The 59,535-nt window shown below is 38.6% G+C and overlaps 1 protein-coding gene across 1 annotated transcript; it reads left to right on the top strand.

Moving 5' to 3' along the window:
• The first annotated feature begins 803 nt into the window (after positions 1 to 803).
• Positions 804 to 57,695, top strand: LOC147822387 (cadherin-related family member 4-like). Its single transcript, XM_087196921.1, has 9 exons — positions 804 to 879; positions 1,625 to 1,846; positions 2,334 to 2,479; positions 30,240 to 30,381; positions 30,557 to 30,810; positions 45,803 to 45,933; positions 47,542 to 47,631; positions 48,203 to 48,272; positions 57,345 to 57,695. Exons 1-9 carry the CDS (start codon positions 819 to 821, stop codon positions 57,345 to 57,347), a joined length of 1,119 nt encoding a protein of 372 aa, XP_087053047.1. The 5' UTR covers positions 804 to 818; the 3' UTR covers positions 57,348 to 57,695.
• Positions 57,696 to 59,535: the final 1,840 nt, after the last annotated feature.

Raw genomic sequence — 59,535 nt, forward strand, 5'->3', positions numbered from 1 at the left:
AGGAAGATTGTCCAAAATCATGAGAGCATTTTGCTGCATGTTGCTAGCCACGGAAAAGACCAACATTCAAAATACCAACTGTCTTTCTGTTGGATGCACATTGCTTTGGAACCATTCTAAAGCCAAAAGCTTGTAAATCCAACCAGAGTCAGGTGAGACATGTCTGTATTTAGACAGAGTCTGTGTGGAATAAAAAAGCCTGTGGCCAGCAAGTCAGTGTGAGTAAGCATAGAAATAAAACCCTAGTTTTGTTACTATTATACATTTGCAATATAATGTAACTTGAAATTACTAGAATATATAATATTATCTTGGATTGCAATAAATTTATACTTTGCATAATGCAACATTTTGCAGAATGGAAGACACTAGGTCTGTTTGCATTTCCACACCTGCATGTGGTTGGCCATGAATTCAGATGGACGGTAGTTGTGAAGTAAGTACTGAAGTTCACACAGTTATTATGAGAAAACAACTGTAGAGTCTCAAACAACTGTAGGCTGATCACATGTTTCAATGATAGCATTTAGGGTAGGGTTGATTGAATAAATTACTTTATTACAATTAATTTCATCTTTTTATTGTGGCTAATAATAATGCTAAAATTGCACCTGTGGCTCGATTTTAAGGCTTGTTGTATTTCTGTTGGACAGTGCTCTTTTGTGACTTTCAAATATTTGTCACTTATCTTTGTTTTGGATTCACATAAAAGATGAACTGAATTTTCAATCAGAACCAAGCTAAACTAATGATACACCATTTTTTATTTACAGGTTGGACCTAAACATCTAAATTCGGACAATGCTATTTTTGTAGGAATGCACTTCAAATATACGCTGTTTGTGAAAGTCTCTGATGAAGGAAGTCCTGTCCTTTCAAGTGAGAAGATATTAATCTAAAATAGTAAAATAGTTTGTCTTATATAAAATACTTAGAACTTGAAAATTAGTTATTAGAAGTTTATATTTTAAAATATTTCAATGATCTATTATAATAATATAAATTATAAATTACTATGGTTAGTTATTCATTTCATGTGTACTACTGCTTGCAAACTGGAAGCCTAGTTAAAAAACCTCAAATCACTTGAGATGATGGTGCTCAAATGTTTAATATAGCACTTTGCATTTACACTCAGCGTGAACTTTTCTCTAATCTCTGTGTATCTAAAAGATTCTTCAAGGAGTAAGTTTATTCTGCATTAGGGAAAATACTAATATTCAGATTCTCATAGTAAATTATACTTCCTGCATTATTGATTATATTGTCAGCCTGAACTATTTAATCATATTCCAAGTATTAAACACCATGTTGTCTCTTGCATACTATGATCTATAATTCAAAGCAGGAGAATTTATGTTTAGTCTTAACATAAGTGGCAATTACTTTTACAGGTTTTAAAAAATATCAATTAATGAAGTATTTTAATCCTAAAATTAAAAGCTCTATAATTTTAAAATTAAAAATTTTATAATAAAACTTATTACTATAATGCACTTGTGTAATTCATATACTTAGAATGTGATATGCAGTATGAGGTATTAATTTAAATGGCAAAGTAAGAATTATTGAGGAAACCACATAATTGTCCTAATTGCATTTTTATGTACTTCTTTCTACTTAGCAATGATTACAGTCATTATAAGGGTGATTCGCATAAATGAGCTGGAACCAGTTGGAACTACCTCAGCATTTACCTTCAGTATACTGGAAAATAGTCCAGTTGATACACTCGTGGGAAAACTTACATTTACAGATGCAGACTGGCCATTTAACAATCTAAAATACACCATTATTGGAGGCCATTTGGGAATGCCACCCAGATTTTACATGGAACCAGACACAGGTATTGTTACAATGCTGATAGCAATTAACAATAAAAACAAAGAGCTCACAGATACTCATTTGGAATTTATTTCATTTAGAAATTATAAGCACCAGAATATCTTTTTTTATATAAACTTTTCCCTTGAACTATGCAGTATTCACCTTGGTTTGTTAGTTGTAGCCATAAATCCTTAGTTACTGCATGGAAAGAACCAAACTTTGATCTGTGATATATTGAACTTCAGAAAGCGTCTGCACATGTATCACTTCCCTATACCTAAGAATGTGTAACAGGTGGCTAAAACACTGTTTGAATTAACATCTGTTATTATTTTGCTGCTGAAGTAAACTCTAGGGATATGTATATATAACCAAAATTAGACTGCATCAGTTAATTTCTATTTATTATTGTAAAGATTATTTCATTTATATAGCTTACTATTCAGCTTGAATTAAATGTCTTTAGTTATCCAGAAATGACAAGTCTCCCTCTTTTTTTGCATCAGGAATGATAAAGCTACTGGAGTCACTAGACAGGGAAACTGAATCACAGTACAAGATAGTTGTGAGAATTACAGACATGGACAATGATGCTGCCCCTGACCCCCTTAGACAGAGAAGTGCGACTGCTCAGGTGATGGTCAACGTCCTGGTAAGAACGAATCACGTCCTGTGACATTGCTGTCCCTGGGGAGGCACATTCTTGAGAAATAAAAATGAAGCATAATTGTGAGGTTAACATCCTCAGCACGGATTTAAACTCAGGGAGTGACATGTTTGGTACAAAGGTACAGGGGTAAAACTGCCTTATACATACACTAAGCTGTACGCCTTCTGAATTAATGTGATTATCTTACAAATCTGAACCTAGGGGAACAGCACCTAATGTCTCTGCTTATATTTAAGTTGTTTGTAGAATCATTCTGTGGTTATGCATATTTTCAAAAACCAACGTACACTCTAGAGTTTTTTGAAGTTACTCTGATGCACTTTCATCATTTTTTTGCTTTGCTCCTTCTTTCTTCTCTGATTTTCACTGAAGAAATACCTTAATTTTTCACTAGAAGAGATTCCTAAATATCAGTCCTAGAGTACTGCAAGCATGAGACCTAGAAGCAAAGGCTTGGAAATGTTTTTAAGACATTCCATGCAAGAATCCACTGGGCTTGGCTTGTGCAACACTTCCATCCATACTGTTTTGTGCATTGCATTCCCTACAGAGCTGTACAGAAACGGCCTTTCTCCTTCAGAAAAAGTGCCAGATTTTCTGCATCTTCTGACTTTGTTTGCATTCTTTTTTGCTACTTGAGAGCAGTAAGAATTCCACCCTGCATCCTATAGAAAAGGCAGTAACTTCTAATAAAGGTTCAAAGGCACCGACAATTGCTGCGAGCCCAGCAGTGAGTACTTTCACATGTGTTCGCAGTGAGCGGAGGCCTTGAGCACCCGTGGCTCAGTGCCCCCGCACCGTGGGCTCATTGTGCCTGGAAAACACAACAACCAGGCCAGAAGGCTTTGTGGGGAGAAATTTAATGAAGTGATGCCAGTGGTTTCCGCCCTGACTCGAGGATGTCAGAAGCTAGTGAACTCCTCTCCTCATTCTGGCTTCCACTCCCCAACCAACTCAGAGTGGCAGCTCGAGTGTCATGGATGTCCTGTGTGTGCCCTTCATATGTAAGGCCCTGTGCCTCAGCACATACGGGAGCAAAAAATCTCCTTGTTCATCATCCATAAAAATATTTGTGTTTTTTTCTTTTAAGGGACTAGAATGATTTATTTGGGAAATTAATATTTGATTTCTTCATATTAGGTAAGAAGATATTTCCACCATCACATGAGTGGGCTTAAATTTTACCTAAGATATAGATAGTTACTGAATTTTGATATCTACAATCTAAAATTGATTCTGACCTAAATTTGGGCAGAAGGTTCAAAAATGTTATATTCAGAAAAATAAGTTGAATCACAAAGCGATATCACAATACAGTTGTATTGTTTTTCCAGTACCAGGGATCGAACTCAGGACCTTGCATTTGCCCGGCAGGTGCAGTGCCACTGAGCTAAATCCCAGGTCCATGCAGTTGGACTTTTATACTGTACCTTGTTCCTAAAAAGATTAAGCTGATATGTGTAGATAAACACAGTACAGAAATACTATTTAAGAGGTACATTAATGAACCTAAATTTCATGTGTAAGAACGAACAAGCAACAGAAATCTATGTCTTTCAGAAAATGAAAGATTAATACTGTTATGGATTGAATGATCTTACCTTGCCCCAAACCTACACACTGAAGCCAACACCATGCGCACTTGGAGGTTATTTGTGTTTGTGTTGAGATTAGAGTTAGATGATGACATAAGTGGAGGCCCTGCTCTGATTGAATCGGTGTCCTCATGTGACAAAGAGATGTCAGAGTGCTGACTGCTCCGCCCACGTGCACGGTGGGCAAGGGCCTCCTTCAGGGCCGAAAGAGGCCTCACCGGAAACCCAGACACCAGGACTTGACCTTGGATTCCTGGCTCTAGAACTCAGAAACAGTGAAGTTCTGATATGTAAGTGGTGCGGTCTGGGGTCTCTTGTTACAGCAGCCCACACAGACTAAGACAGATGCCAGATGCCAAGTCGTTTTAGTGAACATGAAGATATTGGAAAGTTATCATATTAAAAGTCAGAGTCCTAGCAAATACTTATAGATCAATAGAACATAGTGTTGGGTCTAGGATCAAAGCTCTCCAAGCTATCAAAGTTAATGATAAATGACTGTACAAACAGGGTCAGACTAAATAATGACCCATCTTTTGAAAACAGTGAGTATAGAAGGCAACCCATCCTGTGAAATAAAGCAAATACCTGAATGGAAAAGTGGTTTTATCTAGTCAGAGACAACATTTTACATTCCTAACACTCGAGCCAAGTAAACCAATATTCACACCAATAACCTGCCTGCCTGGATCTGATGTAAAACAAAGCATGATTATCTTTACTGATGTAAAACCAAACCAAAATAAAAACTGAAAAACAAAAACAAAAACCAGCTTCATAGCAGGACCATATATTGTCTATTCCACCAACATGAACTTGCTGACAAGAATTTGCATACAAAATTGAAGGCTGTTTTGTCTCCTGCAAAGAGCATGATAAATTTCCTCAGAGGATAGTTTCTAAATCATCGCCGTCTCTGCCGTGGTTCTTTTGAAGAAATTGTTACCAAACACATGCCCCTTCTTTCCAAACTGGAGTGCAGAGCCTCTCCTATGGCCAGATGCTTAGTTCATTCCTGGAATGTGTAAAGATGTCTTTCCCTTCACATCTAAAATAGGAATAGAATCGATGACTTGGAAACTAATGTCTGTCCCTGCTTGAATGTGATTTCAAGGGTAGTCACACTCTTATAATTCATTCCTGCTCTAACTAGCTAGTCTGAAAAAACACAGAAACTTCTACAAAACTTTATAAGGAAAACACTCACTTGAAAAGGAAAATTTTAGTAACTTTGCTTTCTTGTACCTAGGGGTTAGGAAGTTCAGAAATGACCATACAAAATGGGAAGTCATTACCAAGTTCACTGTCTCTCTGTGGCTGTTTTTTCTTGAAGAGCAATGAATGCTGGATCTATTCATCTTTAACCTGTTACTGTTAGACACAAGAACCACTGATTGCGTGCTCATATATTTGGTGTCCAAGGCACTGCCAAATTTCTCTTGTACCCGCTGCACTATTTTTAAATCACAAATTCTTTAGCCAATTGGCTTAGAAAAGAATCCCATCTTTACCATAGTAAACTATTTTATTGTGCTGCTGGGCAAATTATTGGACTTTTTTTACTCATTTTCTTGTTATAAGATGATGACGATAATGCTATTTTGGAAGTACAGATCAGGCTCAATAAATGAACTCTTGTCAAACACTGAGAGGCTCATAGCACTATTCAAGTGCTCTGCAAGTGGAAAAAAAACAGAAAACAGCTAGAGCTATTCCACAAGTGAAGAAGATACTGATAGAAATGATCGTTCTATTGTATCTATATACTTTACTACAATTAGCTTTTCATTGTCTACTCATCAAAATGAAAGCTAGAAACCTCTTTAGTGTGACTGATAAACACTGTCAAAATGTTCTTTTTTCAGATTATGAAATAAAAGCTGCAGAATAAACTTGGCTATCTTTATGGGCATAAATTTCTTTCATGCACTAAATGTGGCATAGTTTAAGGAATTTTAAAATATAGCATAAAGATCTAACCTAGTACAGATTTTGATTGTAAGATCCATGAGATCAGAATAAGGAAAAAAGAGAATACAGAATGCATGCTGAAAGAAACAAAAGAAAAAGAAAAACTATCATAGTTCTAGAAGACATCCAAATTGGATATTAATTATTCTTTTTCAAGGTCCCTGTTTATATCTATTTTGTTACTTAGGGCTTTCTGAATTGCAGTAGAAAAAACTTCTTATTCTATGAAGTTCTTAAGCCCTTGAAAGCAAGATAAGTTTTCTTCTTATGTATATTTTATCTTTGTCTAATAATCATTTTATGTACACAATTTACTGAAAAAATATGTACAAAAATAGAACTATATATAGGAGCATGAGGAGAAAAATAAATTAAGGCCTAAGTACTGTCATAGAACATGAGAATTTTAGAGCTTGAGAAAAATCTGAGGAAAAAAATCTCCCCTCATTTTACATGAAAAACCTTAAAATTGCTTCAGAAATGTTCAAAAGCAATGTAATTTTGATGGGTCCCTAAAAATGCAATTATCACATTTATGTATCTGTACATGCATGTATGTATTTACATGTGTGTGTGTCTTTATATACAGAGAGAAATACGGGGACCGAATTTGAAGGTTACTTCAAAGAAAATTAAGAAATAAAATGACATTTCCTTTCTTGACAATTTAAAAAGTTATTCTCTGAGGTAGTGGGAGAAAAGCAAATCATAGGTCTTATTCCCCACAATGTGTTTTTAACCAGAAATACAGAATGTTTTACTAAATTTAAATTGAGCAAAAGTGATAAAACATAAGCATATATATATATACAATTAAAATGAACAGCATGCATATTTAATTTCTGAATGAAATTTACATAGTAATGTTATTACTTTAGCTGCATGGGGCAGGGAGTGTTTGTGCAGTGGGAGAGCATGTACCTAGCATGTGTGAGGCTTTGGGTTACGTCTCCAGCACTGAAAAAAAAGACATAAATTTGAACTAATTGCATTTATTTAAAGGACATTGCAGATTTGGGAATGACATTAACTTTCTGTATCAATAATGCCCTAATAACCTGTAAACGTGAAAGATATATGCAGCCATTAATCGTAAATACTGTGTCCCGTTTTTACTAGTTTTCTAGGGTTGCCCTTAAATCCAAAAGCTGAGGGCTGGGCAGTCTGAGTGGTCAGGAGGGCTCTGACCCTGGCATGGATTCATGGATTCATCTGCTTAGAGACGTATAGCTTGGTGGGCTTGGGGAGGACACTGCTTTGAAAACAGCCCCTCCCCGCCCCGCCTTCCCTCTGTCTCTCCTCCCTGGCTGAACAGACCCGCGGCTCTTCTCCCCACAGCTTCTGCCGTGATTCACTACCTCACTGCAGGACTGAAGGCACTTGGGCCCGGAGACCATGGACTGAATCCTCTGGAACTGGGAGCCGCAATCAGTCTTTCCTTTTTAAAGTTGATTCCCCTCATATATTTTGTTCCAGTGACCCAGGGTAACTAACACAGCTACCTGACAAAACCACAGAAACATGATGGTTGAACAAAGCAGACATGTCTTCTCTTACAGTTCGGGAGGTGGGAAATCTAAAATCCCCATGCCAGCTGGTGCCTGTGGTCTCTGTACACTCTCGGGAACCATCTGTTCCATGGCTTTCTCTTCACCTCTGCTGTTGCCAGAAATCCTTGGCACAGCCCAGCTTGTACACCCATCACTCCAGTGTCTGCTGCTGTCACCAAGTGATGCTCTCCCTGTGTCTTTCAGCGTCTCTTCCCCTGTTCTTAGAAGGACACCGTGTTCAGCGAAGGTCCCACTGGACTCCAACATGGCTTCATCTCAACTTGGTTAAATATGCAAAGTATGTTCAAAAAAGCAAATTCATAAGCCTCATGGAAGAGTGTTTGGACACATCATTTTTGGGGATACAATTCAGCCTAGAGCAATCAAATAGATAAACTTGGTCAATTGTTATGTTGTAAGTGGAGTTAAAGTTTAGAAGTCATGTATTCTCGTGTTAGACACACCCCCTGCTCAAAATTGTTCTTTTTTTTTTCCCTTATGAACTAGATAGCTTAATAAAGTTACTCAGCTCTGTAGACTTCAGTTTAATCACAAGTAATATTTGATAACAATAGTTCTCACTTCAAAGGGTTTGGGGAGTGGTTACATAAAATAACCACGAATTCCTCAGAGTATCAGGGCCTTACTAAAGATTAGTTAAATGTTTGGTGTTTTATTATTGCTTTTGTTATTATCACTACCTAAGATTTACCCAACTTTGAATGGTTCTGTACAGGAACTGAAATTCTCTCTGTATATACAATATCATGTTAATTTACCTATTTCATAGGATAAACATACTTTTTGGTGAAAGTCATTTTGGAAATTTAGCCAGAAGTCAGTGGCATTTATCAAAATAGCACTGAAGTGTAATACAGGTGGAGAGATGAGAGGGAGATAGATAGATAGATAGACAGATGTAGATATCTATTAGAAAGAATGGAACATGTAATATCAATACAGATTTAATGCAATCAATCCCCATCAAAATACCAATAGCATATCTCACAGAATTACACAAAACAATCCTAAAATTCATTTGGAACCAGAAGAGACCTGGAATAGCAAAAGCAATTCTGGGCAACAAAGGCAAGGCAGGGGGCATCACAATCTCTGACTTGAAATTATACCACAGAGCTGCCATGACATAAACTTCATAGCACTGGGAAAATGAAACAAAACAAAACAGACCCAAGAATTAATGGAACACATTGGAAAATGCAGAAACAACTCCAAACACACCTGGTCACCTTATCTTTGACAAAGGAGCCAAACACCTTCACTGGAAGAAAGATAGCCTCTTTAATAAATGGTGCTGGAAAAACTGGCTTTCCATGTGCTGAAGATTAAAACAACTTATATATCTCACCATGCACTAAACTAAAATAAAAATGGATCAAAGATCTAAATACTAAAACAGAAACACTAAATCTGCTGGGAGATAGAACAGGTAGAACTCTTGAAGACATTAGGCAACGACTTTATGACCAAAACTCTGATCAGACAGAGAATATTACAAAGAATCAATAATTGGAATCTCATCTTATTAAAAAGCTTCTTCACAGCAAGAGAAACCACCAACAGGGTGAAGAGACAGTCCAGAATGTGATTGCTAGCTGTTCCTCAGATAAGACTAATATCTAGAATATATAAAGAACTCAAAAAAATCAGACCCCTCAAAATTTAAAGACCCAGTCCAAAAATGGGGATCTGAAATGAGTAGATATTTCTTGATAAAGAAGTAGAAATGGCAGATAAATATAGGAAAAAATGTTCAACATCACGCAACACTGGTCATTTGAGAGATGCAAATTAAAACAACACTGAGATTGCATTTCACTCCTGAAAGAATGGCTGCTTTCAAGAAATTAACCAGTAACAAATTCTGGCTGGCGGTGTTGTGGGGAAAAAGGACCCTTCTCCACATTTGGTGGGAGTGTAGACTGGTGCAAATCAAGACTGGAAATTAGTGTGGAGATACCTCAAAAAACTAAAGGTTCCATTCGACCCAGCTATTCCACTTCTTAGTATCTTCCTGAAAGAATTAAAGGCATCATGCCACAGTGACATATGCACACCTGTGTTTATAGAGGCATAGTTTGTAATAGCTAAATCTTGGAAACAGCCCAAATGCCCACCAACCAATGAATGGATAAAAAAGATGTGGATTATTTATATACAATGAAGTACTACTCTGCCATAAAGAAGGATAAGCTTGAGACATTTCTAGCTAAATGTATGCACAACGAGACCACTCTTAAGTGAAATAAATCTTAAGAGGAGGAAAGGAAAGAAGGGACAAGAGAAAAAGAATAGAAGGGAATGTGGAACCAAAAGTTTTCTATATAAGGAGAGGAAGAGGGGTTGAAGGGAGGGTAGAGGAATAAAAAACAGAAGCAAGCTATATCATGTACAGGTACAAATTCCCTATGATGAATGCTATCATTATGTATTTCTAAAATTTAGCAATAAATGTTCTGCTTAAAAAACAAATTTACACACAGTAATATGACTTAAATTATATGACTTATATTGTATGTATCTATAGGCTCTTAGACACATCTTTTTATAGCTAAAATGTTTTATTCCTGTTATCTATTGTGATAGTCTAGATAAAATTTAGGAATGAAGTTTAGAGATTTTGCTGTCATAATCATTTGAAGTGAACAAACAAAATGTATTCGTTTAAAACTTGCTGATTCATTTTACTTTGAACAAAAATTTCTAATTGAGTTTCTAATCATTTGATATATATATATATATATATATATGAAAATTATACCTAGTTGGTCTTTTTCAAGAAAACAATGCAAATTATTTTTGAAACACCGTCTATCTATATTATGTCCCATTGATTTCAGCAAGTTAAGCAGGAGAAATCAATGGCTAGAATTTAATGGCTATAACTTCCCCAAACTGCATGACAATTACCCTCAGGTACCCCCTGTTAGAGGGATGATACACACATGCTCATGTGTATAGTAACAGATCCCATGGAAAATTCTCGGTAGGGTATAAAAATTGTATTTTAATGGGGCAGATTTTATAGAACTCTCAAAGGGTTGAATGCTGACATGAAAGAAAAGGACAAGGAAAGTTCAAATTATTGTATTTAATATAATAATTTATATAATATAGATATTGAAGAGGACCTCGATGGAGGGCTAGAGAGTGGCTTGAACAATAGTTCAGGGCCTGGAAGTCAGCTGGGTCTTGATGTCAGGATGCCTGTCTTGTCCTGTCTAGCCTATGCAGAGCTAATGGTAACATCTCTTAGAGTAAGGGATGCGGTGGAAATCTGAGGACATAAGAAAAAAGAAAAAGGAAGAGAAAATAGACAAAGGACAAATGTTAGCTTTACATTTTTGTTCTCAAAACAATGTTATGAAAAGCTAACAGTTTGCCTACTGAGAGAATAAGCGATGAAGCTTTTCATGTCAGAAGAACCAACTTCTCCCGAGTTTGGAAAGTGCAGGCACAGAGTGTCTTGGTCTGAACAAGAAATTGGCACTTCTCAGAATCACCTGGAGCAGGGTGATTGGCAGGGACCTCACTGAATCACAAGCCATTGCTCACCTTGACACAGCATTAAACACAATCCCTCCTCTGTTTGTCACTGGGCTCGTTGGTCCCAAGCTAGTCCACTTTTAGTCCTTTCTAAGAATTATGTGTTCTACATGTGCAAAGGATAATATTAATTTTTTCAGAATGGTGATATTCTGTAATATCAAATCTGGATGAAGACATTGTAGGAAAAGAAATTTTAGAGACCAATATTTCTCATGAATATGCATACAGATCTCTTCAATAAGATAGTAGCAAATTATATATATATATAAATAATTATTTTTTATCATGAGCGTCAAGTTACCACAGGTATTCAATGCTGGTTCAGTATTAAAAATATCAATTAATTTAATTTATCATATAAAGAAACTAAAGAAGAAAAATATCACAATCATATCAATAGATGCAGACAAAGTATCCGACAAAATCCTAACACACTTCATGATAAATCCTCTATGCAAAATGTCAGAGGAGGGGAACTTCCCTGACTCGATAAAGAGCATCCCTCAGAAAACAAAGAGGGAAGTGAAAACAAAACTACAACTAATGTAGTACTTACTGGTGAGGACTTGGATGTCATAATAAAATCAGGAAAAGATTTTTCCTGAGGATGTCTTCTCTAATTTTTTTCAACCTCATAGCAAAATCCTTGGTTAATATATTAAGAAAAATGCCAATAAAAGACTTAGTAATTGGAAAGGAAGAAATAAAACTCTTTATTTGCAAGTAGAATGTTTCTATTTAGAAAAACATAAAAGAATAGCTCAAATCTCCTGGAACTAGTAAATCATTATAACAGGTTTTCAGGATGCTAGTTTAATATTCTAAGTCAGTTGTTCTACAATATACTAGTAATGAACAGGTGGAATTTGAAAGCTAAAAAAATACTACTTATACTAGTAGTCCCTAAATCAAAATGCTTAGGCATAAATCAGACAAAACTATGCAATATCTGTATGAGAAAAATTATACAACTGTGATGAAATAAATAAATAAATAGCTAAGCAAATGGAGAATTATTTCAAGTTCATGGGTAGAAAACTGACCTTGTTAATTGTCAGTTCTTCCTAAGTTGATCTGTAGTTTTAGTGCAATCTAAAAAAAAAAAATCCCAGCAATTTATTTTATAGATCTTGACAAGTGAATTGTAAAGTTCATTTTCAGAGGCAAAAAATACAAAACAATATTGAAAGAGAACAAATTCAGAAGACTGGGGGTATTGGACTTCAATACATTAGCATAAGTCCATAGTAATCAAGACAATGCTGTATTGATGCAAGAATAAATCAAGAGAACAGAATGGGGACCTGAGGAACATAGCCACTTAATAATATGATCAACTAAGCTTTGACAAAGGACCAAAGGAGCACAGTGGAATAAACATGGTCTTTTCAATAAATAGTGCTGGAACAATAGAGGATCCACAAGGAAAGAAATTCATGTAGACAAAGACTTCTCATTCAGCACAAAAACTAATTCAAATGGATCATATACCTAAACGTAAAAAGCAAAACTATAAGATTCCTAGAAGATAAAGGTATGAGGAAATCTAGAGAACTTTTGATATAGGACTTTTAGATAGAATATGAAAAGCAAAGTAAGTAAAAGAAATAATCAATATGCTGGAATTTATTAAAATTATTTTTGTTGGTTTTGTTTCTTTTTTTATGAAGGACAATAACCAGAGAAAAGATTTGAAAAAGACATAGCTGATAGGACTGTTAACCAGCATATAGAAAAGTTCTAAAAGCTCCAAAATGAGAAAAAAAACCCTTGAGAAATAAATGAAGAAAAAACCTGAACAAAACCTTTACTGAAAAAGACATCTAAATGGGAGGAAGCACAGAAGTATATTCAACATCATATGTCTTTAGGGCATTGCAAATTAAAACGATAATGAAATGTCATGAAAAACCCGTTTGAACAGCAAAGATCCAAAACCCCGACAGTACCAAATGTTGGCCAGGATGTGGTGAAATGGGAACGCATTTCCATTGCTGGGGGGGTTCAAAATGACTTAATCACTTTTGAAGAACTCAGCAGTTTCTTATACAACCAATCATACTTTCACCGCAGTATCCAGGGCCATGTCTTTGGTACTCACCCACGTGAATTAAAAACTTGTGTCCACACCAGAACCAGCACACAGATGCTTACGGCAGCTTTATTAATATTTGCCAAAACTTGGGACACAAACAAAATGGCCCTCAGGAGGACAGTGGATAAGTAAATTGTGGTACATATAATGGAACATTAATTCAGCATTCGAAGGAAATGAAAACAGAAGCCATACAATGATGTAGAGAAAATGTGGAAGGATTTTGTGAACTGCAAAAAAAGAGTCTGAAAAGGCTACACACTGTGCGATTCCAACCACAGGACATTCGGAGACAGTAAGACCAGAATGGTTGTCAGGAGCTGAGGCAAGGAAGAGGAGGAGGAGGCAGGACGTAAAGTTGCCTGTGTGACACGGTAGTGGGCACACGCCATCACACCTTTGTGGACAGCCACAGGGTGCACAGCACCTCAAGTGCAGCATTAGGTGCACCATGGCTTTGGTCGATGACGATGTGTAACATGGACACGTCGCTGGTAACCACCGTGCCCAGTGTGTCGGACGTGGACAGTAGAGGAGGATGTGCACGAATGAGAACAAGAGGAGTTCTGACTCTGAACTTTCCACTCCCTTTGTTCAGAACCTAAAAGCTGCTCCAGAAAATAGAGTTTAATTATTAGAGTAAAAGGAGGGCATCATTTAAAGGATGCTTTACTGCTAAATAATATTTGTGGTAACAATTTTTAGTGAAAATAAGAAAGAAGGAAAATAATCAAATATGAATATTGCAAGGATTTTGTTATCTTAAGGAAAATTTAAGTTGGTTCATTGTGAATATTTGTGAAAGAAGTCAGAGTTGGACAGGGCATGCATGCAATCTGTATGCATTTATTTGGGTGTACGGTGTTGTGCTCACTGGGCCTGCTAGATAGAGTCCTTACTGGTTGAAAGCTGCCTCTTATGAGTGTTCAACTTTTCATTCAGCAACATCTCGGCAGCCTGAGTGCTTTCAAACTTTCTGGATGTTGGACTTCGACAAACGATGAGTTGGATTTTGTCCTCTGGGGGGCGCTGTGGAGTCATTTGTTCAATACCAGCCCGTGGAGGACTGAGGGGCGGGATCGCCTCTTTCTCCCTCTGTGCTCGGTGTGTGCCACAGAGCAGCCTGCAGGGGTGCCTCAGAGTATGCTGAGTGGAGGACAGGCTTTGAGAGGGACTTCCAGTGGATGTTGTGACCGAAGGCAGATGAGGGAAGTCTATCACTACAGGAGGCAGTACTGTGAAAAATAAGGCTAAAATGGGAATTCTGTGGAGCCTATTTCTGGGAAGCAAGGGCACACTGGTGCATTTTCAAAGATTGATTAAAACGGGAATGAACATTGTGCACTGTATTGCAAAGTAATGATGTAAATCACGATCGAGATTTTACACACTGAAAAGTTATCATTTGAAAGAATACTGGGCCAAAACTCCGGAAGTTCTGGCAGTAATGGATAACTGGGGTACAGACCTGGAAGCGCCATCGTGTGGGGTGTGTCAGAGTCTGCTCCTCCCCCGCCGTCCAGGTACGGTTCCCAGCTTCCTTCAGCTTCTCGCCAGAAGTGCTTCAGGGACAGTCTCTGGCTCCATTCTGTCTGTACAGCGAAACAAGGGTGAAGCTTTGGAAGGTCACTTCCAGCTAGGAAGCTAAACCAGTCATGGCTGCTTGCAAAAAATTAAGAGTAAGGAAGGGAGGGAAGAAAGATCAACCTTAGACGAACAATGATCCTTTCTGCAGGCACAAGAAAGAATCCTGAGAACAGAGGGAGGTAGAAAGGAAAGATCCAAAGTAGGCCTGGCTTGGTTGAGGATTTAGAGAAGAGAAGACAGTTAAAGACAGCTCAAATGAGGAAAGAAATACAGGTCAGAGGCCCAAGGCTACGAAACAGTGAAAAGTGTGTTATTTCTCAGGAAATAGTAACAAGAATTGCCATGACGTAAGGACAGACCATAGAGCTGCTGTTGTGGACTCTTCACACAATCTATCCTTTACTTCTCACAAAGGTCTGAAGGACAGGAAGTTTTTATTCCTGTTTTATATGTAAGGAGCTGGGAGATCTTTGCCCAGGAACTGCTGTGGAGAACAAATTTGAAACCAAAATTCTGACTTCAGAACGTAGAGGCAGAAGCCTTCGCCAGACCCATCCTTGGCCAGGGTATTTTCTACTCTGGGCCTGTTTCCTCACTCATCAGGTGGGAACCATATTTTCTTCCCATTTGATGTACAAAGCTGTTGTGAGCCTTTCTAAATTACGCTTTAGAAAAGGGAAAGTATAGTATATATCTCATATTTTTATGAAAAATTGATAAAATTTTCATTTTAGGATGTAAAAACTAAGGGCCTTCATCTTGAATGTCCTTGATGACTTCATTAAAGTGGACAGGGCCACATACTGAAAATGAAGGGGACACCAAAAAAGATTTGGACAAAGATTTGATAGTAAGGAATCCCCAGCAGCCCTGCTATTTTTACTACAGTTTAACAGTAGTGGATTCACCAGTGCATGACAAAGGAAATTCCGGTGATGACTCAGCAGCCTTCTGCTGGCTGCAGAGCCCCTCAGAGTTCTGCAGCATGAGTACTGTCTTTTAGTAGTGCAGTGTGTCACATGAGCAACCGCACTGGCTGTGGGTCTCAGATTTCTCAGGAGTCTGCATATTAGGAGAACACTCACTGGATGCGTGGATGGCCACTGGAGCTTTTCATTCCCATTTTTCTCTTGCTTCCTTGGCCACAGGAAGAAAGTGCAAAAATAAGCCTGAATGTGTTGGTTTTATTTTTGTGATGTAGTTGAATCTGAATATTTTTAACATTGTTGTTTAATTCAACCTGTTCTAATCAGCTTTTTTATACTGCATCAGATCTGCCTGGCCAAGATGAAAGCAAAGCAGGGGAACACTATTATGACTTTTTTGTTATTTTGGCTCAAGAACAGCCTGTGTGGGGGAAGAAAGACAAAGGGAAATGATGTGTATGCCCACCCACAACTGAGGAGCCCTCCTCGGCTGACATAATTACAGTCCAGCCCGGGTGGTGGCCGTGTGGATAGGATAAACCCCAGAGAAAGCATAAAATGGCCTGGCATCCTCGGAGACAGGGAATGTGCAGTCTGACTCCAGGAACTCCAGAGCATGTGTTTTATGAGGGAGAAAGCCAAGTCCAAACTTCCCTGTAAGTGCTACAAATACCATATGGAAAACTGATCCCATAAACTGAGAAGAAAAACATACTAAAAATGATTTTTGAATGCCACTATGCCAGTTAAAGGGCATTTTCCAGTCTTTCTTCCTAATTTCCAGAAAATAGGACTGGATTAAAGGAGGTGATTTGATGAGAAGTTCAAGTGACCTCTCTGATTCTCATAGCAAACCTCATACAACTGGCTGCCTTGTCCCGTCAGTTGTGAAATAAATGAGAGAGAGAGAGAGAGAGAGAGAGGGAGGGAGGGAGAGACCGTTGCTTCATAACTTTCCTTGGTTTTTCCACATTATGTGCTAGTTAGGAACAGTGCTTGTTTTCCTTCAGGTAAAGCAGCCGGATGGCAGCAAGTTTGCCTTGCGTAGGCTGTAGAGAGCTGTCTGCCGTAGAGCGGGGCCTGAGAGGTAAGACCCGTGATCTCTGGATTGGAGAATTTACTCCACACTTGTATAGAACTACTAAGGCATTATAGACCTCAGTGGTGAGACAGTGATCTACAAATAGCATAAGCTATCTTTACATGAAAATGATATTTTCAATGTTTTTATTATTCTTTCCAAATTATGAAGTAGGAATAATGGCATTTTTAGCAAGTCTTGCATTTTTCATGTGGCCTTAGAGACCACTTGTGTTTTCTGATATTTAAAATTTTACTTTATTCCATTCCAAAATATTTTTTATATTGTCTCTTTCAGAGAGGTCTGTCATCTTCAGGAGAACTATTTATGTTTTACCATTTTGTACACTTACACGTTTTAGATTTTTTTTAATGCAAATGCGGCTGTTTGGCTTGTAAAATCATTTCTCTAGAGCTTATATAATCGAAGCAGGCTTGCTTTGATTTCTGCCTTGTGTGCCGTGAATATCGTGTGCTCAGGATCAGATTTTATATCGATCTCTTCATGGAGATGCCCACCTACCCTGTGACAGTAGGACAAATTTGAGCTCTGTAGCAGAGCCAGCACTGGGTTGTGGATTTTATTTATTCCAGGGGACTTTTGATGTCACTTCAGAACACGGGTCAGAGCAAAGCCCTCCTGGTGTGGGCAGCATGTGGCGAGTGGACTCCCAATGGGAGCAGTGCCATCCTGAGTCCTGGCTCTGGCTGGTCCAGGAGTCTCAGTCCGGTCCCTGCTGGCCTGACACCAACAGAGAAGTTTATCCCCAAGCATATGTGTAATATAAAGCAAGCTAACTGTCAGGACTTCCAGTTTTCTCTAGGTGGATTTCCTGTGCTCTCCGGTACATTCAATTTGGTGAGTTTAAATTTAGCATTTTAGCGTTTTGTAGTGCGAGGTCCTGACAGGTAATTTTATGTGTCCCTGTGACCGGGCTAGGGGTCCCCACATAGCCGGGAGACACTATTTCTGGGGGTTTCTGTAAGAAGTCTTGGGAGAGCTGTGCCCTCAAATCAGTGGACTTTGGGAAGAAGATTTGTCGGTGCTCGGCCGGAAATAAGAGGTGAGGAAGGGCGCATTCCTGCTTGGGCTCCCGGGCCTGGAGACCCATCTCCCCTGCCCTTGACACCATGGGCCAGGACCTTCAGGCGCCCACCCCGCTCCAACCTCACTTCTCAGACCTTCAGAGAGGCGCAGAGGGGCAATGCAGGCTCTTTCCTGGGTCTTGGATTTTCAGGAATAGAGGAATGGATGTGTTTTCTCAACAGGCGGTGAACTTCTGATCAAGATGCTCCTCTCTCACCTTCCATCTTGGTAAACACAACCGTTCACCTGGAAGTGACAGCAGGGGCAGCATGGGAGAGTTGGAATGGCTATAGAATGCGGTGGGCACCTCTGGAGCTCCAGGAGTGAGGAGTGAAGCACAGGCACAGCATTGCTCATTTCCCAGCCCAGCAGATGGAGGAGAGCCAGTCCCCTCGCTCCCAACTCCTACCCAGCCGCTGAGGTAGTGCAGGGAGGCGCCCCTCCTCAGGATGGAAGGGGACACCTCTGACGCCCAAGCAGAGCTGGACAACGCGGAGCTGGGTCAGGAGCCCTTAGACCATCAGCTGCCATGTGATGGATCAATGAGACCGTTTCTCTCCACCGGAGAGCTGGACCACTGAAGCATCCAGCCTCCACAGGAAGCAGTCCTGGGAGCCCCTTCTACCTCCCAGGCTGACTTCTCCCCTGCTGGGGATTTCCTCCACAGCCTGGCCCGGTCCATGAATTCACCTCTCTCCCCCAGAAGCAGGAGAGACACTTTCTGCCAAAAGAGCACCAAGCTTCAGAAGCTTTGGCACCCCCATGGGCTTGAGACTCCTTCCTCCCACCAGGGACAGGGGGAGGAGCAGGAGGACGGTTGCAGACAGCAGCATCAAGCTGGGAAGCCACTTTGTCCTTGTGGTCTGGAGATCCCTGTTGTGGTAGAGGTGGTGGCCCGGCTTGGGGAAAAACCCTCTAACCATCTCAGGCAGCCTCAGAAGTGACCGTTGGGAAGTCACTGGCCTCAGATAACCAACTAGACCAAACTGACATGGCCCAATTCGAACAGTAAACTGGTCACTGGGAATGCTGCTTACAAAGCAAGTCTGGACCTAAGCACCGTTGCTGTCACTTGTCAGAATACAAAGGAAGTCACTGTAATATCAAGAACCAGGAAAACCACTCATGCAATAAGAAAAAGCAGCCAAGTGCCACCGGCGCTGAGTTGAATCAAATGTAAGAATTATCCAGGGAGGATTTGAAAGCAGCGATCATAAATACACCTGAGTGCACAGTCATAAGTTACACATCTGGGTGTGGAATGCAGCCCAAGCAGTGCGTGAAAGTCAGCTTCTATCAGCAAATGCTCTCAAGGAGGAAAGGTATCAAATTTGTAAGACAAGGTGCCTCCTCAGGAAACTTGAAAACCAAAACCAAAATCAAAATAAGACTGTTGAACTTTACTTCCAGAGTGACCAGAACGTATCACATTCCAGTCATTAAAGTTTGAGTGATGTAAATTCTCCTCCTCTTCATGGCCCTTGACGTTGGCACTGTGGTTATTTTAGGCACTATGGCGGACGGCTAGGCGCTGTGGTTGACCTTTGCATTTCCTTATTGCAAGTGGTGTCCACTGTCTCTTTAAGTGTTTGGCGAAGTGACCTTGTTGCTTTCAAATTTTAATATAAGAATTGTAGGGAACAGGGGAAGGGGACGTTACCAGAACCTCTGCAGTGAGTCCTAGTCTCCTGCGAGCCACGGCAGCACACGGTGAATTACAGGAAAGGTAGACAAATGAGAGTGAGAAGAAGCTGAGCTTTGGGTCTGATCAGTGCTGCTCTGGGCAGCAAAGACAAAAGCCCCCTAGCTTGCAGCACCTTTTATTCAGTACATCGGAGAAACAGATGTAACAAGTGCAATGCAGAGTTCAGCACTTCACAGTGGGATCAACAGGTGTAACAGGACTGGGGGGCAGTGGCAATCTAAGAACAATGAGGAACTATACAGATAAAGATTTGGTTCCTCCCAGGGCGTCTCCCGCAGGTGTGGTCTTGTCCTGGAGAATCACAGCATCATGGGATCACTGAGGTCTCAGTTGTGACTCGAGGCCAAAATGGAATTATGTCTCGGAATGCCATAGCTGGCCTGCAGGTGGAAGAACTAGGCCTACTCAAATGATTTTTCCCTAGAATTATGTAGCATTGCTCCCAACAAAGAATGCTGTGTTTATGTACGATATTGTCCTGTCTTTTGTGTTTCTCATGCTATTTTTCCTTCTTCGTTTCAATTTTTGACATTTTTGGTCCTTATGCGTTTGACATGTAAATGACTCTGTACATTTCTGAAGTCTATTTCTAAAAATTCAACATTAGGGTCTGTATTTTTAAATTGGAATTTGGATATGCTTGCATTCATTGTGGTTGTTGATATACTCAGATGCATTCTATAATCTTATTTGTACATTGAAAGTTTGTTATTATTTCTTTTTTTTACTTTTCTCCTTTCTGAGTGACTGATGTGTTTCTGCCTTGCCCCTCCACTTGCTTCAAAGCTGTATGTATGTTATGTTTCTTTCTGTCCATCAGTGAGTCTCCTGGAAACCATTCCGGGATCCAGTCTGAATCCATTCAGGAGACACAAACCCAATTCATATGAATAGCAAAACTGAATATGAAGAATTTTACAGTAAAAGTACTGCCCAGGTAAGATGACAGAATGCGACTGTATTAACAGCCACAACACATGTAACTAATCCTCACTTGGCACCTCAGAAATGCACACCATCCTGTTGGATCACATGCAACTTAGGGAACCCTGTTTCAAAATAAATTCATGTAAGAATGTTAATAATACACCCTTGCTTGTTTACCATAACATTTTATTCTAAATATTCTTAGAGGATAAATTAATCGAAACAAGTTAGCAGCAGTTAGGGTCAAAGTTTCTTTAAATATTATTTCTGTTAACTCTTTTCTCCTTAAATGTTCATTTCATGGTACCGTATCCTGGTACAGATTCATTTTCTCTTTTCTTTTTTTCCTGCAATACTGGGAATTGAAGCCAGAACCTTCAAACAAAGCAACATCCCTAACCCTTTTTAAAAAGGTTTGTTTGTTGGTTGGTCGGTTGGTTGGTTGGTTGGTTGGTTTTGAGACAGGGCCTTGCTCTAAGTCACTACGTTGTCTAGGCTGGTCTTGGACTTCGGATCCCCCTGCCTCAGCCTCCCAGACTGCTGGCATTGCAGGCATGTGATGTCACACCTGGTTTAGGCCTCTCTTTTTTTTATTAATATGCATTTGTGTTGCATAATTAATACATTCACTGAGGAGAATCGGAGCATGCACACATCCCAGCTTGGGCCTCTTGCGTCCCCTGTCCCCTCCCAGCCTTCCAGGCCGAAGTCCTCTGTGCTCCTGAGCTGTCCACTGAAACGCGTGGTCTTCCTGGCCTCAGATGTCACCGCCTCTCCTTTCTTTTCATTCTCTATGTTTTGGAGACCAGTTAGATACACTGTGGTGCGGTCTGCGTGTTACATTCTCCATTTCTCTTGGTCACTCTTTCCTCTCTATTATGATCGATGCAGTTTCTTCATGCCTGTATTCCAGTGCAGTAATGATTTCATCACCATGCCTTATCTGCTGTTGATATAACCTTGTGTTTTAAACTACATTTAAGTGTTTTTTAGTTCTGAAAGTTATAATTTGCTCTTCTCCAATATTCTTGGATTTATTTTTATATTCTCTAGTTTCTTATTTCTGGAAGTAGGTTTTATTTCTTAAAAACTTTATATTTTTCACTTGATAGTTAAAATACATGAAGTACTTGCAGAGCAAAGCCCTTGTTGCTTGTATCAGCAAGTGCTCATTTAATGGGCCCTTTTCCTCCCTCCAGGTCTCCTTCGTGTTGACCCTCCTGTGAGTGATTTTAATCTGAAGGAACCCTGGAGTGAAAATGAAAGATGCTGTTGGGATTTCTATTGGGATTGCATTGAATCTATATAGCAGTTTTGGAAGTATGGCCATTTTCACTATATTGGTTCTTTCTACCCAGGAACAGGAGACATCTCTCCATTTTCTTATATCCTCTTCGATCTCTTTTTTCAGAGTGCTATAGTTCTCAGTGTAGAGGTCTTTAGCTTCCTTCGTTAGCTTGATTCCTAGATATTTCATTTTTGGGGGTTCTATCGTGAAAGGAATTGTTTCTCTAATTTCTCTCTCAGTGAGTCTGTTATTTGTGTACAAGAGGGCTTTTGATTTTTCAGTTGTGATCTTGTATCCAGCTACTCTACTGAATCTGTCAATTAAGTCTAGAAGTCTTTTGGCAGAGTTTTTTGGGTCTTCTATGTAGAGTATCATATCGTCAGCAAATAATGACAGTGTAACTTCTTCCTTTCCTTGAATTTTGTGTGTTGACCTTGTGTCCAGCTACTCTACTGAATTTGGTTATTAAGTCTAGGAGACTTGGTAGAGTTCTTCAGGTCTTCTATATAGAGTATCATGTCATCTGCAAATAATGACAATTTAACTTCTTCATTTCCTATCTTTATTCCTTTTATTTCTTTCTCTTGTCTAACTGATGTGGCTAATGTTTCCAGAACTACATTGAATAGTAGTGTCTTGTTCCTGATTTTACCAAGAAGGGTTTCAGCTTTTGACCACTTAGCATGATGTTAGCTGTTGGTTTTTTATAGATGGCTTTTCTCAGGTTGAGATAAAGACCATCTATTCCAGAAGATACCTAGAATAGCAAAAACCATTCTAGGCAACCAAAACAAGGTAGGGGATATCATAATTCCCAACTTGAAAGTATACCACAAAGCTACTGTGATGAAACAGCATGGTACTGGCAAAGAAATAGACCCGAGGATCAGTGGAACAGATTAGAAGATGCAGAAACAACTCCAGACATATTCAGCCACCTCTTCTTTGACAAAGGAGCCAAAAACCCTTGCTGGAGAAAAGATAGCCTCTTAAATAAATGGTGCTGGAAAAATTGGATTTCCACTTGCCAAAGATTAAAACTAGACCTATACCTCTCACTACTCACTAAACTAAAATCAAAATGGATCAGAGATCTAAATATTAAAACAGAAACACTAAATCAGCTGGAAGAGAGGTTAGGTAGAACTCCTAAAGACATTGGTGTCAGAAAATATTTCATTAACAAAACCTCAGTCACACAGGAACTAGCACAAATAATCAACAACTGGGATCTCTTCTTATTAAAAAGTTTCTGCACAGCAAGAGAAACCACCAACAGTGTGGAGAGACAACTCACAATGTGGGAAAAAATTTTTACCAGCTGTTCCTCAGACAAAGGACTACTATCTAGAATATATAAAGAACTTAAAAAAAATCAGAGTTCCCAAATTTAAAGACCCAATCCAAAAATGGGCATCTAATATGAACAGACATTTCTTAGACAAAGAAATAGAAACAGCAAATAAACATATGAAAAAACATTCATCATCACTGGTCATTCGAGAGATGAAGATGAAAATAGCACTGAGATTCCACCTCACCCCAGAAAGAATGGCTGCTATCAAGAAATCAACCAATAACAAATGCTGGCGGGGCTGTGGGTAAAGAGGAACCCTGCTCCACTGCTGGTGGGAGTGCAGACTGGTGCAACCACTGTGGAAATCAGTATGGAGATACCTCAAAGAACTAAGACTAGAGGTCTCATTTGACCCAGCTATCCCCCTGCTGGATATCTTCCCCAAAGAATTAAAAGAATCATACCACAGCAATATATGCTCACCCGTGTTTACAGCAACACAATTTGTAATAGCTAAAACTTGGAAACAGCCCAAATGTCCATCAACTAGTTACTGGATAAAGACTTTTTTAAATAAAATAAAGTACTACTCAGCCATAAGTAATGAGAAAGTAGAGGCATTTATAACTAAATGGATGCATATCGAGGCAATACTCTTAAGTGAAATAAATAGGACACACTTATGTAAATACCGAATAGTTTCTCTGGTGTGAGAAACTGAAAGTGTAAATAAGAATTAAAATGTATAATACATAATGTGAAATAGGAAGATAAGGTCCAAAGGCAAGGGGAAGTGGAAGGGGTAGGGGATGGGAAAGGAATAAATATGAGAAAAGAAAAAAATGGAGGATCCTTTCTCTTAAAATAGATTATATATTGGTTCTAATTGGAGAAAGAATGCATTGCCCACTACATCAACTGTGTTCGGCTCCCTTCGCCCCAACAGTTAAACCAGGCAGTGCCTTTCTTCACACACTGCCTGTCCTGTGTCTCTAGGGCAGGAGTCACTTCAACCAGTGGATTCTTGTATTGAATAAATTCGATAAGTTTTTCATTTTTGTATTTCCTTACATATTATCTTATAAAATGTAACAAGAGTGTGACATTTTTCGACAGCTTGTATTTAAACAATGGGTCTGGTGAGTGGGTGACTTCCTGTCCCTTCCAGTTGGACCCCAAGCCTCTTCTCCCGATCCAGCTCTAGCGTTTCTGTGGAGATCTGAGTTCCAATTTCTGCCTGTCTCTCTGCATCCATCTCTGTCTGTCTGTCTCTGTCCCTGCCTCTCTCTCACGACAATGTATCAGTTCTCTAGATCTTCAAGTGTATTGATCGTCACCTTTTGTCTAGGATCTATTTACTTGTGGTGCCATAGCCCTTCAAAGCAACTGGTCTGATCACCGCCAGAGGCAAAAGTCTCCAATGCACGTTTGAGTATTGAAACTCAATCAGCGTTCACCAGTGATTCTGCTAAAACCTGCTGCTTGGAGTTGCTGGTGTACATAGTCAGAGGACACAGGCGTACTGAACAGTAAAATGGTACATTTTAATTGAACATGTAAGCATTATAACTTTGGAGGAGAGGATGAGCGCGTGAACATGATGAAGATGTGATGTGAACACGCACCAGCTTCCCAACCTGAATGCGCTGTGTGCTGCAGACATACCACAACAGTTCCAGGGGACTGAGTGAGGGCACTTGGTTACTAGACGCTTAACATGAAAACACTGCGTCTCAGAGTTTGGCACTGGGTCACACCTTAGGACCAAGGTCTAATGTCACATTACGATGTTTTCTCACAATTTCTAGAATTTAAAGGAATACAAATGTATGATTTCGTTAATGAGCAGCTCTATATGATTGATTACATGGCAAATATATACAAACATAATAATAGAGCAATTAAGCTTGAAATTGAAATTTTAATTGAGCAGCAAACATACTCCAACAAACAAACACAACCGCACTGTTGCTGTCCAGTTGTTTGGCTTGGTCTTTGTGGTCCGCTGTACCCCACACGAGCTCTGGGGCACCTCGCTCCCAGTTGCCGCAACCCTCTTCTCTAGAGGTCAGACGGCCCCGTCTTAGGTACAGGGAAGAAATGTGCTCATCCTCATTTTGAAACCAGAGAGGGCGTCTAGGTTGCTTTACACAAAAGCATCTCCTCCACTCCACTTGCCCATGTCTTAAAAATACAGAATCAGTGTTGAATTTATTAAATCTATGCTAATGCATCCCCAGGTGCCTCTCTCTTTCTCCTCCCCCCGCAGAATTATACATTACTTCAGCCTTGAGTTTGGCCTTGCTGTCATACACTGATTTTGATTGTTCGGGTTCTGGTTAAGGATATAGTATTATATCATGGCAAGTAACAGTAGGTCTCCCAGTTTAAGTAGTAATTTCCAGAGTAATGAAAGCCGGTTACATTATATTAACCCAAAACTTAAAGAATCATTTACATTAAATAAGGGATGTATAAGTGTGAAGATAGTTGTGTTTGTAGTATGTGTAGAGCATAAATATTCTTTTGAATATGGATTTAGTGAGTTTTTTAATAAAATATAATCAAGTAATGTGAAGTACAAAGATTCTTTAGTAGAACTAATCATTTCATGAATTTTAAAATTTGTAGCTCACCCTCTTAAATACAAACTTTTATCTTTATGACTAAATGTATACAGATGAAAATAAAAATTCAGAAACTTGTTACAAATTCATGTGTGATGCAATATATAGAACACTAAATTCAAAAAGCTTTGGTCAGTCCCTGGGTATTATCATTATTTAGTTTGTTAATCTGTGAGAACCAAGATTTTCAAAACACTATGTGCCATATATAACCCAATTTATCTTCCCATGAATTCCCTGTGGGTACCCAGTGCCCAGACAAATAATCAACTATAATTTTAAATTAGATATGGAAGACTCATATCATCCCTAAGTATTTTTGTGAGAGAATGCTCTACCTACAGATACCTACTCTTGTAGTCTCCATTTACAGAATAAGTTTCAAGTTGTATTATTTTGTGTGTATTGTTCTGCTTCCCGTAATAAGAATCCATGCCAGCATAGCATATTATTAGAAAAGGTTAACTCTATTAAGTTTCCATATAATAATTTTCACTTAAGTACAATTTATAGCAAGGAAATGGTTCATAATTCCTCAGATTATCCAAGAGTTTATCTTACTTGTGTTTCAAAAATTGATCCTTTCCAACTTAAAAATCTATTCTATCTTCAGACAATAAAATAAACATATTACTGAAAATATAATTTCTATATTGAAAATATTAATTCATTAAGGAATAAGAAAATTGATTTATTCACTATTGCTATAGCTTACTGTGTAACAAGACAAAAATGAAAATACATTTTTCCATTACTTAAAGATAATCCTAACTCAATTTATTTCTCTTTAATTATGAACAGGTTTGAAAGAACTTCCTAGAAGCACTATTCTGAGTTATTAAAACATAGTTAAGAAATACACATCCTAAAATTCTAAAGTATGAGCATGGCAGATGTTTAATAACTCTAATTTTTAAAGTGTATAGACAGTTCAAAACTTAGTTTTTCTCTCTTGTAGGCTTTGGATTGATCATATATCCATAAATGAATGGTTATACTTCTAATATCTTAATTGGGAATGTTTAGGGACATAAATGTACTGTGTTATACTGTAATTGGAGAGCGAATTAGTCAAGGAAATGATAGTCTTCTGCCAAAATTAATTCTGGCAAGCAACACTGGAATGAAATATTAAATCCCAAGCCATCGAAACAGCCCCTCAGAAAGAAGGGACTGATTATTCAGGATTGGCAGGGTCTCCTTGTGCTTAATTTGAGAACTAGCTTAAGGGCTGGTCAGAGCAATATTAGGGAAGACTTCCTCCTTCCAACATGTACCCAGAATTCAAAAATATAATGGTGATATCAGAAAGACTGTTGAAAATTAGAGCTCTAGAAGGCTAAGTCAAAAGGTGTTTTTGGAGGCTAACACTAAATAAGAGCCATAAACAATAGTAGAAATATTTCTTGAAAGACTTTAGAAAATTTCTCTCTAAGGAATATTTGTTCGCCCTATCTTCTCTTCTTTTTAATAATGTGTTTATTTTCTTTAGGGTTATTAATTCCTCATTGTAGGAATGGATTAATTTTTAGAGGTAACACTTTATTACAAAATGCATACGTAAGTTCATCTCAATTAACTCTTGCCCAGTAACATTTAACTTTGTCCTTGTAACCATAAAGTGCTTTTGCTTAAACAACTGTATTTGTTTTGTTATTAATTCACATGACCCTTGGAGTGATGACGTGTGCTAGAATATTCTGAATAGAGATATTAGATGTCATAAATGCTATTTCATGCCTTTGTAGAGTGAGACACTAGGAAATTATTACACTTTTCTATATGCTGTTTATGAAGGGGCTACTGCATGTTCAAACTCATAGTGGTAGTATTCTACTACAGCTGTTTTATTTCACAAATGAATAATTTTGGGGAGAGAGCAGTAGGTAATAAATAAATATTTCCAACAGGCGTATAGCTGGTAAAATGAATTTTCTGCAAAGAGATGCATTAGAAAAAAATGTAGAAGTGAGGAGCCCTGCCAACATCCAGTTTTGATCATTTAAAACACTTATTTATTCTGCAGTCATAGAATCTAAGTCAGAGGGTATGGTGTGTGTATGTCTGTGTGATCTCTCTAGCTTATATGCCATAATCTACAGCCTAATTCAGTGATACCACCCTTCCAAGACTGCTGAAAAGTTCAGTTTCCTCCTTGTTAGGTGATTCAGCACTCATTACATGAAAAAATACAGTTTTCCTGGTGGAGACCTTAAAGGTAACACGAAGTTGAGTAACAGCATGTTTGGTCATGGGAGTTTTTCATTTACATGAGTAGAGTTTAGTGTACCTAAATATTAATGTGACATTCTGGCACAAAGGAAGCAATTTTCTAAATTTTATTACACTGCAAGGAAAAATCAGAATATAAGAACATTTGATAGTAAATAATCATGAGACTAAATTAATTTTAACTTAACAATAAATTCTGCCTGCATATAACCTTGGCTATTGATGATCCATGTTGCAATGCATTTTACTTTGTACCTCCAATTCTCTGTCTGTATTTGGTCTTGTAAAAATATTTTCTCCAATAATCTCCTTCTATTTTTCCTTTGTACTAAAATGGGAAAAAAACAAACTAATTTAAAAAGTGAAAATTTAGATTAAGTACTGGCCAGTGATTTTTCTTCCCATAAAGAAAATTGGATGCCTGTATTTGATTTTAAAATATTTTACAACCAAAATTTCAGTTTAAAAATGTTCAACATATATTCGGCTGATTTAAAAAATAATATTCAATCAATGTGTTTGGAATTTAATTCAACATTTAAGCTTAAGTATGGAGAAGTTATAAAACATACAAATCACAGTTGCTTAATCTAGAAGAGTTCAGGGATGGATATCAATTTAGCCATCATTGAAAGGACAAAGCAATGGCTGCCTATAACTAACTGACATTAGCAAGTGCATTGTCTGAGGTACTGAAGGTGTTGGCACACAACAGAAGTAGGCTGGTACAGAAATGGTGTAAACTGGTCAGGACCCAGTAGAAAGCAGTATTATATAGAGAAAATAGCACCTAGGTAAAAATTTTGAACTCTGGATTTAACATGTCTTTGAGTTCTGCTTCTACCACCCAATAAATGTCTAAGCTTTAATTTTTTTCTTAGTGTATTTCACTGTCTATTATAAAATAGTAGCTTTTTGAAGGGTTATTGTGCAGGGTACATATGAGTGTAAGCAAATTAGAGTCTCACACACAGTAGGCATTCAATAAATGTTAGTGAGAGTTGTTTTTACTATTTCTAAAGCAGCTATGAAAAAAAAGCCAGATCTATCTTTCCCATCCTTTCGCTGTATTTGGAGGGAGAGAAGAAAAATAAAGAGAATTCCTTCTCAGGGTCAAGATTTTAATTTAAAGGAGAGCAAAGGACTTGGAGTTTGCCTTGCATTGTCTGTCAAGAAAGGGACCATTTAAAGGGGGGAGCTCTGGGATGTCCAGGAAGTACTACTAAGGAAAAGGACAAGGGCTGAGCTGAGCTAGACTCTTCTGTGTCATTTAAGATTCCATTCTGAACAATTGGGGTCTTCCTTGAGGGGTTGTACACTGTGAGAACAACTCCGAAACTGGGCCTGTGTTCTTTAGGAACCACAGCTACATGAGTGTGTGGTCAGGAAACAATTCTGCTACAGCCTGGATCAGTGAGAAACAGAAAGTTCTCAGAAACTCAGAAACAAGCTATCCTCATGCTTTGGTAGTGAAAGGCACCAGTGAAATGATTCCTTTCATAGATTAGCAGATAAGAGAGGGAACAGAGATGATGGGAAGAAATGGATTAGTTTGTATCCTAGGTTACAGGATCAACCTTAGAATTAAAACATTCCCAGAGACAATTCATCTTTCAGTCTAATTACTGAAACCATCCATTTGTGTGAAATGTCAGTTGCATGCTCCACTAAATTGTGAGTTTTTCCAGAACAAAATCAGGCTAAATTTACAGGCAAAAAAAAAAATTATGAGATCAATAAAAGAAAATGTTCCTAACAAGTAAATCTGCCCAACAGTAAGATATGTTTCTTTTAGATATACTTATTTGCATGATAATTTTTTTTTCTGTAATAAAGGGAAGTTATTAATGTAGATGACATTGAGTTTTCAATCTTATTTTAAGTTTAATAATCTCATAAATTGCATGAGTACCTGACATAGTGGTATTACATAGGAAATAGACATCTGTTAAATGAAAAATAATTTCTCATTTAAAATTAGAAAAAATTGTGAAATTTATGACAACTCTAAACAAGAAAAAATTTTTGATGAAGCATTAACAAATATTCTTAAAATGTAAAATAATCAAGATGACTTGGGTGCTTGAGTATTAAGTATACTAGAGCAATACTGTGAAGGGAAAATCATAAAGCTTTAAAAAGTAATTGATTAAAATATGGCAAGATGTTTGGGACACGTTTTAAAGAGATAACACTTTTATGTAGAACGTGAACGATGAACCTCCTATGTGTCATCCACCGCATTTGGAAACTCGGATTTATTCCACGGTCAAAGGCCCTTTTATTCAACTCAACTGTTCAGACACAGACTCTCCACAGGGACAGCTCAGCTATTTAATTGTAGGAGGTAAGAGGTATGATTTCAAATACATCATTTCTTTACTATTTTACAAGACATTCATGCGGAATTTTTATAACTGTTAGAAACATATCATGAAATATGTTTTTTTCAGAAACACCTTACTATAATAAAACAATGCTAATGTAGCTTTATTTCTGTCTCCTTACCTCATCATTCTCAGGAAATACAAATAATCAGTTCACACTTTGGAGACTGGGTGTTGATCCTCCTTCTCTGGCCACCGGGCAGCATTTCCAGTATGATGGATTTCAGGGAATTCAAGACCCTGTGACTTTCCAGTTACTCGTGCAAGTCACTGATGAATTAGGTGGGAATACAGCTCGTCAGCTGTCAGCCACTTCTACCATCATCGTGCATGTGGTTCCCTGGATCACATCACGGCCAGCTTCGTCCACAAAGGCAGCTTCAACGACAGTGAGTACTTAGTGATTTACTGTGATTCTGCAGTAGTAGGAATCAGTCATAAGCACACAAAGCACTTGGGAACCCGCATTTTGGAAATGAAATATATTCATGAGAGAGTTACTTTAACACAGACAAATTTTCATCATCAAAATAAGGATAAGTTATTGTGGTTATTAGTCATTAATTTTGAGTTGAGGTAAATATGTCAATATTAATTTTGTAGCCCATTTTGCCATTTATTTCAACAAAATTCTTGGTAATTCTGTTGATTCTTATCATTGTATAATTTATCTATGTAAAGTAATGCAAAGATTTTATTATGGGCATAGCACTATATTAGGATTATAAAAATATTTGACACCATGCTTTCTTCAGAAGCATACAATCTCACTAGAGGACAAGATAGATACTTTGAGTCAGTCAGTTCAAGCTGCTATAACAATACCATAGTCTGAGTGGCTGACGTAATCACAATAAACATCTACTGCACTCAGCCCAGGAGCTGCGAAGACAAGATTAATGCAGTAATCGATGCAGTGTCTGGTGAGGATCAGTTTCCAAGTGTGAAGATATCCGTCATCTCAGTGTGTCCTCACATGACAGGAGCGCTGCAGAGCTGGAGGCTTCCCCCGCATCTCTGTGGAAAGACGCCAATCCCTTCCACAGGGATTTGCATTCATGGCATAATTGCCTCTCTCAGACCCACCGCTCAATAATGTTGGATTGGGGTTAGGATTTGCACATGTGTTGATGGAACCCAAACATTCATTCCCTAACACATCCAGGATAATTTAACTAAATGCTACCCAGTACCAAATGGTAGCACAATCATTACTTAAGTTTGAGATTGAAAATAAGGTAAGTTTACTTGGGAAACCATAACTTCTCCAAAACTAGAAGAGGAAAGAAATGATGTAGTTTTGAAATAATTGATACTCACTTTGTTCATGTAAAGAGGAGAAACTCTAGAGAACAGGCAGAGAGTTAGCCTGGAAAAATTGTAATGCACCTTGGATTAGTGTCAGGAAGAAGAGGGCTTGGGATGTAGCTCAGTGGGAGAGAAAAAGAAAGTTCAGGGTAGACATGAAAAATATTTGAAAACGGGTTCCTTGAATGTAAGCCTGAGCAGTTTAGATGCCAGTGCAGACACAAAGTTACCACCTTTATACAGCAGCGAAGACAAGCCCACCGTGCTTGGAAAACTTCACCAATATGCAAAGAAGTCAATGATGGCGTGGAACTGCTTTGTGCATTGTGCAGTTAAAGCAGCCATTTCGGTGCTCATTTCCATTTCCTTACTGACACTCCTAGGATGTTCCCTATACAACTAAGCTGATCTAATGATATATACTTAAATTAAAGTAGCCATTTGTTCATAAAGTTATAGAAAATTCCTCCCACTGGTTGACTTCATAGTCAAGAAATTTTGTGTCAACTACATAAAGTATGAACTTAAATATACTTGATGCAAAGAAAATATATTAGATTAAAGTAGTATAGAACTGGATTGTGCCTAAGAGACACAAATTATAATTCTTTATCTGGTAAATTCATAGGATCCTAGATCCTCACTACTTATTTCTAACAATTTCTGAACCCAGTGGATATAACCCATTATTAAATATAGCCAGGTACACGATAAGATAATATACTAAAGAAACAAAAGAACCCTAAAAAGCACATACAAAACTACAGCAACTGTAGCTAACATATTATCAAACATGAACTGTAATATAATTGTGCTTATTAAGTTCAAGAGATATAAATCATGTTGGAAATTTTCTTAGAGTACTGGAGACTATAAAAGTAGCCTATGATAATTGAAGACATGTCAAATATATCTAGGATTTGAAGACACAATAACCAAAGTGACAACTTCATACATAGGTGTAATGGCTGTTTACAAATATTTGAGGAAATAATTACAAACTGAAGATGGGTTAGAAGATTCTATTCAGAATGAGGTCTAGAAAGATGAAAGGTATGAAAGCAATAAGAGGGGGAAACACAAAAATTAAAATGAGAAATTTTAGTTTATTTTAATTTGAGAGAAAGAAGACAGGGTCATTGCCTATTTTTCAAAACCAATGAAAGATAACCTGTAAACTGAGGGAGTTCCTCAACTCTGAGGAAAAAAAGTGAAAAGAATTTTAAATTTAAACACATAGTAGAGCTACTTAAAATCCAAATATAACAAGAAAATTAAAATCTGTTAAAAAATCATTTAAAATGCATAGAGAGAGAGAGAGAGAGAGAGAGAGAGAGAGAGCAGACTTTACAATGGAAATGATGAAATCCAGAAAAATGGAAACGTTTAAGTTGCTATAAGAAAGTAAGTGCCAACCTAAAATGTTCTGCAGAGCAAAAATCTATGTAAGAATATTCTGTTTTGGCTGTATCTAACAATTTTTCATGTAGTATTTTCATTCATTCATTTCAAAATATTCCCTAGTTTCTTAACTTCACAAGGCATGGGGAATTTTTCCTATTTGATTAGACTTCTAATTATTTATGATCAGAGATAACACCCTGTGGACTTCAATCCACTGATACCTATTCAGACCTGCTTTATAGCTTACTATATATTCAAATGTTGTAAATGTTCATGTGCCACTATTTGGCTTTTCAAAAGTGTCGATAAAGCCATGACAAATGAAAGATTTGAGAAATTGTATTGGACAGTTGATATTGATATAGATGAAGGAGTAACAATTCTCTGTCTCCATCAAGTCCACATGAGTTGTAGACTAAAGAGGCAGAAATAAACAAAATAACTAAACTTTAGAAAGAATGTTAAGAGTACTTATTAATTTTGGGATCATACTTTTGGTATCAGGAAAGCTTTCTTAAATGAAATGACCAAAAACAAAAACAAAGAACCAAAAGCTAGATACATGGGAAATTTTTGAGAAATCTCAGTACGCTAGAGTGAAGAACATCTCATTTAAGAGATGGAAGGGTTACTTTTGCTTCAGAAAAATCTGACATGGGAAGAGCAAGTAAAAGTAAAATGTAAGCAAAACTAGACATACTGACAAATCCTTATGACTGTGTGATTCTGTCTACAAAGTTATTTTATTTTTTATATCATAGTTTATGTGTTCAAGATCACCTTTCAAAATTAATCTGAGAAGGCTTATATTCTTTGTTCAACTATTAGAGTTTAATATAGTAAATCAATCCTTGAATATCCTTCATATTATATTCTCACTACTCATTAAAACTGTAACTACCATAGAGCTTTCAATCATAAATTTTATATGTTTAAATGTTATAATTCATGATTTTAAGTATGAGAATTCTTCTGGTCAGCTGTACATTAATCCTTGGTCCCTCCTCACCCACAAGTGTGATCATGAAACTTTCTTACAAATTCCACACGTTTTCAAATCACGTCATAAGGCAGGTAGGTATTGCCTAGGATACATTTATATTGATTGTGGTGCGAGTTGCCATAGTAGCATTCCAAAGAGTTAAATTGTATTGTTTTTCATTTCTGGCTCAACATGAATCTCACCTCCCTATTCTTAGTTTTCTCTGCTGAATTTTACTCCTCTGGGAGAGATTACTTTAGCCTATACTGCTGTGGAAAAAAAAAATCTCTTAACTTATGTTAACGCATAGATTTCCACCATCCAAATTCCTGATTAAGAAAGCAAAATATAGCAAGGCAGAGAGGGCTTGTAATAAAACATAATAGACAAAATAAATTCTGCAGCAAGATGTGAAGGGAGTTTTAAATTTGTAGTTGAGCTAAGTGATACTGTAATCATACACTTCCACTGGCAAAGTACGTTAAGGTTGGTAAAAGAGGCAGACTAGTTAATGCTGTCTGGAAATGATTACCAACCTATGACTTATGAATTTATTCTCAAAAAAAAATGCTGTGCTCCATACGTCATGTATGCTTTAATATTTGTTTGTGTGCTTATATAATATTTACCTCTTCTCAGGGAGATACATGTGCTTCTCTTTGCAAAAAGTATTACAACATCAAAAGCAACATTAGGGATTCTATTGTTTTATTTGTCGGTTGAGCAACAAGGAAAAATGATACCTAAATAGGTATTTACCGTACAGGCATACTTTACTGCAGGTTGATCAAAAAAGACAATCAATGTTTAAATTTTAAAATATTTATTATAGTGAAAGACACATCGCCGTTAATTCTCCTCAAATATTCCCTCTTTCTTAGACCCTGTACTGAGCCTTCGTGATCAGGCTTACTCCATCATTCTTGCCACTTTCTGGGCAGTTCTGGAAGCTCACTTTTGTGTCTTTAGTTGCTCTGCCATGGTTATCTTGATCTATTTAAAATGCTTCCCTTTCATGGTCATTTTGACTTCAGGGAAGAGCCAGAAGTGACATGGTTTGGATCCCATGAAGAAAGTAGTCAAGGACACACTGTCATGTTCTTACGAGCCTGCCTTCCCTTGAATGGCACTTGGCAGCAGCATTCACAATATTTTTTATCACATGTCATAAAGACACAAAAGAGGACTTCGGAACTGCTTCAGAAAGTGGAAAGAATAATGGGATAAGTGTGTTTGAAGTTCAAGGGGAGTGGAAGTTTTCTGAGGGGGATTCATGGCAACGTGTCTTTTGCTGTAATACTTTTATTTAAATATTCATTGCATATTTTGATCACCCTTTGTAACTTCTACTTTCTTGAGAGTAACCAGGCACACAAACAGACCTACATATTTTAAGATAATTTTTAATAGGTGGCATTTCTCAAAGTTTTTTGAATACATCACTGATTGGTGTTATTTATGTTTGTTATAAAATTATCTTGTAATGATCATCCATGTCTCCATCCATCTGTTTACTAACTATATGGCCAAACCTTGGGATAGCTATTGGCTTGAAAAGTTTAATGAGTTACAGAAAAGCTTTTCAGCTATCAATAATAGAATATCTAAGTGGAAGCCACTTAAATAATCAGGACACATGCTCAGAAAAGTGGGGAACTTGGTGGAAAGGTAAGGCATGTATTTTAATATGTCTGTACACCAATCTAGGAATATGGACTTTATTTTCCAATCAGAGGGAAGCTAAAGAGAAAGTATAAGGCCAGGATAACAGATGTTTCTAAATGATTTTTGAGTGAGGATGTAAGGAATATAAAGGGAATTGGTAGATAGAAGAAGTATCCACAAGAACAGCTGAGAGTTCCTTTTTAAAATCCAGATAAGAAAGATAGGCTCTGTAATGAGGCCTTCATGTAGAAATGAATTGCTACATCTGAAATATATATGAGCTATAGAATTGACCATCATTTTTATTTAAAGTTTATGTATTATACTATGTTGATTTATACTATATCATGGGAAAGTGAATTTCTCTAAGGATTTAGTCATCGTTATTATAGACTGTATCTTTTATATTTTTATTACAGGGCAGATATTTTTTATTTAGAATGTTGAATTAGATATGAAAACTTAAAAACATTTCTGAGCGGTTAAAGTATACTGCCAGAATTTTATCTGCTTCTAAAATATAACTATAAAAGCATATTACGAAAATAGAACATTCTGAAAGCCAGATTGCTAACAATATGTGCCTGTAAGTTTTAGAGAAACAACGACCTGATGATAAAAAGTCCAAAGTAATTAAAATTATTTCAGTTACATTATAAATATAACAGACATCTTCAGCATTAAATTCACTATTAAGTGCAGATTTTCAACCAAGAAACTTCATGTAGTTTCTTTTTAAAAATGGAGAATATCCTGTAAATTATATTTTACTGAAGGCATCACACAAAGACCTCTGCATGTTTTACAATGCCAAGTATGGTGTGTGGTAAGTCAAAGACCAATGCCATACATTGCAAGAAAGGTATGTGATAGCTCTTAATTGGGAGAGGTGGGGTTCCTGAATCGATGCTGAGACTGATGAAAGCTATAGCTCCTTTCTCCAGATCAATGCACACACACACACACACTGTGTGTGTGTATAATTTTATATTCCATTTTAGAGGCTTGTAAAAGCCATCCATGCAGCTCTGATTATGCAACTCTAGTTTAAAACATGGTTTTATCACTGTATTTGAGTTTGTAAAAAAATGTTTCCATGAGCAATGTATATTCCCATTAGTATAAAGTAAACAGAACAAGATAAGCCACTGACACATAGCTATAGAGAAATTCCTCAAATACATTGACACATGCCCTGCTCTTATAGACATGAGGAAAAGTGAAATGGTACCTAGGGCTTAAGAAAGAAAATAGGAAGAAATCATTTTATTTCAAGTATAGAACAACTTAGTTAAGTAAGCTAAAAATAATTGCACCCAAAGTTAAGCAAATCTGAATAAACAGTACCACTGCGAATCCTTTCCTGATTAACCTTAGTTTCTGAACTCATACCTGCTTATTCAGAGGTCCATCTCGGGGCGAGCAGAGAAGAGTGAAACTAAGCCATCTTTCATGAAATGAATAAATTCTTCCAATTCAAGTCCAGATTGTCTAAAGAGACAATGAGGTAACTGGCTAGACACTGTTTCCTGAAAAAATAATCCCCAAGGAATTATGAATCAAAATTCCTAAAAGTAACTGTGTGCAGCAGATTTAAGCCATAATAAAGAGTCCAGAACTAATGTGCATTGTAGCAATGTGGAAGATGGTAGAGACTTTAAATCACCCCAGTTTATAATGATGGCTTTCACTCTGATTTCAGCATAAAGAGTTGAAAGGAGAGTCTATAAGTAACTTCAACCAATCTTTTCACTAGTGCAATCTGAGACCACATCCATATTTCATAATGCATATTGGGATAATGAAGAGTTTTACCCTATCAGTGAGGAAGTAGGAAACCTGCTAGTTGCAGAGAGAGAGAGAGAGAGAGACAGAGACAGAGAGAGAGAGGGAGAGAATTGCAATTTTTCAGTTTCTTTTCCTTAAAATGAACAGTAAAGTAAAATCCTAAGAATAGCGAGGTTGCTCTGTGATGCTGAGGACTGATATCTTTGTGACCTCATATGTTTTCCCCACTACCCTGCTCATCCAACTGTAAGGCTGCCTTTGAGCTCTCAGAGACCAATTGGATACCTCATAAGATAATTTGGAAACAAATATTCCTGGAATCTTGATCTCAGCTGATAATTTGGAGCAATGCTATGCTGAAGCTGGCTCACTCCAGCTAATGGAACCATATTGTTAAATATTCAGAAATTTTACATTCAGGATGTCAAATCTTTGGCAGATTAAAATATGCATGGTGGACATATTTATACTATAGGAACTGACAAATACCACATTGCAGGCTTTTTTGGGGGGTGTCTTTGAAGAACTGATTTCCTGGCACACTACTGGACCTGTCCATCTTGGTCTTATTTTTAGTAGGTCAGGAAGGTAGAAGACATTTAAAAGTGAGTAGGATTAGCAAATGCTTATATACAATAAGCAAATATTAAACCACCAGAAGAGGAAGTAGCATGTATTTTATACTCCTACCCTTCATTTCAAAAAATAATCCAACATCATGGTCATTTTTAATGCTGGGAAGACCTCCCTGGCACTTTCTGTTAATCTGAGCCTAATACTTACTTTTCTTAAAACTACAGCAGAGATTGGAGAAATACATTTGGTGTGAGCTGACCTGAATGGCTGTTTTGTCTTGTCTGCCGAGGAGTGGAGGTCGTGGTGGTATTTTGGGGATCACTCAATGTCTAACTCTTTTATCGTTTTTGGTACTGGGGATGGAACTCGGGTCCTTGCACTTGCAGGGCAGGCGGTGGAACCACTGAGCTAAATCCCTGGCCCTCAATATCTAACTCTTGCCCTAATTTCTTTTGCTGTCTTTTTCCTTGTGTGAAGACTGAAACAGCAACATAGAAATAATGACAATAGTGGTCACAAATTGATTGTCTTATGAATGCTATAAACCCACATAAGGTATTTTTCTAGTTAGTAGCAACCTTATTAACTAGGTACCATTGTGCTAAATAGAGATTGATTTGACTAAATTAAGCAACAGCTCAGATCTATTTCCAGAGGCTATGTTGTTCTGCGATTTCACTCCCTCTGTATTTTCTAAACATGACTACCAGTAATTCTTGTAATTCTTTTAAGAAAAATATATTTCTCAGTCTCCCAGCATTGATTTACATTATTTTTAGGAGGGACTAAAAGAAAACCTAGTAAGTTATAACATCTTAAATGTAGTAGCAGAATTAGAACAAATCTATAGCCATTATCGCAAGTTATTTCTACAAAAATTGGTAAGAAGATGGCTGCAATGTGTCGCTGATCCTAATGAGTACGTTTAGGGTTGGTCGGAAGGTGGAGAGTGCAGGAAGGAGAATAACAAAGCCCTGCAAGGCCGTTTTTATTGACTCTATCAGATGCAGGACAGATGTGAGGAACTGCAATGTGTGTTCCTCCATGAGGAACAGTTAACGCACTCAGGGACCTCGGAGGGGGTGGGAATCTTTTTTGCGTATCTTCCCTAATTCTGCTGTTCAACCTTTATCGACAAACCATCTAAGTTCTTCTGTCACTGTAGACATGGGAACTAACCAGCTAGGTCACCCTTCTTTCATTAGCTGTGGGTCGGGAGTACAGCCTCTTGGTGGCCCCCAGACATTTCACTTTCTGCAATGCTGAGAACTGACGTGGTAAGCAACTATGTAAGGATTCACACCTAAGGGTATTGTGACATATTTAGCCACTGTATAAAAAATAAAGTCCATGAGTAAGTATGAGAATCACATTTTACATTCACTCATTTTTTGTGATCTTTAGTTCATCCAACTCCCAGTAGGAAATAGATACACAATAGCTAAGAAGCGTTATGGAAGGGGCTACTGGAAAAAATATGGGCAACAAGATATCAAGATAAGGAAAATATGGGCAACATTAATGGAAATCAGCAAGACATGTATTTGCCTGTCATTTCATAAGGAATTTGCATGCTGGGTAATTGGTCTATAATTCACTTTTCTGATTCTACTTGATTATGCTATTTTCTGAAAAGTAAGCAAGTAAGTTTTCCTGAGCAACTCAACAGAACAGCTAGAGTTTCTTTTTAGGGAAAGTAGACTCCTACCTAAGAGAAAAGAGAAGATTATTTACACTTGTCTCTTGTTTGATGGCTTTACGTGCTTTGGAAATCATGTCCTTATAAATAAATCACCCTCCTCTCCCAGTCAACAAATGAGGTTGTTCTTGGTCACATATACTGAAATTCCTACATAAAAGTCCTAAAGCTGTGGGATCATCTCCAGCTTAAAATATTTATAAATCTCTGCTATATATGGTTTCCACATGTAAGAAGAACATCGAATCAAAATTTAGTGACACCAAAAATATCTAGACAAGAAGAAAAGTATAGAGCAATGCTTACTCCATGTTGTGAATTCTGAATTTTTATCATATAATTTGTTACATATTTGTACTTTTCAGTAGATTGATATTAAATTTAACACTATGTAATTTTAAGATAGAATTGTTTGGAAATGTGTTGTTAGTATGTAGTTGATTTATTTTAAGAAGTTATTTGTAAACTAGAAGCTAACATTGAACTTAACATCTTATGAAATACTAAGGTAGTCTCATGGTCTTCAAGGGTAATGATGCGGATAATCAAAGTGAGAAAAATTACAGATCAAAGAAACTTCAGAAATTGTTTTGTTTTATATTAGTTTGTTTGCTTTATTATGTCTTTCATTCTGGAATGGTGACAGTTTGGCAATTAATTACTTTAAAATTTTTGTTCCTTTATTCTCAATAACATACATTTACTGCAGTGGCACCTAGGACGTGAGTACTCATAGAGGCTCTCAGGATAATAAAGCAGAGGAAAAAGCAGCGAACTTAAAAAATATAATGCTCTGAAAACTATTTCAAGATGAATTTCTAAAATGCTCATCCTATTCACTCATTCATAATATGATCATATGATCAGGCCTGCTAATTAATGGGAAGTAAGAGTCTCAAAAGGAAGTTGAAAATGAAGGCAATGGTAATCATCTGACTTCACACAGGCTCTGTGGAGAGTTCTTACATCATAAGCAATCTCAGGACCCAAGCAGCACAGCAGGAAGAGGGCAGTGTGGCTCATCCTGGAGAAGTCCTGTGGGCCACAGTGGAGGTGACCTGAGACCCAGCCCTCCTGCTCTGTCGCTGCACACCTGGACCAGGTCATTTCCCACAGATGAGCCTCGGTTTCCAATCTGCCTGAGGAGATTATTTACAGCTATTTCATAAGTCCCTCGGTGCAGTGCCCAGCACATGGGAGCAAATAATACTTAATAGCATAGCTTAGTTATTTCATCAATGTTTACTAATTGATTGACAGCACAGAAATAGGTCGAAAACATTCATCATGAGTGTTTGGTGAAATGGCTAAGTTCTCCTTTATAGTTCCCACCAAAGACAAAAAAAGTTATAGTGTTTTCTCCAAGATACTAATATTTTCTACAATTTATTTTATAGTGATTTTCTCAGCAGATGTGCAAAACCAGCATATCTAAGTTAGTGTCTTACTACTAAAAAGTAACATTCTTCTATAGAAGTCTGATCTATATTTAACTTGAAATATAGATATATATTTCTGAATATAAACTTGAATAACAGTCTTATATTGACAACCATTAAAAAATATTTCTCTTCAAAGAGAGTTAAGTGGAACAACTTGAGTACACATTGCAGGAATATGAAGTGTGCTCTCCTGGATCGTAGCTTCGGACAGCTGTTGTGACTGATACCCACTCACGAAAGGCTTATTGACAGGGAAGATTGTTATTATTGTTTTTCGTGTAAAATATAACAAGCTAAGTAATTAAGGTTATGAATCAAACCAAATTAACTGCACTCAGCTGTAAGAAGCTTAGTGCCCAAATAACAGATGGGAAATTCTTGTTTCACTGGTGATTTACCTAAGGGGAGATAAATGTCACTGACATACACAGCCCAGTGTCTGTCAGTCCTGGGCATTGATTTCCCTGCCCCTGGTGCTTTATGCTGTCTGCTTAGGCAACCCTGTGAGCAGTAGGAAAAAATTTCAACAGACATTTAAAAATGAATTTACAAATTTTTTATGTTGCACTCTCCTATACCCAAGGCCTACAATGACTTACAGACAGTTTAGGGTATAAGGATTCAAGCAAATTATAATAGTTGTTTTTAGGAGAAAATCATTCAACTTGATATTTGAACAATTTTTCCTGCCTACTCATGAAATTTATACTTGTAAATCTATTTATACATTAAATTTTCACATTAAATGAATCCATCACATGATTTAACCAGATTCAAAGTTTTAAATATTGTTGTCCTTGTTACACAGGAGAAAACTGATGTACCGGGGGTTGAAATAATTTTTGCAAGGTCACAAACTCAGGAACTGGCTGATCCAGGAAAACTGAAAAAGACAGAGAAATGCTTGACGTTTGACGACTCCTCCGAGCAGGAGGGCAGTGTGCTGGGAAGGGAGAGTGAAGAATAAAGAGGTTGAATCGTGCACAGATGTGTAAGCCACAATACATAGAGATTCATTTCCAATAAAGCAAATCGCAAGCTATTTTGACAAGTACCGTAGAGGAAGGAAGAGTATAGCAGGGAAAGCCAGGCAATGCAGCACGTTCTGGCTTGAAGAGCAAGAAACTCCAGAAAGAGAAATTTGAATCTTATGTAGGCTTTTAATTTGCAGAGCGAAGCCAAGGCATTTATCAGTGGTGCAAACTGAGGAACATGGATGTGAGAAAACATGATTGATTTGTAAAAGAAGAGCAACCAAATGTGTGCAAAGCCAGTGTGTGCAGTTAGCCAGAGGCAGAGCGCAAAGGCAGGTGTCCTGCTCCTCCTGGAGGTGTACTCCTGAAAGAGCTGAGCTCTCACCCCACAGGGACCCAGGCACACCCATATTTTACAGCAGCACAGCTCATCACAGCTAAACCTTGGAAGTGGCCTCTCTGTCCATCAGCAGATAAAAGGATAAGGAATATGTGGTGTTTACACACAGTGGCATATACTCTGCCATAAAGAAAGACAAACTTGAACTATTTGTGGGAAAATGGATGCACCTCGAGACCATAATGTTAAATGAAATAAATCAGACACACAAGCTTGAATATTGGATGGTTTATAAGAAAAACTCAAAGTATAAATAAAGAGCAAAATAGAAGATAGATAATAGGAAGTAGAGAGAGAGTTCTTTCTTTCTCGAATGGGAAAGAGATCAAGATAAGGAGGAAGAGAGGCCAGAGGAGAGGGAATAGGATGAAGACAGGAATTAAGATGTGTTCTGTACATGAGCCAGCTCCAATGGAAGACTTGTGTGCTGTGAACATGTACTAATAATAAAAGAAAGAAAAATAAGGGCCGGGATTTAGCTCAGTGGTTCCGCTGCCTGCCTCGCAAGCACAAGGTCCCGAGTTTGATCCCCAGTACAACAAAAGAAAAATAAGTATTCAGGAGATTGATAAAGATCTGGAGTTGAAGCTATGAATTTTGGATTTTGCTTTAAAGACAATACAAATTTAGAGTTTTGGATTTAAGGGTAGGCCAGCAGAGCAAGGATAAACTACACAAGATAAGACCAGAAGTGGTGAGTGCAGCCCAGCTGTGACTGCAGGGGTGGGACAGAAGCGACTGCTCTCGTCCTCGTGGTTGTGTCCTTCTGGGGGAACCAGAACGTTGAAAAAGAATTAAAACATAAAGTGAAATTGGGTAAGCTAGGAAAGCAAAGGACTGAGAGTGTGAAGTGCTAACTCTCAAATTCAGTTAAAACCGTTTGGAATCACCAACTGAAAAGCATAAAGTGCCAAGCCGCACACAATACACGTTTAAATATTTACTCTGTGTACATGGATTACTAGAAGGATTAGAATGGCTCTGTGTATTGTACCAAAGATGTTAGAAGGATCAAATGAAACCAGATACATGAAAGCTCTTGTAATAAGCATGCTATGTAAATACAAGTCATTAATTTATATTTAATCCATGTAGAAAGACTGCTCTTTCTACATCATTACTGAAACAATGGAATATCCAAACTTGTCTTAGACTTTGAAAAAGTTTTTAGAAAGATGCTCTGTAGAAAGATGCTTCCTTTTTGAAAATAAAAGTATTAGATATATTTTTGTGTGTGTAAGATGAAGAGAAGGAAAAAAAAAGAAACTGGAAAGCATACCCTTGTTTGTCAGGCAAGTGAGCTGTAAGAGGTGAGGATGATTCTTTCATTTAACCTCCAAACAGTTTTTAAATGTCTTTAATTGGTTCTGTAAAGGTGGACTTTCATGGATGAAAACTGACAATTTCTACTGCATCTGGGCTATGGTGATTAATAAAATGGCCCCTTGGCCCCTTGACTTAGATTGGGGTTTTTTCTTACAACTCTAATCTCATTGGAGGTGAGCAGTCCAGCGGAGTCCAGAAAGGAACGTGGTCTTTGGACCCACAACTCCGCCCCTCAGGCGGACACACAGCGCTCCTGTGCCTCAGTGGCTTCTTTGTGCACAGGTGGTGGGGAATGTCCCTCTGCTGAGACGGGGTTGGGAACATGGAAATAACTAAGCCAGGAGGCTCAGCACCAGGCCTGGCTCAAGACGAATGATGAATGAACGATGGCCAGGTCCCTTTTGGCTTTAAGAGTCTATGTATCTCTTATATGGTGATTCCTGGAATACAGAAATTGTTGAATAAATATTTTTGCAAGAAAAAAAAGAAAAGGAAGGAAGGGAGGGAGGAAGACAGAGGGAGGAAGGAAGGGAGGGAGGAAGACTGGTGTAGGCTGGGTCTCATGTTCGTAGTCACATTCTTCTCTAACAGGTACTCGCAGGGGTATTATTTGCTAATGAGCTGAAAATAGAGGTAAGTGATTAAGGGACAAATTGTCATCCATTTATTTTATTCTTTGGAAATAAAGTGTAGCATTGTGTATTTAGGAAAGTAAGAACACAGCATTTCAACAAACTCAGCCTAGTCTGGTTTCTTGATCTCTCTTTGTCTAGACATGCCCGTTCCATAGTACTATAAATCAGAATGTTTAGTCAGATTTATTTAATCTCAAAGACTAGCAAAATCCAAGAGTAACCCGAACCCCCCCCCAGTTATATAAGTAGTGCTGTTTCTACTGCCATCATCAATCCCTTTTTTCGTTTTTTGCAAAGTTCTGCCCCCCCCCACACGTGTGTGTGTGTGTGTGTGTGTGTGTGTGTGTGTGTGTATGTGTTGCTGTGAAACTCACCTCCTGGATTGTGTTACCTGAAGAAATGGCGCCCTGGATTCCGAGCGTCACCAAACTTACTCTGTCAGATGCTGCCATCTGCTGGCATATCCTCTTCCCGAGTCCTGGATATACTCAGAATCTGTAGCAAACTTCCTGTTTCTACTTTCTTAAATGGTCCCGCTTTAGGTAGTAAGAGAGATATGGAACTTGGAGAAAAAAAATTGTGTTTTCATGCCAGGAAGCAAGAAGGCCCACGGTGATCTGATTCATTTGTGAAATAATATTTTGCCCTGTAAAACACTTGCTGACTCATTCAGTCTGTCACTTCGCCAATGCTCATTAATGTCTTGTCCGGGCCCAAAACTGTGGAAAGCCCCCAAAAGAGCAAGATATGGTCACTTTTCAGTAAGAGTTTATTTCCCAGTAGGGAAAGAAATCCAGAATGGAAGGAAATCGATACAATGAAATATGTAGATGTTACTAGAGATCTCTGATTCCAGAAGGTAAAGGTGAAGGAAAAGCCAGGCAGGGGACAAATGTTCACCAAGTGAGCAGATAGGAGGATCTGGCCAGTGACAGTGCTAGGAACAAAGACTTTTATTTATTTCTAAAGAAAAACGTGTTTTTATTGGGAGAAGGTTACTTTATTTTGCCTTGTAATTTGCTACATGCAGATTTTTTAATATTTAAAATAAGTATCAGGTGATAATCATATCGAATACATAGAAACAAGAAGCAGTGACCCGGATGATGAACTCAGCATGTACTGTGCTTCGTGTTTTAATAGCTGCCTTAACACTGAGTAAATAAGAACTGTGTTTCTCAGATGACTACTTCTGTGGAAAGGAAGATCTTGTATTATTGGAGCCCGGATAGCTGGTTCCCCGCGGTGCTGACCCTGACTGGAGCTCTTCTCCTGATGTGCCTGTATGCTCTCTCGTGGTGCCTCTTCAAAGAGTAAGATTTTCTTTGCCGTTTTCATTTGATTTTGTCCATAGCTCATAAAGTCCATCAAGGATGTCTTGAAAAGAACGGGATGAAAGCGAAGAGGAAAGGCTGTGGAAATCCACCTATTACTTTCAGTGTCGCATAGATGTTATCCTCCCTGGCATCACAACAAAGCCGAGAGAGAACAGTGTCAGTGTTTCAGAGTTAGATTCAAGATGTTAAGCAAGATCTTCTGGTTCAAAAGCATTGTTAGTTCACGAACTGCTCAGTCAAGTGGTTCCAGCTAAGAACTGTTTGGGGAAAAAAAGAAAGGAAGGAGAAGAAATGAGATTTCAATATTCCTACAGAAAATACAGAAATGGAATTTAGCTGTTGTATGCATAAACAAGGTCAAGGCATGTGATTATATTTAATATCAATGGAGGACTGGATTATCTAGACTTATCTCTGGGCCCTTATGGCTCAGACAGTGCGACAGGTGACACAGGGGGAAGTGAGAGCCGTCAGTATGAGTTCTGAGGAGCTCAGTGGTTACTGCAGAGGGACTTGGCAGGAGGAGTGGAACCCCAGCCAGGAAGGAGCAGGCTGGGGGTTAGGAGGCTTAAACCCTGTCTCTGCTCCTTCACTCTTGCCCGGAGAGACTATGCAAGGCGAGTTTCACAGACAAAGTATCACTGAAGCGGGCTTCTGGGGAGGGTGGAAGAGAAGGAAAGACACAAAATGTAGTTTAGCTACGTGCAAGGGTGATTTATTTTCCTTTTGAGAAGCATAAAAATGGAAACAGTTAATGGGACCTGTACCATATTTACTCTCTAACGTAAGATTACCTCTTATCTTGGAAGACAGTGTAGAGTCCATGAGGTAATGTAGTAAAATCCAAAGGTAGCAGAGTATTGTATTTGCATGAAAGTAAAATGTATGTAGGACAACCTCGCTATGGAATGGACACAGTGAAGTGCGTGTAAAAATGTCTTTTGAAGGCAACATATAGTTTAGAACAATATTTAGATTCATAATATCATTTTCTTGAATAAATTAGTTTTTTAAAAAAGCAAAGAAGACAGTGAATTAAGAAAGTATAATAGATGGATTTAAAAGTCTATGATGAGTTTCTGGGGTGAACCCTAGGATACGGTGGGAGAAGGCCTGTGAGTGTGCATGCCACAAGGTGCATGATGGGAATAGAGTGCTGTGTTGCCACGTCTGTTAAGCTAGACACTTCTTCCCAGGTATCCAGTGGCAACCACACAGCATGCATATTTTTCTTGAATGTAGAGATGGCAGAGAAATCTGATATATTTTTAATATCCAAGACATTGTTTTCTATTTTTTCCTACTTTCCCCAAATTGGAAACTGATTTTTTTCTTACAGAAATTCTAGGTAAGTGATTTAAGGATATTATTTTCATTCCAATAATCAAACAAAATACTTACTAATGGGCATTATTCTTAGATGCTGTCTAACTCATTTTTTTTTTGCATAGTGGTGTTAATTGTAAGCTTAATGCTATTTGATTAAGGTCAAAGCATGGAACTAATTTTGATCATTTCTGAAAAAGGAAGCACTTAGTTTCCTTGTGAATGTCCTGTCTGTTATTGTTATTCTTTCCTGTACAGTGTGCCCGCCTGTTCAAGATTATTCCCTCACTGCGACCAACAGCGGAGTCATTCTAATCTCGCTGCCAAGGAGCCAGGTTTGGGACCACGGTAAAAACAGATCTGATGTTTTGCAGAAAGAAACTTTAGGCTTTTTGAGACCTATATGCTTTAATGTGTTTCAAATTTAGAGATATAAAACATTGATTTTAAATTTATTAATCAAATTGTAAAGTTTTATCTAATTTATCAGTGTTACTTGACCACCTAAAATTCTAGATAGGAGGACAGAGAAGAAAGCAAAATCAAATTTCCAAATGAGTGCTGTGGTCCAGTCCTGGAGCTGCCCCTGGATAGCATTACCACTGTTACTAAGTTGAGTTGCTTATTTAATGATGGAATGAGAGCATAAAATGAAATGGGTATGGTTTTAACTTACAGCTCCATTTCTATCGAGAAGAAAAGATAATATCACCAATTACTAATAATAAACACATCTACTAATCTGAATTTAAGAACATAAATGATTATGACTTACATAGGCATCTGTTAAGAGCCACATTAAGGATTATTTAAATATAACATTATTGATTTATAAAGGTAAACTATCACATCATTTATTAATTATGCATATAAGTACTAGCTGTATCTTTTTTAATATTTCTTTAATTCTTTTTTGTAGCCATGGAAATTCACTGGGTAAGGACCCCAAGCCAAGCACAAAACTCAGCTTGCTGCCTGGAAATCATCAGGTGAGAGCGGTTAGTAAAACCACATTACAGTTACTAATACAATCATTCAGGCCCAGACAAAAACCGTTTGCATATAAGTTATTGTGCATGGTGACTTATGAGTAGAAATGAGAGGATTTACGCAGTGCGTTTGAAGGTGGAAGTGAAAATTGAAGGCTAAAGAGCTGGCACCCAGTTTAAAGGCACTGGGCGTGGGGACATCAGTAATGAAAACAGCAGTGCCTCTGCCCTGTAGAGATCTAAGTTGATGATGTGTATGGATGACACAGTTTATTTGCCAATTTCCTTTACTCTTTCTTTCCTTTCTTTTGAATTCTGAAAAAACAATTTAAGTAGAGCAAACTTTCCTGCATAATCTAGTGTGGTCTTCTCTACAGAGGCCTGTGATGACCTTTACGCCACTCAGGGACAAATATCTGCTGCCTGGCCACACTGGTCAAGATGATTTCATTGAGATTGCTATTCACATATATTTTAAAAATTATAATTAAAACACTAACCCCTAAGTGTATATTGTCCTGAATTGAAGAATTAACTCTTGGCTTTTTGTACTAATAATACATCTTAAAATGTTTCATCTATTTACATTTTTCTTAGTGCATGTTTGCAGCACACAGTGGCCACACCCCTCGTGGGAGGTGGTATTGTACACAAGGCATCTAAAACCTCTTCTTTACCCCCCTCCCCTCCCCGCCTTTTGCCCTCCTGCCATCTCTCCGTGTCCTTCCCATTTGCAAAAGATCTATCTTGCGACTTCCTGTTATCTACTTTATTTTAGCTTTTATTCATACTTTGAGTTTCACATATAAGATAAACCTTATGATATTTAAACTTGTTTTGTCTGATTTATTTAACTAAACATTCAAGACATTTCAGAGTAATGTAAAGGTCTTTCACTTCCTTGATTAGTTAATTCCTAAGTATTTCATTTTTCCTGATGCTATTGTGAGTGATATTATTTCCTTAATGTTTTTCTCTGTAAGTTTATTATTGGTGCACAGGAATGCTATTGATTTTTGTGTGTTGACTTTGTATCTTGCCACACTACTAAATTTAGTTACTAATTCTGGGAATATTTTGGTGGAATTTTTTGGGTCTTCTATGTAGAAGATCATGTTATTGCACAATTAATTTATATAAAAAACTACATTCGACTCTGGATAGGTAAAATCTTTTCCAGTAAATGGATGGTAATTAACAGTTATTTTTAAATAATAAGATTAAAGTAACAGATATTTATGAAAAACTTTACAGTAGAGTTCACCCTACAAATTACTTGGGAGAATTTACAGAAGGATGAAATAGTCTTCACTCTTCAAGAACTCACCTCCCAGCTGGGAGATTATATAAGTAAAATATTGACGGGAATAATGCATGGCAGTTTATTGATTCTTATCAGAGTACACGATGTGTACAATGGGCACACTGGAAATTCAGAGAACAGCTATGACCTTGTGAGCTAACCCAGGTGGAGGCAGCCTGGTGGATGGGTTGGAACCGGGGCAAGATCCTGTGAAGGTGTCTATTTTTGTAGATGGGAAACAGTGGGGAAAAGGTTCCATGTTTTGGCATTAAGCATGGTATACAAATTTCAAGATTTTTCATTAACTTTCCTTTCACTGGGTCCAGAGTTCCTTCTGTCTTTTGTGTTTCTCCTACTTTAGATGTTCACACTGCCACCCCGTAGTCCAAGTTAGCTGCATCTGAGAACATTTCAGCCCTGCATTTTCCACACATGCGCACACATGCTCAGCAGGCTCTTTCACCTTCTTGCACTAATGGATTTGTTTTCCTTTTCTTGAAGAGCTTGCTGTGTAGAATCCCCCCTCCACACACACCCTCCATCTCAAAGCCTAGAGAGGGAGGATGAGTGGTTTTCCCTCATTTCTTCCTTGTCGAATGTGCATTTTCTTCCTCCACAAATTACTACACTTTGAGGTGTGTGCCACACTTTAACAAGCACTAACTATTCTTATGGTTCTTGAATTCATCAATGACTTTACTTTTAGGTTCCCAAGATTTTTCCTAGCATGTTTCTTGGAGTCTTTCATGGCCTATTGAACCTCCACGAAAGTGATCAATCAACATCAGGTTGACTAGTCTGGCTTACTCCTTTCTTCCTATTCTTTTTCTTCCCTATTCCAGATACCAAACCTATGGCCACCGCAAGACTATTATTATTAATCACGATAATGGAAAAATGAGTTAAAATATATGTCATGCTTTCTGTTATGGCCCGACTTAGTCAAAGATATTTAGACATTGGTTAATTGATCCCAAATCTTCCATGCTGATGCCGTTATTTTCCTTGCTCCCTCACCTCTCCCATGTGCCACATCACTTCTCAACTGGCTTGGCCTCCATCATCCAGCCTGCTGGTCTACCCACAAACATTTCATGCTTCTGCCTCACTGTCTCCTTCAAACTCCCTGAGGAAAAAAGCCTCAGACCTGGTTGACTCCATCTACCACCCTTTCTGTGACTGCTGTGTGTTCCTGATGAAAAGAACACAATTATGTGTTTTGGACTCACTTCAAACTCGAGGTCATGTTTCCAAGCAGTCACAGTAGACTACAGATTCCTAATCAAATTCCCTTTACCACACACAATGATGAACATTCACAGCTGCCTTGCTTTTCTCAAATCGCTAACACATCCACCACTTCTCATGCTCAACTGGGATATCCCTGCACATTTTACAATTTTACATTTACATTTTACAGATAATAATCAGATTTAAAAACTCTCCCAGCCTCTTAAAATGAACTCCACTAACCTGCGCATAGCCTGCCTGGTAGCCCAACCACCCAGGGCCCAGAAGTGACCTTCTCCAACCTATGTCCACCTCTCCAGTTCTTGCTAGGGTACCAACTCGCTGGCCTTCTGATGGAAAAAAAACTCTCTCTATATAAATATATCTTTCTTGTGCATGATTTTTATTATCTATTATGACTTAAAATATTGTATTCAGCTCTCAAAGTACTTTCCTTGATCCTATTTGCCCTTTCAGCCACTGTCCCATTTCTGTAGTACCCATTAAAAGAGCTACCTAGGCTTGTTGTACACAATTTCTTCCCTTCTAGTATCTACTCAACTCAGAGAGGGGTCTGGGCGCACTGGATATCCCATCCACATGGGGCTTTCTCGGGTCTCTAATGACCTGGGGCCTGGCTAGTTCTGACTCCTCCAAGCCTTTGTTATGAAATCAACAGAAGGTGCCTCCTTCAAGCTGCCAGGAAGTTTTGTGTCACAGGGAGCAGTGTCTTGGATATGGCCCCAGTAAAGCTTTAACATAAACAAGCAGATTGCTCTGAAACGGTGAGGAAGCTTTCAGTATGTTGCAAATAATCACTTACCAGTAACACATGAGTCACAGTAAACAAGAAAACTATTTTATACAATTGTCAGATTTCTCAAAGTACAGATGACTAATGCACTGGGGCTGTAAACTGTGAAGTAGTAATCCTCTTAGGATTTATAAGGTCATTGATAATATCAGCATCTACAGATACAAATGTGGAATAAAATAATAATTGCAGATTTATTTCTTCCAGCCATCAGTAGTTTATGATGGCTGTGGAATCGATCCTGGTAAGAAGTGGAATATTGTATCAATATTCATATGTTTATGAAGTATTTAAAAAAATGGAAAAGGGTTCACAATTAGCACTGTGATTAGCATACTGTCAAGTTTCGATTATGAGAAAGATGCTTAATTAAACAAATTATAAATGCTTATTTCTTAGAAGTTCAAGAGCAATGTAAGTTGTTCTACTATTAAAAATGATTGTTTAATTACTCTTGATCACAATGATTCATGAATTCTTGCGATACTGAAAATTCACAAACCCTGCCCTTTGAGTAGTTTAAAATATATTCTGTTGTCTCCCATTCATCTCCATTACCTCCTGAATAGCCTTAATTAATCACTTTCACAGGATGAGGCAAGTCCTCTAACTGCCCGTACTGTTTCCTACCTGTTTCTTAAATCCTACAGCAGTCTTCTCTGCCACAATACAATAGCACAAACTATGTGTGGTCCACACCGCATGAGCGTTTCAGTTCCGCACCTGTGAGCAAAAGCCATGCTAGTGTTCAGTCCTCATGAAACCATGGAAGAGAGACATAAAATGTTCCAGATTCTCCTATTAGCAAATAAAGAGTTGGAACTAAGTCCACACTGCCCAAATCCCATATCCTTAGCTCATGAAAATGGGGATGTTCTTCACTCTTTTCATCTGTATCCAACCCAACTGTATCCCATTAATTCTGAGAATAAAGCTCAGTTTTAGTCACATTGTGCTATACCTTCCTTCTTCTGCAAAAGACCTCATTGCATATATTTTGATTTTACTACCATTTCATTTTGTGTCCTTTCTGATGCCTATTTCCCTTCATCAACTATTTGCAAAGTAAGATGGCTCAGCCAGCTCTGCCCCTGGATAAACTTCCTGCAATGGACAAGTCCTATGGTGCCCCTGAGACACTTATCAGGACAGATAATGTCCTTAGTCTCTTGCTTTGTCTTTTTTATTATGAGGTTCTTGGAAGATAATGTGAGATATTAATTAAGCATTTATCCCCAGTGCCAGGAAAACCTTGGGCACTTAAATCATGTTTGCTTCAGACAGGATTTGCTGTTGGAGAGATTGCTGGTAAGCTTTAAGAAGTAAATTTCAGGGGATGTGGGATTAATGTCTTAATGAAATGAGTAATTACTTGTAAGCTGGCCTTCCAAAGATGTTCTAGAGGGAAGGAAGAAAGAGATAGGAGGAGCAGAACAGCACAAATGGCGTCGAGTGACAGTTACAAAATATTTTTGTTCTAGAACAGGGTATCTGTGTATCTCTCTCCTCTCTTGTCTCTCTCTCTCTCTCTCTCTCTCTCTCTCTCTCTCTCTCTCTCTCTCTCTCTCTCATGTGTGTGAGAGAGATGAACTACTGGGCATTTTTACCGGAACAATAGATGGAGTGAAGTACAGACAAGACACTGCTCAGACATTGAAGGTATGGAGGGAAGCACTGGGGTTTGGAAATAGGAGATAAAGCTGGAGTCTTCAGTGAATCACTTAGTTTCCGTGCAGTCTTGGGGAAGTCAGCTGTCTGTCTGAGCCTCAGTGCTCTTGTCTGTAAATGGGAGGTGTCCCACTGGGGCCTGAACCAAGGGCCTTCCCACTGAGCGGCCCACCCCATCCTTTACTGATTGTTTTACTTGGAGACAAGGCCTCACTAAGTCCCTTAGTTGCCAAGGGTTGGATTTAACTTGAAATCTCCTGCCTCAGCTTCCCAGAGTGCTGGGATAACAGGTGTGAGTGTTACTCCTGTTAAGAGAAGTTGGCATTTATTTCTGACTCACAGACGCCCTCGTTGACCAGGGTTCAATGCTCTGAAAGCAAAGCCTTCCCCTCTGGTGACCCCAGGGTGCAGCTAGAACCCAGAAACATGCCAATACGCAGAGGGACTGACCTTGTGATGTCCTCAAGTGTGGGGGATCGGTCATGAGTGGCTTGGGTGGACCCTCAGGAGGAACAGTGAGGGCAGGTCGGGGCAGAGAAGAAGTGAAGCGGGACCCACAGATCAGCAGCAGGAGAGGAGAGGGCCCACAGAAGAGGGGTTGCTGGTTCCTCGTGGGACTGTCCTAGGAGTCCAACATCAAAAGGCCGTGTGTAGGTGGAGAGGAACATTATGTTGCCTGGGTTTGGAATGATTGTAAATAAAGCCAAAATAAACACCTACAAACCATAATACTACCCAGCAATTATGGTACACTACAAATCTAACATACACAATTACAGTTTGATGTTAATTTCATATGCTGCCAATCTAGATCAGCATTATGTGTGCGAGGGAAAAGCTGTCAGGATGACAATGTCTCTGTCAAAAACGCAGTAAAAAGTTCAGGAGCACCCTGGAGTGGATGTTTTCCATTTTCTTAATCATAAGAATTGTCTAAAGTGCTTTGCAGTTTGTACATTCATGGACGCTACACTACCACTTTGAAAGGCAGGACTTGGAAATGTGTGTTTCAGCAGTTACTTTAGGTTTTTGTGAAAAGTAAGAGCAGTTGGAAAATGCCAATCTGAATTGCTGTCCTTTCTAGATTAATATAATGTCATCATATTGTATACCTAAAATGTACCAATAAACTTACTGAAAAAAATATAACACATGATTAATATAACACAAAGTGTGATCACAGTACAGAAAGCTTACCTTGAACTGAATCTAAGAACATAACATTGTTTTCTCTGAAGTGCCTGAGTAAACTGCTAGAATGCTAAGCATAAGATAACAGCAAAGACTTATAAGACAGAAAACTGTCTGTCACCTCACTACACATCTGTGTTGGTCTCCAGCGACAAGCATCTTTCTGTCCTAAAAGTTACAAATCACAATCTACGTACAGCAGGGTGACGCAGATACCCTACACACCAGGGACAACAGCAGTGCAGTATGGCATTTCACTTCTCCCACTGCATAGCTTTACTAGAAAATACATTTTCAGCAACAATCCCAGCACATCTTTGTGCTTTTAAGACATTTGGTGCCTGTCTGTGAAGTACGCACTATTTTATCATGTGCACCAAAAATGTAGACAAAATGCAGATTTTTAAAATGAGAACAAACACAGTGGGTCACGTCGTGCACTCTGGGCCACATGTGACCCCAGCCTTGCCGGTCACCCCTCTAGGGGCCAGATCATCGGCTCTGGGCCACAGGAACAGGGGCATTCTCACCATCAAGGTGAAATCGTTCTTCCACCGGCTTCCTGCCTGTTGCTAAAATTGAGGCATGTTGTGTCGAGCTTCATATTTAAAACAGAGCTTTATGAAATGGATATTCTTGGGCACCAAAAGCTCACATGCTTTCACCAGTTTTTCAATGTACTCTCTCATTGCCTCTGCTGCATGAAGTCACTACACCACTAATACCAACTCCTTCTTGGTCTGGTCCTCAGGGTTTTCTCTCTCAGAACTCTCCATGATCCCCTGGTGCAACTGCAAGAACAGTCACAGGACTGTTTCTGTCCCAATCATTTTTTTTTTCAATGTATGTTCAATCTAGAATACCACTATCCCATTAAGGATCTATGGTTGTGTGTGCGTGTGCGTGCATGCACATGTGTGTGTACCCAACAGAAAAGTTTATACCTAGTAGTTTTGTGGCCTCTAAAGAAGAGTCAGTTCTTAGCTAATGAGGGCCAACTCCACGCACTGTTTTCTTTAGTTAGGAAACAACTCACTTGTCTCTCTCTTCCATCTTCCTGCTGTCTTCTGTCATTTCATGTCTTTGTGAATAATTGTGACTTTTATATTGACAAAATGTAGAACAAGTAAAAGTATATTAACTATACCAAGCTTTCTGTTGAGGCCATCCTCTTAAGTGAAATAAACAGGACACACCTGTGTAAATACTGAATAGTTTCTCTAGTGTGAGAAACTGAAAGTGTAAATAAGGACTAAAAGGTATAATTGATATTGTGTAATAGGAAGGAAAGGTCTAAAGGAGCAGGGGCAATGGGAGAAGTAGGGGAAAGGAAAGAAGAGAAAGGAAAAAAATAGGAGAAAAGGAAAAAATAGAAACACAGTCTTTGTAAATAGGGAGGGGTGGAGGGGTTGAAGGGAGGGCAGGGAATGGGGGAAAAAAAATAAGAACCAAGATGCATCATGTAAAGGTACAAATCCCCAATGATGAATGTAACTGTACTGTATACCTAAAATGTACCAATAAACTCAATGAATAAAAAATGTGTCATTTAACTATCATGTCAAAGGAAATGAGTAAGAGTGATTCCTGATGTGAAATGCAGAGCACATTCCCTGGGAGGACTGGGCCCCCCCAACCCTGTGTGGTGCTTACGGTGAGCATGTGAGTCCCACCAGTTCCAGGAGAGCATCTTCCATATTAAATGCCTCGGTTTTCCCCTCCATACCCTAATACTGAGCTTCTTAATTAGTTTCTTTGTTGAGTGTCACCGTCACCTGGGTACTGTGGCCCATACCTGTAATCCCAGCACTTCGTGAAGCTGAGGCTTTTGGAAGGATGGCAAGCTCAAAGGCAGCCTGGGCCACTTAGGGAGACCCTGTCGCAGCTGAAAAATGTAAAGGCCCTGACTTCAAGCCTCAGTACCAAGAAGCAAACAAAAAGAAAAGAATCTCTGTCAGGCAAACCTCCCGAGTCTTACAGGCCAGCAGCTGGATGTGCATTGCAGACAAGAAGGCAAGAGTTCCTTCTTTTGCATCGGACAAAACCTGGCACATTCTTGGGCAATTTTTATGGAGCAAGGACACGTCTATAAATGCGTTTAGGGTTTCCACCCATCCTAGAAGCCTAGCGCTGTATTTACCAGTCCCATTTTCATGTGAGGCAGAGGCAGGTCGAGTAGCATGGCTGAAGTTTGTAGCTGTAAGGTGGAGGCGGGGTGCAAAGCCCAGGGTTGACAACCAATCTGCAGACCTGCTCTCTCCAAGGTGGCACTCGGGACAAAGTGTGAATGCTCAGGACTCAGGTATTTTAAATGATTCGCTGTGTTGTCCAGGTGCACTGTGAGCGAACCTCCCATGAGCACGCTCTGCAGCATCTGGGGGATTTCTCTCCCCTTTTCTACTCCTCCATGTGAGTTTCTTCAGGCCTTGAGAAACAGAGTCAGCCCCAGTTGAGAAGAGTTCCTGAAAAGATAAGCCGACATTGAAGAACACAGGGTAACTTGGAAAGCTTACTAGGAGAGCCGAAGAAATTCATTTTACAATGGAAGCATAGACAAGAGTCAATAGAATTTATTGTAATGTGTTTAAGGGAAAAAAATGTATTAATTCAAACACCACCTTGATTATTTATTATAAATAACGAGACATTGTTAATTATCAGTGAATATTTTTAATGTCATCAATTATATTTTTGAAACATATACAGCTGCTGAATCGATGATTAACTATAAAATTATTTCACAAAATATGAACATAATAAAATATTTCCATTTCTATTACCTTTAGTGGTCGATTTTATATTTTCAAATTTTAACAGACAAGATTTTATGACTATTTTAACAAAGGATGCTTTTCCTTTCCGTTAGTGACAGTAATGCGATATCCGTTCAGCAATGAGACAGACGATGCTGAGCTGTTGGACAATTAAGAAAGGAAAGTGATCCGGATAGAAGACATTGGATTTAACCCACGTAAAGGTCACCCTCTCTTTATGTCACTCGCTTTCTTTGAAAAGGTCTCTTAAAACACAACTTCTAACATTAGAATAAAATCAATATTTCCAACAGAGCTTGGATATTTTTGTATAACCTCTCACATATTTGATAGGTTTGAATTGCACTGTTGTAGTATGATAAGATTTATATGCTATAGAGTTAGATTTGTTTTCAGTTAAAAATTTACACTGTTATGCTAATCACCAATAAAGTATAAACTGAGGATTCTGTGTTCAGACTGTGATTGTATTTTAATAACTGATATTAAATTAAGGTATTTAAAATAGCGATCATTCATATAAAATAATTTTGAAAATAAAAACTTAAATGTCATGAAAAAAGATAAAGTTCTTAGATGACTCTGAAACTAAATTTTGTTTTCTTTTTCAAAAGACAGGGTCAGATATCTAAATACTAAATAATTCCAGACCTCTGCACTGACAAACTCGTGCTTTGAGACTGTCCGTGTGCACACTTCACCCTAGCACCCTAACCTGCTTCAACGGCTTTAGAGCTCTGTTGCAGAGTCACTGCTATCTTATCAATAATAGCACTACCGGAAACCCAGAGCGATTCGGCACATGCGCAGGAGTTACTGAAGTAACACTCTAAGTCAGATAGTGCCTTGGATCCAGTTTCCCGAGCATGCAAGTCTCAGGCAAACGTTTGCTTGCTGAGGTTTCACGGAAGCGCTTGGGAAGGCATTGTTGAAGGCGGAGAGAACAGGGTGGGGGAGAAGTCCACCTGCGGTGTCCGGAGCTTCCCCGCCGGGCCGGACAGTGAGCAAGGGAACTGCACACAGAAGCTGCGGCAGCAGAAGCAGTGTCCCGCTGGGTCCACGCACGGAGGCCGCACTGGTCAAGCAGACCTGACCTCCCTCCTCTCAGCGGCAGGGGACGCCCTGCAGTGCTGAGTGATGTCAGCACGAGGCCCGGGTCTGGGCCACACAGCAGTGCAGCTGCCTCTGGTCCTGCTCCGGTCTGAGCCCACGTGTGCTCCTGCTTTGCACGGAATCCCTGAGTCTGTAGCTCTGGCTTGTTTGTCTGAGCGAAGGCGGCTCATGAGGGGTAGCTGCGGCCACACTGCCACTCAATACGCCGTTCGATGTTCAGATCTTTATTTCTAGCATCACGGGAGCTATTTTATATGTGTTTCTTTCTGAATGGAACAGAGCTGCGGAGCAGAGGGCATGGATTTTCCCACCGGCACCATGGGTTCACACCACCCTTCAGCGCTGGGGTTTCCCATCGACTCTCTCCGAAGTCTCACCACTGTGTCCTAGTGTCAAAGGTCCTGTGGGTCACGTGGCCCGGCCAGGACTGCTAGACTGCACCCTGGACCTGCTGAGAGCCCTTTCTTGCTCCCAGTCCCATTCATATCTTTGAGCTTTTGTCACTTAGTGAACAAACAGGTCAGTGCACTGTTTCCAGGTGTTCTCTTTCAGTGGATGTGAAGTAAAAAGTGGAACAATTTCCATCTACTTTAGAGGAAATATCACAACATGTTCCAATCTATAGGAACTTAAAAAATACTAAGGTGAGCAGCCCCTGAGTCTCTCTAGGGTCATCTCTCTCCCTCTTTGTGCACTGATATCCAGGCCCTCAGGTCTCCTGTCACTTGTAGCTCCCACATATAATTGATATGATGGCATAAATGTAATGGAACAATGCGATGTTAGGTGCAGAGTCATAGTCCCTGTCAGCTATATTGTGACAGCAGGCGAAATAACCTCAACCTAACAAGGTCATAAGTATATATTATTGTCTATTTTTGAATGAAAGGCCATTTCTCATATGGTGAAAAATAACACACTCCCCCCAAAATACAGTGTTTATCTAAGGTAGAGCTGATCTGCTCTAGTAGAGTTACTTCATCTCAGCAGTGGAGATGGGGCTACTTCTTGGTTGAGTTGAGGTAGCTTTTTCTCAACAGCTTGGAGTCATCTAATCTTTGTAGAGGAAAGATTTATGATTTAAATGGGACTGGGGGGGCCTCAGCATCACTGAAGGGTACATCATTAAGGGTAACAATAATCCCTCTCATGCCCCATCTAAACTGATCG

This window comes from Heterocephalus glaber, unplaced genomic scaffold (genome assembly GCF_053883595.1).
Source record: "Heterocephalus glaber isolate CG9 unplaced genomic scaffold, H.glaber_assembly_v1.0 deba00001639, whole genome shotgun sequence".
NCBI lineage: Eukaryota > Metazoa > Chordata > Mammalia > Rodentia > Bathyergidae > Heterocephalus > Heterocephalus glaber.

What these genes read in the sequence shown, in the direction of transcription:
- LOC147822387 (XM_087196921.1), top strand. Translation starts at nt 819, where the DNA reads ATGCACTTCAAATATACGCTGTTTGTGAAAGTCTCTGATGAAGGAAGT. An exon ending in TTACATGGAACCAGACACAG is followed by an intron (nt 1,847 to 2,333) that starts GTATTGTTACAA and finishes TTTTTGCATCAG; the next exon opens with GAATGATAAAGCTACTGGAG. An exon ending in CAGCTATTTAATTGTAGGAG is followed by an intron (nt 30,382 to 30,556) that starts GTAAGAGGTATG and finishes CATCATTCTCAG; the next exon opens with GAAATACAAATAATCAGTTC.